This window comes from Cupressus sempervirens, chromosome 3, assembly GCF_028749045.1.
Source record: "Cupressus sempervirens isolate cs-2001-9-10 chromosome 3, ASM2874904v1, whole genome shotgun sequence".
Lineage (NCBI taxonomy): Eukaryota > Viridiplantae > Streptophyta > Pinopsida > Cupressales > Cupressaceae > Cupressus > Cupressus sempervirens.
The window spans coordinates 553804468-553876556 of NC_143120.1; positions in this window are offsets into that span (position 1 = coordinate 553804468).

Sequence of the window (72089 nt, forward strand, 5' to 3'; positions counted from 1 at the left end):
CGGTTATTAACCCATGTAAGGAGATGTGCAAAGAAGGTATCTCGACTTCTAATGGGAGAACAACCTCAGAGCCATAGACTAGAGAAAAGGGCGTAGCCCCTGTAGGAGTATGAATAGAGGTTCTATAGGCCCAAAGTGCCGGATTTATTTGCAAGTGCCAATCTTTCCCAGACTTGTGAACTGTGCGGTGTAGGATTTTCAGCAGTGTTTTATTAGAGGCCTCAACTTGGCCATTCCCTTGGGGATAGTAAATGGAGGACCAGTGTTGTTTAATTCAAAATTTTTTGCACAACTATTTTAAGTCCTTATTATTGAACTACCCTCCATTATCCGTAACAATAGAGGATGGGATACCATATTGGCAAATGATGTGATTCAGTATAAATAGGGCAACATGTTTGCCTGTAGCAGCAGATAATGGTACAACTTCAACCCATTTAGTGAAATACTCCATTGCTACGATGATGAATTTATGACTGTTGGATGAACTTGGATGAATCTTTCCTACCAAGTCAAAGGCCCATTGCTGAAATGGCCAATATGTCACAGAAGGGATTAACTCTCACCCGAGAGCATGTATCAAGTTGCCATGGAGTTGACATTTCTGACAGGACTTTGCATAGTGCACAGCGTCAGCTTGCATGGTGGGCCAGTAATAACCTGTCCTAAGCAATTTTTGGGCAAGTGCAAGGCCATTAGAATGTGCCCCACAAATGCCATCGTGGACTTTGGCAAGTGCCTTCTCGGACTCTTCTAGCTCTAAACACCTAAACAACGTTTCATCTAGACCCTTCCTATACAAGTCACCAGAGACCAAAGTGTAGTGTGAAGCATTACAAAGGAGTTGGCATTTTTGGTTGCTCGTGAGGGTTTCAGGGATAACCTGATCATGTAGGTAGGAGAAAATAGCTGCATAGCGGGAGGAATCGTGACCCACAACACTGTAGATCACCTAGTTATCTAAGGAATCATAGGCTGGATGGCGCAATTCTTCCACCAGGAACTCAAATCGTGATTCATGTTCTTGTAATTGGAGGATAGATGCTAAGGTGGCCATAGCATCAATAGCCTTGTTTTTTTCTCTAGGAATCTGTTGGAATGTTACAAAGGTAAAATAATTCCTTAGAGCATCTATCAAATTTTTATAAGGGATCAACTTGTCATCCTTTGTTTGATATTCATTATTCACTTGGTTCACAACCAGTTGAGAATCCCCATAGATGTGTAGCTCAGTTATTCGCCATTCAAGGGCCATTTTGATCCCATTTTTTAATGCTTCATACTCTGTAATATTGTTTGTACATGGGAACAATAATTTGTAGGACTTTGGGATCGTATAACCATGAGGGGAAACAAACAACACCCCTGCTCCTGCTCCATTTTGTGTATAGGATCCATCAAAAAACATCTTCCATGTTCTGTCAGTAATGTTCATGATCGAGGCATCTGGAAACTCAATTTGCATAGGTGCTACATCTTCAAGTGGGAAGTCAGCCAATTGGTCAGCTATGGCATGTCCTTTGATTGCCTTACGTTCAACATACTGAATGTCAAATTCAAAAAGAATCATCATCCATTTAGCAAGGCGACCGGTAAGTGCAACTTTACTTAATAAATATTTCAAAGGGTCTATCTTGGCAATCAAGTGAACTGTATGGGCCAACATATAATGCCGAAGTTTTTGGGAGGCAAAAACTACAACAAGGCATGCCTTCTCTATACTTGTATAATTTAATTCATAAGCCACCAAAGTTCGACTGATATAGTATATGGCTCTTTCTTTACCCGTCTCATCACTTTGGGCTAAGAGTGCTCCTAGAGAAGAATCCATAGCTGAAATGTATAGAATCAAAGGTTTTCCCAGAATGGGTGGCATCAAAAATGGTAGTTTTGCCAAGTAGCCTTTGATTTGGTCTAAGCTTTGTTGACAGTCATTGTTCCAAATATGGGTAGATCCTTTATGTAGATTTTTATTGAAAGGTTGAGCCTTATCAACTAATTGAGAGATAATTCTTCTTATGGATTGTAGCCATCCTTGCAGACCTCTAAGCTGATTGATAGTCTTTGGTGGAGGCATATCCATGATAGCTTGGACCTTTTCAAGGTCAACCTCAATGCATTTTGCTGAAATGATATAACCTAGAAATTTTCCAGAATTGACACCAAAGGCACATTTTTTTGGATTCAACCTAAGTTGGAATTGTTTTATATGGTCCAATATCAAACTAAGGTCTTTGAGATGTGTGTCTCGTTTCTTTGATTTTGCCAATGCGTCATCAACATAGTCTTCCATGTTTTTATGCATCATATCATGAAAGATGGTTGTCATTGCTCTTTGATATGTAGTGCCAACATTTTTGAGCCCAAAAGGCATGACATTCCAGCAAAAGGTACCCCATGCACATGTAAAGGTTGTTTTTTCTTGGTTTGCTAGAGCTATCTTTATTTGGTTGTACCCAGAAAATCCATCCATGAGTGAGTACATCTCATAACCCATAGTCATGTCCGCTATCATATCAATGTTTGGTAGTGGAAAGTCATCCTTGGGGCACACTTTATTGAGATCTCTAAAATTAGTACAAAATCGTATGGATTTGTCATGCTTGGAGACATGTACAATGTTGGAAATCCACTCGGCATAATCAATGGCCCTAATGAAGTTTGCATTCAATAGTTTTTCTAACTCTGTCTTGACCAGTAGGGCCACATGTGGATGCATTTTTCTCAACTTCTATTTGACAGGCTTGACATCTGGTGAGATTGATAAGTGATGCATGATGAGATCTATATCAAGCCCTAGCATGTTAGAGTATGTCCATGCGAAGTTGACCTTCTTGTCTTGAAAGAATTGAGCAAACTGTGTCTTTTCTTCGTCTGACAAAGATTGAGCTGTATGGATAATCTGAGGATATTCTTCTGTTCCCAAGTTGATAGGCTATGTAGGTTTGACTAGAACTGAAGATATATCCTGGAAATAGCTTGGCAGACTACCAAGTACCTCATCCGCAGGTGCCTCAGAGAGGTTTTCACCATTAGATATGCCTTTATTTTTACTTTTTTGAGGGTCAGACACTGCCACAATGTGGTTTTTACCATCTAATCACTTATTTTTCCTTTTAATTTTTTGACTAAGGTACTTGATATCTGATTTAATCATGTTAACCGCAGGTTCACTGGTGGAAGAAATGACAGGTTCAATTGTGTTTAGATAACAAGCGATCTCATAGTCATTTTGGAAAGACCGTATTTTAGGTCTTTGATTTTGGATAGACCAATCTATGAGATCTGGGTAAATTAGCGAGAGCAAGGGAGAAGTTTCAATGTGATTGATATGGAAGGAGTCATCTCTGGTGACCTGTGAAGTTGAGCCTATAGAAAATGTCACAAAAGAGTCCAGCTCAGGAATAGTCCTGGAGGAACTAGCATGATCCATTGAGACATGTTGTGAGTCAAACTCATCCGACCCCATACTAGACCATTCGACTAAATCAGGTTGGGTTACATAGGCATGAATGACATCCACCCCTAGCTCGCAAGATGCATCAAAGAGGCTTTCCCACTCATACTCATGAGAATCTATACTTTGACCCCTATCTATGAGATGAGCAATATTCTACCTCATTCGTCCTATATTTATATCCTCAGAAGTAGACCCTTCTTGTTCCTATTGTTGGGAGGTAGAAGCATCTTCATTATTAGCAGTCACTATTTCTTCTCCCCAAAGGAGGGAAGTGAGAGGAACAAAGCCTTCATCTTGTGCAGTAGTAGTAATTATGGGAGAGTCATCATCCTCCGATTCACTAGACATGAGCAATCTTCGATCACAGTTTGGTATATTATTGTCTAGCCCAAAGCCTAGACCAGCGGTGTCTCAAGTATCATGACCTTGAGTGTGACTTAAAGGTTCAACTAGAGCGTTCTTACAACCAGTTAAGGACCCGTGGCCCTGGTAGCCCATTTTTGTCAAAAATTTATAGCCTTTTCCATATTTTTTGGGAGAAATAGGGGTACTCATTGTAACCTCCTCGTCTTCCTCTTCTCTGTAGATCCAGTCCCTAATGGCTTGTTCTTCCTTCTTTGCTTCCAGTGGTATGGAAGATTGTACAAAAGTGGCAAAAAGTGTCATAGCAGAAGCAGAAGACTTTTTTGGAATAGTTGGTTTCCCATAAGACCGAGGGGAAATTGGTAAGGTAGCAATAGAGTCCAAAGTGTACTCGCCCATACCAAGGCTCATCATTTTCAATTTTTGTTCACATTCTGTGAAAGATGGTGCTAGCTCATGAGAAGAGCGATTGTGAGGGACTAGCGTTTCAGCAATAGATAATGTGTTGATAGACATGGAGTTATCGCCGAGGACAACCACTTCAGTACCATTAAAAGGGAACTTAATGCACTGATGGTATGTAGAGGGTACTGCTTGCATATCGTGAATCCATGGTTGTCCCAACAACAAGTTGTATGCAAGTGGTATGTCTAAGACTTGGAAAATGACATTCTTCTCAACTGGACCAACTCTGATTGGAAGTACAATTAGACCTTTAGAAGGCCTTTCAACCTCATCATAGGCCTTTATAGTGATCTTGCGCTTAGGATTGATGGCAAATTCAGACATGCCCAATTGTTGGATTACATTGAACGAAATGATATTTAACCCTGCACCATTATCTATTAGGACTCGACGGACGCGGGTACGAAAGATTTGAACTTTGATATGAAGAGCAAGGTTATGGGGATGACTGAGAGCTCGGTCATCTTCTTCAAAAAAGGTGAGATAGTGAGGCAAGGAGATGTGGTTCACCATAGCTTCGAATTGTTCTGCATCAATATCTATGGGAACATTGGCAGAACGTAAAGATTTCTCAAGGATATCCCTGTGCAAAGGAGATAACTCTAGCAATTCAAAAATGGAGATTTGTGCTTGTGTGCATTGCAGTTGGCTAACAAGATTGTAGTTGGAGATCTTCGAAGTAATTGGTTGCTTAGACGATGAAGCATTTTTAGGATCATTAGTAACTTTTAGGACAACCTTAGATTGCCCCCTAGTGATAGCGTTGAGTGGTTCACCTTGAGAAGATGAAGACTCAGCCACTCGGAGTACCACCTTGGGTCTAGTATCATTATGATCTTGAGGAGTGGATCGTGTCCTTAAGACCACTCTTGGTCGTTCATATTTAGCATCATAATTTGGCTAGTTGTCATTGTTGGAGCTTGCCATACATATGTATTCAATGGGCTCAATCATGCTTATAACATTATCAGTGTTAGCGTAAGCATAACTGATTTTGGCATCATGATTCCTTTTGGCAGCTACCCTTGAGGTCTCACCCTTTTCATATTCAGGTAATGGTTTTTGGAAAGCCTTATGATTAGTATTCTTAACAAGGCCATCTGTAACAACTTTGCCAGCTTCGATGAGGTCTTGAATTACATCTTTGAGTTTGAAGCAATTCTCTATGTTATGTCCTTTACTTCGGTGATAGCTGCAAGTATGATCTTCTCTCCACCATGGAGGTCTAACGGGTGGATCATAAGGACATGAGTTGTCTGGCAAGGTAACCAATTTTTTTGCAATTAAGGTTTTTAAAACCACTTCATAAGGTTCGACCATAGGTGTGTAAACACGTCGCTTCTTTGCAAATTTAGAGCCTTTGTCAAAGGTTTGTGGTTTTGAACCTTCTTGTTTCTTTGCTACATAGATGACATTGGAAAGGTTAAATGTAGGTTCCTTAGTCTTAGGAGTGTCCACTACTCCATCATTGACAACATACTTGTTTTTGTTCCAAGGTTTGCCTTTGTCTTTACCGTTTCCATTGTTAACTCTATCCATGTTTATGGCAATATCACCTCTTTTGATAGCAACATCCTCAATGCGATATGCACTTTCTACCATGGCATTGAAGGATGTGAATAACTATTTTCTTAGATCAGAGTATAATTCAGGTACAAGCGTATTGACAAAAATGTCAATTTTTTCAGCACAGGCACTTGCTGAGGATACCGAGAGTATAAATATCTCCATCGTTGGAGGTATATTGTAAAAGATTCTCCTGGTTTTTGTTTGATGTTGCATAAGTCTAGCATAGTCACAGGATGTTGAATGTTGTATGAATATTGCTGGATGAAGCATTGCGCAAGTTTTTCAAATGTTTTAAGAGGACTCAATTTTGTGAACCATTCCATAGCTTGTCCTCTTAGACTTCTAGGAAACAAACGCATAAGAAAGGTGACTTCATGCATAAAGTCCATGCTAATAGCATAGAAATGTCTCACATGGTTATGAGGGTCACCATTTCCATCGTATTTGTCATACTTAGGAACCTCTATATCCTTAGGAAATGGCAGCATGTATAGACTCCTATCAAATGGAAGAGCGCAAATTGATTTAACAAATGATGTCTTAGGTGGCTCTTTTGAAGTTTGCAGTTGTGCAAATTGTTTCCTTAGTTCATGTATTTCTTCCCTTAAGATTTTAGCCTCAGTGGGCTCTCATTTGGAATAATATGTTCAGCATTAAAAACTTGAGGGAGTTTTCATCCCCTAGCTATCATGTATTGGAAGTATTGGTCTCCATTTTCCTCTAAAGCTCTGAGCATTAGTTTTTGGGCGAAGCCATCTTGTTGAAATTTGATCACGTCTTTGCTAGTTACTTCTTCATCACTATCATGATGAGATGGTTTAGGTGAAGGACATGCGCCAGCGGTAGCTCTAGGAGTCCTTAGAGGCATGTGATTACCATCATTGTTCTCAAAAGGATTTCGAGGACAATTTCCTTTATATCCTATATAGCATGCCTGATTGTCAGTTTCAGCTTGTTGATTTTCTCTCTCCATAGCATATATAGCCTCTAAAGTCTTTTGGGTTTCACGTGCTTGTTCTTCTAAGTGACATTTAATTTCATCAGGGTGCACCATAGTGACTATACCACTCGTATCCTCGGGTGTCTCAAAGGGTGTACCAAATGGATTTTCAAAACTATAAAGTGGGTTGTGCCGAACGTTAGCTGTTTGTGTTTGAGAAAATTTGAGATTCTTATCACAAGGTTGTTTGCAAGGACGTTTGGGTGGTGTTTCCAATTGCTTGAAAATGAAAGGCGTGTGGCTACCGTTACCAACTTGATATCTAGTTGTGATCAGCATGTAAAGAGTTGTCTTTGTTTAGTAGGACAAGAAAAGCTAGCCGAATTTGAAGCTTTTACGATCAAGACTAGTCACTTATCAAAATGTGATAGATGGCTTGTCAAACAGTGCTCAAGATCTTACAGCACAGGTGACTCGAGCCGAGCGGACGAGTGAGAAGCTCAATAGAGGATAACTAGAATAAAATAATAGCTGAATTTTGACAAGTGATTCATCAAGACGTTTCATGACTTACATTCGATGGACTAAACCCATCTTTTCAACCTAGGACAAATTCTTCACACACTGATACATAGCCAGGATCAAGGGTGACCAACATGATGCTCCTTAGACGAAAAAATCCAACGGCAAACTCTATTTTTGACCCAAAATGACTCTAGGCAATACTTTCTCAAAAGGAGGGCGACATAAGTTTAGCAAATAGTGTCGCGCTACAAAATTTCAGGAACGGTGCAACACATTTTTCTTAGGTGACAAATATTTGACCCAAGTGCGATAGAATCTCAGACACAGTGCGATAGAATTTACCAAGACATGCGACATAATTTTTTAAAAAAATGTCACGTGATATTTATCCTAAAAGTGTGCGACAGAGTGTTAGTTTTGTGCAAAAAAAGTCAATTTTTTGGTTTGAAGTTCATTTCAATTTGTCAATCAAACAGTCGTTTTAATCATACAACATTTTATTTTAGTTTGTATCAGTAAATAGCAAGGTTTGCAAATAGTAAGTGTTGTAATATGTCTCAAAACAATTGATCAAGGGTAAAAACAACCTTGTCAATACGCATTTGGGATATCAGAATGGACTTCCTAACAACTTTTTATCGAAATGTTTATGTTGCAAGAATGTTAACACTAGTCAAAACATCGAAAACAATAGCCAAGCAATCTACCTTAGAGTCATGGTTCATTACTCAACAACTTGGCCCACGCTTGATGCTCATTCACCTTACACCAAGTGGTTTCCCACAAGAGATATTCGCTTTGTCATGGAAGTGCCATAAGCACAACCAAGGGAACACATATGGTGAGTGTAAATATTGGGGTGATCCGGGTAGTCCACTAGGATCGATCCTTGCACCAAGAAGTTGAGCGGCTAAAAAGGGTAGTTACTAACTTAGGGTTTTTAGATCAGGCTTCCGTTCATAGTGTTCCTCTTGCTCCCAATTACGGGACACCTCACCTTGCGATGAGTAACTGATGTCACGACCACAAGAGTACCTTAAGCATTCTTGCCTAGTGATCTCCCTATGGTTGAAATCCCATAAGTGATCACACTAGGCGAAGACAAACACTACGTCTACCAAAGTTTTATGTCCTTGGTAGCCTTGAGTTTATAGTGGGTTGGAAGAGCCAGGTAACCGGCTTGTCCCCACTGGGGTCGTTCCTCTCAGGTTGTCCGAGAGTAGGCCCTCTAAAGGATTCTAACTACACAAAGTGGATCAACTTTCGAAAGTCAAGATTTTTGGTTCACTACAAGGGTGAAGAGCATACTCTCCTATTCCAATCATTTTCTCCCAATCACACTAGGAAGATTCAGTTACTCCTTGCTTTTGAAACCAAATGGCAAGTCAAGATTTCTGATTCACCACAAGGGTGAAGAGCATACTCTCCTATTACCAAAAGAATTCAATCACAAGTTTTATGTGCCTATAAAAAATGAACAATTATTCAATGTCACACATGGAAACAAAAATCAAGCAAGTTTGAGTTTTTATGTTTTGGGCAGCCTTGCAAACAATGTTAGTAGCCCTTGCGCATTTGAAGCTTTGACATGCGTTCTTTTTATGCAATATTTCAAATGTCTTTCATAAGGATGGCAACCTATAATCACAACTTGTTAGCACCAAAAGTTAGTGTGAAATAACATAAAAATCTGCAATAAAAAGTGGTGAGTTGTCTCAAAATCCAATTTATCTTCCAACCAAGTACATGCAAAGAAAGTGCAAGTTAATCACAAATGCTCTCATTTTTACTCTTTGGTTTTGACCTAGTCAACAAGATTGGACTTGTTTGCTATGATTTTATATTCAAAAATAAAAATGAAAAGAAGAGACCCCTGTTAAAAATTAGAGAGTTTTTTTCAAAAATGCAAGAAATTTAAAAAAATCTCTTCATTTGCGCTCTAGAGATTGATTTTGTCAAAACAAGACAAATTTCTCAAATCAAGTTTTTGATCCTTAATACAACCTAAAAATTCAAAACACAAAGAAAGAACCCCCATTAGAATTGAAAACTCTTTCTAGAAATGTAAGTTGTTCTGAAAAATATGCTGATGTACGACTAGAAATGACTTTTTATGAAAATAAAAGAAAATATCATAACTTTCGCAAATCACATCAAAATGCTCTGAAAATCAGACTAGGACATTTTGAACACCTAAGAAACTTGAAAAAAGAATTTTAGAACCAAAATCCAAGCGGTTTAAAATATATGATCAAATATTTAAACCAACTAGATTTTTGGCCTTCAAACCAATCTACTTATGAGTTGGCCTTAAAATCCAAGTGATAATTCTACAAAAGCACTTGATTAGATCCAATATGCTGCTGTAAAAAAAAAATAGAGATGAGAAATGAAAGCAAATGGAGCTAGAAACTTGATTCATGCCCCACGGTGGGCGCCAAAAATGTACACTTGAATTGTGTCACACTCTAAACCCTTCTATCCAAACGATTCCATGAGTTGGAATGCTTGGATGCTAGCTTAGAGCTCCCTATCCACGGAGTGCAAGAAGCTAGTTTTCAAGCATGAAGGCTCTCAGCCAAGCTTTAGAAATGTGCTTCTTACTAGTAAACCATGCAACGTGAGGTTCTTTGAGACAAGAGCAAGAGTGCAAATATCTTCAAGGAATCCCTCAAGAATGCAATGCAAGTATGGAAACTAAGCTAAGATGATAATGCAAAATGCAGCTATGCTAAGCATGTATGAGAGTATTACAAAACCAAATATTAAGCTATGTGAGATTATTTGCAAGAATGAAAGCTAAACTAACATGCAACTATGCTAAGAATGCCATATGATCTTATGCTAATATGATGGAATGAGAGAATGAGACAAGAAATGAGAATTTCTCCACAAAGCTCCCAAGAAACTTGTTAGAAAACTTGCAGCATGACAATATTCAAATGAGGATGGATCGAGGGGGAAAGCTCTCTCCCTTTTAAAGATGTATGGATGGTAGAGATTAAGATGAAGATGGTGGATGATCAATGGTGAAATTCAAAAAGAGGAGTGATCCATGTGCACACACAAGTCAACCAATAGAATATAAGTTGACTTGTCATATAAGACAAAAGTCACAAAGCCTTTTCTTTTAATTGCAAAATAGAAAAATGACTTTATGTGTGCACTTTAAGTGGGTTAGAAGAATGGGGTCTTTTATTTAATTAAAAGGGGGCATGTTCTTTTAATCAAATAATGAACTTAGGATAGCATAGTCAAACTATAGGTTATAATCAAATAAATTGATTATTAGCAATTTGGCTTAGGTAAGTGATTAAATTAATTTAGCCAAAATGTTGAAAAGGGGGGTAATAGTCTAGATGACCATTTTTAGGTGATTACACCTCCATGCACTACCATTTTTTATTTTTAGATTTTTCTAACTTGTGGTGGCAAGATTAAGACCACTACTAGTAAATCAATGAGGCCAATAAGGTGGCCTTGATGCCACTCTTATGCTCTAAATAGGAGCTTCTTTGTGAATATGGAAAAAAAAGCTAGATTGAATATTTCAAACTTGCATCTCTGATATCCCCCACTGTGCTCCAGATCTAGAATTAATAAAACCAAAGTAAAAAAATAGCTATTGCAAAATGATAGAACTTTTTGGAAGGGAAATATGATTTTTTAAAACATTAGATATAAAAACTCTAGAAAAAACATGAAACTAAATGAAAGAATAATATATTTTATCCTCTAAAAATATTTTTCATTTTTCAAAAATAAAAAAAGGTAAAAAAAACTTTCCTGAGAAAGAATGGGTACCAACTCTACTACACATCGAAAGAAGTACGGTGTAGCAATTTTTGACAATCGGTCCTATAAGATCCTACTGAATAGTTATTTAGCCCACACTCTTAAGGTCAAAGGACCTATCATAAGTCAAAGGTTAGAAATTTTGTTGTAACCAATCTATGACTCCTTTTTCTATCTAATAGATCAATTTTTTGTACTGAAAAACCGTGGCACACCTTTATCAAGAGTAGTGGATAAAATTTAACCTCGACAAGTTATATAATTGGTGATGGCTATAATTTTGGTTGTGATAAATCTAAGAATATCTTGCACCACTCCAAATTTATCATTGATATCTCATGTTCAATGGGTTGTTCACACATTATGTTTACTATGGAAGAGTTCAATAATCATAGTTGTAGGCTTGGATGCATCTATGAGGTAGTTCTAAGGTTTATAAAGGCCTTCTTTAGAACATTTTTTGGTGATATCATATCAGTGGTTCTATTTTGACACAAGTACATATTTCACATTAAAAATGTAAAATTTGGAAAAGGGTGTTGTCAATCGTCTTCTTTCATATTACCCAGGTGACCTATGTATTCATCAAGTTTTAATGTAGAAAAGAAATATTGATGAAATGATTCCAAAACTACGTTGCCAACATTAAAAAACTAGTAGTTATCTTCCCAAATGATGGATAAAATAATGGCGGAGGGGATCCCCTATATTTCATGGACAAGATGAAAAGAGTAGATATATAATGATACTTCATACAATTATGTTTGGAAGGGATCCCAAAGTGAGCATCTTGATTGAAATGGAAAAGGAGGCAAAAATTTGAGAAAATGTTGGATGAGATTTAGTTGGCCCATAGCTTTGAGCATCTGGCATAAAGTTTCTAAGCCCAAGTTGTAGCATTGATGTCAGATTTCATAGTAGAAACAATGACTATAGACATGTAGGTGAAATGTGGAAAAAGAGATAGGGCACGTGAACTGTTTGATGAAATTCTTAAAAGAAAAAAAGATTTAGAAATTTACAGTTAAGTGGAATTATTAGGTGTAAAGCTAGACTCCATAACCTTTTCCATCATCCTAAATTCTTGTGCCAAAATGGGAGCTTTGAAATATAGAACAAACATTCATCAAAGCATAAAAGATAGATGGATTTGGTCAAATATTGTACTTGTTAACTACACTTGTATGCAAAATATTGATTCATGGACACACTACTTAAACTAATCAACAAAATGTGGTATCATGGATTGCATTTATTGCATGATATACTTTGTTCATAAGGCTTTAAGAAATTCCAAGAAAATACAATTTGTAGGTAGAAAGCTAGACTCCACAACCATTTTTAGCTTTCTATCTTTCTATTCCAAATTAGAATATCTTGAGAAAGGTATGGATATCCATCAAAATAGAATAAAAATTTGTCTTTTATTATAGTTTTAAATACTCTGGTACACATGTACCCAAACTATGCAAGCATATACAAGGCACACAAAATGTTTGATAGATTGCCTAAAAAATATATCATCTCTTATACTGCAATTATTGATGGATATGCACCAAAATGGTGTTGTTGAAAAGGCTTTCAAAACTTTCATACAAATGTAACTAACAGTTGTAAAGGTAAATTCCACAACCCTTACCATCATCTTTCTTTCTTTTCCTAAAATAGGGGATTTGGAATATGATATGGACATATTTTAAAGTATAAATAATACAAACATTTTTGTCAGATGTAGTCACAATTGTTCTAGTAGACATGTATGAAAATTGTGGAAGTATAGACAAGGAATATGAAATGTTGATAGAATATGTGAAATATATGTCATCTCATGGAATTCAATCATTTCTAGATATAAAGAAAATGAATTTGTTAAAGTTGTGTTATAATCTTCCAAGAAAATGTAATTAGAAAGTATGAAGCCAAATTTATCATCTCATGGAATGTACTCATTGCTAGGCATACATAAAAAAAATTTGTTGAAAAGGATTTAGAAACTTCCAAGAAAATGTAATTAGAAGGTGTGGAGCCAAATTCAACAAATTTTATAGCAATCTCCAAACATGTGCCAAATCATGAGATTTGAAGCTAGATATAGATTATTGCTATAACATTTTACTATAGAGATTATTGAAAAAAGAGTCAAAATTCTTGCTCTTATTTGAAGTGTCCATTCACTATATCCTTGAAATTCCAACTTTCTTGTACCCTTAGATTCCATTCTTAAGACACCCATATGTCAATATATTCAAGACAAAGTTTCAATCTATACAATATGTTCAAGAGAACCCTTGAACTATACAATTTATTTACATGACATCTAAAACCAAATTAACACATGAAAATGTAAAATTGTCTCATAAATTTTGACATGTACATGGGTATAATTTGTATGGTTAAAGACCATGCAAATATGTTTCTTAAATTAAAACTTTGATAAACAAGATTATGAACTCTAGCCTCTTAAAACTGTCAACAAAAAGCACCAATGCTTACCCAACTATGATGAAAGTCACAATGTTGATGAATCACAAGAAAATAAATCTTTGCAATATGTTTTGATAATGAAAAGAATATTCATATTTATAATGGTAATCCCTTGGAAAGAAGTCAACTCTAACTCCCAAAGGAGCTTCCAAAGAGTCCTTGATTTGATGTGGGTTATGTTCCTTCCCATCAAGATTTAACGGATAATCTGACTTTAATACTGAGTTAGGAGAAATAGGGGAAAAAAATCTTCATAGCATCCATGGGAAGAAGTGTATTCATTATGCTTCACCACTTCTTTTTCCCTCTTTAAAAAAGACTGTTTTAAATAAAATGAATTCATAAAACTATCAAACCCATCATGCCCACCATTATTGTTATGTTTAATATGCCTTGGAAAGCTTTCCCTATGTAAGACTATACCAAAGATATGTCTTGATAAGTTTTTAAATATTTAAAACCTTAATTATATATGGTGATAGGCCTTTCTAATCTAGAGAGTCATATGGTCATGCTGGTCTTACAAACTTGTGCTGAAATAATCACACAACAAGAGCATATCTAGCCACTATGAATCTTATGATTCATCTCTCAAGAATGGAAATAACATGAAAATTCCACATAAAAAAGTATGACATAATCTATTCCCTGGAGAGTCACTCCAACCAACATCCCTTCTCCACCACCACATGTTGCATGTTGCACTCTCATTTGTATTTTGTTACAACTTCCCACTCAGTTGGATTGAACTATATTTTGAGATTCACTAGTAGGGCATCCCCTGGTATTCATTACCATAATATTTATTAGTACAAAAAGGGGGGATAGAATGGATCCCTTTTAACCATCTTCACTTTCCATTTCCTCCTTTCTTGGCCTCACATTCCTTGTTGCATCATTTGTCATAGCCATTAGTAGTCTTTATTATGCACTCTTCAAATTTCTTAAGGTAAACATATTTGGGCTAATCAACCGCATATGGTTTGGATTTATGTTAAATGTGACATGAAATTTGGCATGTGGGAAGGCAAAAACTACTACAAAAAAAAGAATTTATGTCTTATGGTTTTTGTGTGGCTAGACAACTTTTGATAAATAGAAACTAGCCCTTTTTAAGGCGTTAATTGGCCTAGTCATCTTTACTTTTTAGGAAGGGACTTATGATGTGTGGATAGAGGGATCTAATGAGAAAAATTCAAGGATGGTGAAGAGATATAGAAAAGGTGATGACAATTTTGGAGAGCTTGCTTTGCTCTACAATGCTCCAAGAGTAGCAACCATAAGGTAAATTTGGAAAAAGATGAAGAATGCTCATGTTTGTTCTTATTCCTAGCTTTCTCATCAACCTTTTTTTCTTGAGTAGGCATTCTCAAACTGCATGCTTTGGGTAGTTGATAGGAACACATTCCAAACAATAGTAATGAGTACTACAATGGTCAAAAGAGATCTCTATGAGCAATTTTTGCAAGATGTGCCACTTTTGGAGGTGAAAATTGATGTCTTTTTGTTTTTTTTGTAATTTCTTTACCTTTAGAATCCTTATTTTAAACTTAGAAAATCAAATTTTACTAATTTTTTTTTCTCCATAAACACAAGGTAAAGTAAATCAAAAGAGAAACTGAAAATAGTTACTTCTATGTTTAACTTTATATTAATGTTTTTGAGATTTATTGTGTCCAATGCTCAAAAGTGTTGCTATTTTTACTTCATTTAAACCACCTACAATCAAAATAAAAAACATATAATCAAGATCACATACTTTTGAACACCCTAAGGGTTATAATTTTTAGTGCAACAAAATGTAATATTTCCAACTAATCTTATTAAATGTTTTTTGCAAATGTTAGTATGAAATCCAAACCTTGGCACATTTTAATTACCAAGATCTTGAGGTGAGAAAGATGAGGAAATATGGTAACTAAGATACTAACTTACTAGTGAAAAGCTATATAATTCTATAATGTATGCAATATAAAATATGTAAATGGTTAACCAACTATTATTGGCATTGCCATCCAAAATTACATTCCAAAGGTAATTTGACAATGAACTGCAAAATTGTTTAATAAGCAATGGAATACTCTTCTATTTTCATTCTTCGATTTACACCAAGCAATTTTATACTTCTACTTTCCATCCAGGAATTATTATACCAAACAATTTTCCAACAATCTAGGAAAAATATTTGAAAAATATTAGGGACAATCTTTGTAGAGATTGAAAATGTTTTTTTTTGTAGTAATATGAATGAAGTGATTTTTCATAGGAATGAGAGATGACGATTATCATTACTATATTTTGGTGTAAAGATTGCCTCCATTTCTGGTTGTAAATGTCCTTGATAGGTTCACCATTTATAGCATCATAAGGAAGTATGCTATTCACTCTAATCACTGTCTAGAGTGATAAAAAAAGAGGTCAAGGCCACTAATATTAGTAATTAAACTATGCGAACCATGGGATTTTTGAAGGAATCTTATGAGGCCCTAAGGGTGGGTTGTAGGGATAGGTGTTGGCTACACATTGCAAATAGAAGTAGGTAACTCTAGTCTTTAAGGACTATGTTGAAGGGGTGATTTCTAGAGACAATAGGCACACTTTTCCTTTGGTGGAGGAAGAAGAGGACCTACAAGAAGACAAAGCATAAGGTGATGAGGCTTACTAAATTTTTAGGTTCACTATTGGTTTTGATATATATGTTTCAATAGGTGAATACTTAGTATAATAAATAGTTATGTAGCTAAGTTTAGTTACATTGCAATGATACTTGTTCCTAAGCCATTTTTTAATATGGTCTAAATAAGAAATAGATTTTGTCAATATGAGCCCATGTATCTTTTCTATGCTTCAACATATAAGTGCAACCTTTAATATTTGGCCTTATTCTTTTTGTAATTGACCCTCTATGTATCCAATTGAGAGAAATACAAAGAAACCATGTGTTTAACTTGTGCTACAAGGATTGCAATTCAAAATCAAACTACAATGAGAAGACATTATAGTCACATTATAAACATGCCCATATAAAAATCTTGTTAAGAATTTGCTAATGTAGGAATAATATTTGTTCTATTTTCTTACTTTAATTAGCTATAAAGAGGGAGGATATTCTAAAATATCCAACATATTTTAGAGTACTTTTTTAATAGTCCCTAATATTCTTATTAAGCTAATAATGATTTAACCAAGGTTCTAAATCTTGTCTTGGCAAAGCTTACATTTCCTGAACCTTTTTTTTTTCTTTTTTTTTTTAATGAACCCTATTTACACCTTCTAACTCTATTGTACATAATTCAATATTTTGTCCATACTTAGTGTAAATATGATGTTAATATTTTCTTTACTTCATGATCACATTTCTATATATATCCCTCAGAAGCATCGTGATTAAGTACATGTAGCTCTATCATATTTGATGTTTGTTATTATTTTATTTATATTGATATGTTATATTTTTTATATTAATATATTTTTAATATTACAATATTGACTTGGGATAAGATTATAATCATAATTTAGTATTTTATTTTAATTCTATTCATCATCTTAAAATAGATGATTCATAATATTATGTTATATGTTACTTCTTAATCATATTTGTAATAATAAATTATATTATATAATATTATTAAAAATATTTTCTTTCTTTATTATAATAATTTGAATAATAATATTTCATAGTGTATTATTATTTATTTGATTAACATGATTATTATTATTATGATTATATTTAATTTTTTTTTTTAATTTAACTTTGTATTTAGGCTCTATTTTGGGACATTACATTATGGTCAAGGATATGCAGTTTATGGTTATGATCAACAATCTTAGGATCCATCAATGTATGGTTATGAGGCTTATCCTATAATTGGACTTATCTGTTGGAAATAATCAAGACTAGCTAGGTTACTAAGAGGGGAGGGGTGAATCAATAACCTCAAAAAATTTAAATCAATTCAATACTTGATCCATTCACCATTCATTCATCTAATCTACTATATGCATGAGAAGGATAAACATTTATAACACATGGAAATAGAATTTTGGTGACCCATAAACCTTCCAAATAGAAAGTAAAATTGGGGTGGGGATGTGTAGGACCAGAAAATGGGTTAAATGCATAACATACTATGAGAAAATCACAAAACTCAATCAACATACATTAGCACCCACTAGTCTACCATGAAAGCCAAACTAATAAAGAAAGCAATAGAAACCCCCTCTTTCATTTGTAGCTCCCATGTCCTTCTTTCTTCCCCAAATGATTGTAGCTCCAAAGTTTCCTATAGTGCACACAAAATTGAGGCAAAAGTCTATGATGTGGATAATGCCATGAGAATACTTGAAGTTGTGATTTGAATGCAAGAGATGGAATGAGAAATCTAAAAGAAATTAGGACCTAAAGGCTTCCAAGACTTCAAGAAGACCTTAAATGAGAGAAAGAGTGTCCATTTTATAATCAACACTCAAAGTGAGGGCATTGGATTTGTCACCCATAGATATGCGATGTGGCAAGAGATTCCTTTGAGAATCCATGACGCATATGACAAAATATGCCAATTGTGAGGTTCTATGACACATGAAAGTCAAACTTGGCTAAATGTGGAAGAGAATCTATGACGCATCATAAGACACCTCAACCCACTTAAAGCCAAGAATCTATGATGAATAAGCCAAATAGGGATGTGCGTAAGAGATAAGAATATTTGATTATGACAAGTCTTAGCCAAGTGTCAAAAGAGAATCCACGAGGTGTCATATCCAAGTGTCATGATGATGCAATATTTTATGGAATATTTGAATTAAAAATCCTCTTATTCCACAAAATACGAATTAGTAGAAAATGGAATTAATGATGGAAAATGGAACTTAGGAAATTAAGAATTTCCATGGTTTGTATATGATGAACCAATTAATTAATAAAATTAATTAATTGAGGATGATAATTAGGAAGAATAATTAGAAATAATAGGATTAAATTATGGGTTATTTAATCCTATAGAAAAAATTAGCAGATGATTGGCCAAATTGACTAAATGAATGCGACTGTACCCTTTGATAAAAAAGTAACGATGATGGATATGGAATAAGATGATGAAAAGGTAGAACAAATCCATGGTCAAATTTATTGATAGATCAAAATTGATAACATGCCAAGGACACATGACATGAATTGGTTGATATGTAACATTTAACCGACATCGTAAATGCTATAGAATTGAAATCGATTGATAAGGTTTGATCATAATAACATCGACGAACATTGTCAATGTTATTAAAATGGTTGATGATGCCATGATTTGACATTGAAAGCCTCAAAAATTTCAAATATTGAATGACATGAATGATAGTTTGACCTAGCACTGAGAGCCACGACAGTACTAAGGTTAGATTGATAAGATTGATAGGTTGATAGGTTTCCAAGGCACTGAGAGCCACAACAATACCTAGGATAAGATAAATGATGATTGATTTGGGATGTTTGATATGTTTTGGGTTGATTAGGACTTATTTCAAATGATTTTGAGTTGATTTGGGGTGATTCCGAGTTGATTTGATATGATTCCAAGTTGATATGAAATTGATGTGAAAGGTGATACAAATGATGAAATATGGTCAATATGGCCAAAAGATCGAAGTTTGTAGAATGAGAAAATGGGAAAAATTAGTATGAAGAAGTGATGAAGTCATAGATGCAAACCATTTTTTAGTGTCTACATTTTGCCCCTCTTTGATACAATGTGATTTAGGGCATTGTATCAAAGAATAACTAATGAGAAAGCCACAACATGCCCCAGTAGGGATGATATATAAGGGTGCCACCTCAAGAAATTGAATAAGATAAGAATATGATAAGTCAATTTATTGAAAAAAAGAAGACAAAATCATAGCAATTGACGGATCACAACTCAGAGCTAAGATGTGAAAGTTATGAGGTCTAGAGTGCAAAATAGGGTCAATCAGGAGCCTGAGAGTGATTGCATGGGTTACCACTCAAGAAAAACACAAAATAATGAAAATGATATTTCATGTTTTCCACAACAAAGATATGAATCCAACACAACTGACGGATTGGAAATCTAAGTTAAAATGCAAAAGTTATCGGCTCCGGAGTGCAACATAGGGGCTCCGAGAGTAGTTCTGGGTATCCTAGGTCCCCAACTATGCCCAAAACTCAACCATGCCCAAGTGCACCATGACAGTACCAAGTGTGTCAATGATGCACTTGGGAAGTCCAAGTGGTCTCAGAAAGTGCAAAATGTGCCTGAGAAGGTTTTGGGGGCCAAAATCAACATGACGGGGGGCAACTAGGAGCCCAAGAGTAATGGCAAGGATTAATACTCCATACAGTGACCAAATAATGAAAATTATAGGTGTTAAGAAGAAAGAGATGAGTCCAATGCAACTAACATTTTGTAAATCAGAGTTGAAACGCAGAAGTTATGGCCTCTAGAGTGCAACCTAGGGGTTTTGGGAGCAATTCTGGATAACCTAAGTTCCCAAGTGTGCCCAAACTCTACCAAGTGCATCAATGACATAGTTGACATGACCAAGTGCATCAATGATGTAGTTGGGAACCCCAACTATTCCTTGAAAGTGCAGATTATGCCCTAAAAGGCTCTGGGGCCCAAAATCAGCCCGATTGGACTCAAAATGACCCAAAATTGTGCATGCATGGCAAAAATGATGGAAAGATGTCATAACATGAGGGGAATCATCAAAAATGGTCATATTTGGTCAAATATAATGAGAAAAATTTCAGATTGAGTTTGAACAAGGTGGAAAGCCATAGAAAGGTGATTGACAGTGCAGGATGATGCCGGAATGCATGAATGCAAGATGAAGATGATTTGGTGAATCGAAAGACATGATCATGGTGATGGAGAATGAGATGAAGAAGAAAGATGAGATGAGGAGATGTTAGTATTATGGAAAGACTTTTGCTTCTAGAAAGTGCACTATATGTCAAATGGAGCTTTATTTTGATATGGCAAATGGAATGCAATGCATCATGGCATAAAGGGCCAGAGTGCAAATGCAAGCCTTTTGCGTAAACAAGCATGATGTAGACAGAGAATGACCTTATCCTTCCTAAGGAATATATACATGCCCCAAAATCTCAAAGGTATATTTTAATAGAGAGAAATAGAATAAGATGACCATGAACCATCCCAACCACTCTCATAGATCGATTTATATCATCGAGTAGCATAGGGACATGATCAAAGAAAAAGCAAAGCAAAAATAAATCACTCACTAAACAGCGTGAGCCAACAGCTATTCTTGTCCATTATTACATTCTTCTTAATGTTTTAGGTGTGTAGATAGTGTTTGACATGTTGATAATGTGATAGTTCTGATTGTGGATTTAGTTGATAAGTTCATAGTGACTGGTTGGACTGATTGTTGGTTCATGTTGCTCAAATATTGTGATTGTTATTGAAGTGTAGTGCTTTGATTTTTAGTCTGCAAAGTGCAAGTGTTTACTCAAAAGGGGTGGTTATCCATAGTGAGTATGTACAAGGTTTATTGCAAATTTTTGATGGGTTTTGTGATTTTTAGAGTTTTTGAGGATATTTGATGTTTTTGCATGACTAGTTTCTTTAGGATATTTTATGATTTTTAGGGTTTTTTTAAGGATTGTATAAGCGTATACAAGTATTAGCTCCAATCTGTTATGTGATAGGTCCAATGGATAAAAAGAACTTAGGGATATGCCCCTAGTTCAAATTCAAACTCATGCACCATGTAGGTAATATGCCCCCAGACAAGACACAAACTATGTACAAAGGCCAATGACAGAGTGTGTGTAGACTGGTGATGCTTAGGCAAGGTAACAAAGGAGATTAACTAGTTCATGAGCCATGATAAGGTACCAAGGATGTCTTGCAATATGAATGATATGATCGAGGACTAATGGAGGGGGAAAAGACCAGATGGAATCCTGATAGATGGAGGAGCAACATTGATTACACATGGCGCATGTTTGCCAAGTTTTCACTTTTGGACGAAATTTTTCTCTTGACTCAAATTTTCATGCCAAGATGCCTGTTTGCCAAGTTTTCATCAAGGAATCCATTTTTTCATGACTTTTTTCACTTTTTTCTTTGCTTTTTTTTTCATGACTTTTTACTATTTTTTTGATATTTTTTCAGGACTTTTAGATGAAATCAAGAATGTTATTGACAAATGCTGAGCATATATCTGTTGTTGATGCTACTAGCTAATGAGCTCTAGATCCATGACTGACCATAATTATGGAGGATTTGTTTCAAGTTTGTAGCTAAAATCAAACCACTAGAAAGGCCTCGAGAGATACCATCGTGTATCGTATGTAAGACAATGTCTATCTCTTGTGAATCAAGGCATCTAAGGATAATTGGGTCAATAGAAATGTCATGTGGGATGTCACTAATGATGACATATGCAAAGGCTTGTTGGATAAAGGACTGATTTTGGTTATAGGAAAAATTAGGTAGCTAGATTGGGGGATAAACAAAGGGATATAAGGGAGGGTTGGGAGGTTTGGGACCAATGACCTTCTGCATGAATGCTGATTGAGAGAGCTCCAAAAGACTTTGTGGCATGTTGAACACTGGAACACTAATATTCATGGCATCATATTTTTCATTTTGTATCAGTGGGAGCTGCTTAGCTTTTTATTTTTTATAGTCTAGTGACACCTTTTGATTTTCACCAAGAGACCTATGCTTGCTATCTTTTTCTCTTTTTGCTTTGTAACTAGAAAGTGGAGTTGGATCCCCAAAATATGCCAATGTGTTCTCTTTAGGAGAAATTGCTTCTTTATGATCTTCAGTCATAATGCCTTCAAATTCTATTATAAGAGTGCCATCATTGTTGAATTGATAAAAAATTGGTGGTCCACATTGGTCCCAATCCAAAGGTTCAGGATAAATTGAGGAGATGTCATCATCAGTGTTGAATGGGCTTTCATTGAAGGTAGATATATGGGTAACTGATTCAACTGGGTCATTGGGGTTATGCTCAGAGGCTAGGGGATTGTTGGTTTCAAGTGGGATATCCTCAGATGCCTTTTCATTATTCAAAACATCCATAGTCTTACATGTAGGTACCGCGGTACTAGGAGGACCTATTCGTAATGGTTTAAATCCAAGCCCCAAACTAGGAGGTTGTCCTTCTATAGTGATAGGTTCAATGATTCCTTATTTCTGAGATCCAAGACCACTATAGCCATCATAGCCTTGTTTTTGCATGATGGTAAACCCAAGTCCATACTTGCTAGGAGATATCAAAGTGGGTTCTCCTTCTACTTTTGTTTTCTCAATACATACAGATGTATTCTCATTGGTAGAAGTATAATTCTTTGTATTGATGGGAGAAAGTGGTGAGTCCCTAATGTGAGAGACTTGAGACATAAAGTACTCTCCACACCCATTGTCTTCAATCTTCATCTTTTCCTTGGCTTTACTGAGCATTATATCAGCATCCACATACTTAGAGGAATTTGTGGGTTGTGCTTCATTATTTGTTGGGATTTGGTATGCAGTAACATCTCTTAGATTAGCACAAAACTGGAAAGGATTTGGATCACCAGGGATGGTAACCTCCATGTTATTATAAGAAAACTTCAAACACTGATGATATGTAGAAGGGACTACTTTCATAGCATGAAGCCAAGGGCGTCCTAGTATCATGTTGCAATTCATTTTGATGTCTAGGACATGGAAAAATGTGTCTTCAGTAGCTAGACCAACTCTGACAGGTAATGTGATGATGCCCCTAGAGAAGCATTCACCATCATCATAAGCTTTTATTGTGATTCTTTGAGATGGATCCACATCATCTTCAGAATAACCCAAATTGTTGACAACCTTAAGAGTGCAGATGTTTAGTCCTGCTCCTCCATCTATTAAGACACGTCTGAATTTGGCATTATGGATGAAGACTTTGAGATAAAGGGGATCATTATGGTTAGGTTTGTCCTTAGGAATATCTCGAGGGGAAAAGGTGATATGCGGTGACGTGGATAGGTTCCCAACCATGGCTTGGAACTGGGCAACATCAATGTTATCTGGGACTACTGACTCTTTAAGGGATTGCTCCAAGATCTTTTGGTGTTGGGGGAATGTTCGCAGTAGGTCCAAAATGGATACTTATGTAGGGGTTTTTTTGAGTTGTTCAACAAGGCTATAATCAGATGAAGTAGGAGCAGTAGGTCTACTTGGGGGTGCAAGTCTAGTAGAAGCAGTAGGTCTAGATGGGGCTCCAGGTAGGGTGATCTTGCTATGGTGTGTAGTGACAACACAACAAGGGTCTTCAGCCTTCAATGTGAATGTGGATATGTGGAATTCAGACTCATTAAAGTAATTGATGGTGTAGTCATAGCTGGTGCGTGTGTAATTCACATTACTTTGTGAGTTTGAGTTTGAAGTTGATTGTTTCTCTTTGTCATGATTACTCAAAGGATCTTTGAAAATAGTATGATCAAAGTTGGATACTAACAGTGATAGATCAATTGTGATCACACCATCATCAATAAGGTCTTGTATTGCATGTTTCAATTAGGAGCATGATGAAGTCTTGTGTCCTTTAGTGCGATGGTAATCACAATACTTTTTGTCATCCCACCAATTTGCTTTATTTAATGGTTCCTCTTTTATTGGGGGTATCTGTAGGAAGTTATTACTCAGTAACTATTGTAATGCAATCTCAAGAGGTATCCCCAATGGTGTGAATTTTCTATCCTTGGTTCAGGATGTCTTTTGTCTTGTGTGGAAGTCTCATTTTTTTGTTGTTGAGGTGTTGTTTGATTAGGAGTTTGTGAATTTGTGGGGTTTGCACCTTTTAGAGTCAATTGAGGTTGTGTTGTGCTAATCGTGCGGGCATCCACGATACCATCATTAGTCACATTCTTGTTTTTGGAGAAAATTTTTGGCTTGTCATTAGATGAGTTGGTATTGGTGTTATCCTTGTTTGTCTTGAGGATTCCCTTACAGATAAGAGCATCTTCAATACTAGTCCCTTTTTTTATCAGTTTAGCAATGGTGCTTGGACTCTTGATTTTGAGTTCATACATTAAGTTTGGGACTAAGTTTTCAATGCACAAGTCTACTTGTTGTTCTTCAAGAATGTCTAGTGAGCATTGACTAACTAAGCTTCTCCAACACAGTAAGAATGTGATGAATGACTCTCTCATCTTCTGTTTAGTTGAGCACAAATTAGAAAGTGTCACCTCATTTGTAATGTTAAAGGAAAAGTGGGAGATAAACTTGTCTGCTAGCTCTGACCAAGATTTGATATTACCAGGAAGTTTGGAGTGCCATTCAAGTGTAGGCCCATCTAGAGAATGAGGGAAAAATCCCATAAGGTAAGTGGGCTCATCACTAAGTTTAGTACATGAAGCAAAAAATTCTCAGATGTGATCAATAGGGTTTCCTTTTCCTTAGTATTTTTCAAACCTTGGAGCCTCAAAGTGTCTTGGGAATGGAGGCATATACAGACTTTTATCGAATGGGTTAGGACATAGGTCCCTTTCTGTATATAGAGCTTGTTTCTTTTGGACTCCCAATGCCTCGACTTGTTTGGAAAGTTGTTTGAATTGTTGTAATAGTTCTTCATTGAGGTTTTGCATGATGGTCTTTCCTTCAAGTCTTTTGTGTTTGTGAGTAGATCATTTGATGTGGCAAGAACTATGTCTACTTGGTTCTGACATTTTTGTGTTTGATGAGTCTGATGAAGTGTCACTAGGTGGTGGAGGTATGTTGGCACCTCGAAGACAAAAAGGTCCTTGTTGTTGGGGTACTTGATGTCGAATTTTTTGTGGGATTGATTGTTGTACCATGTATTGTTGTTGTGCCATGTGTTGTGGTTGTTGTTGGGATACCTCTGTTGGTTGTATGTGAGACCATGTACATGCTTGTTGTTGTAACAAATATTTCTAGTATGCAATTTTTTGCTCAAGGCATCTTTGGTATTCCAACTATTGCTTGAGTTGCTCTTGTTGTTTAGAAAACATTGCTTGTTGTTGTTGGAATTGCTGCTGAATTTGTAATTGATAAATTGTGTGTAAGTCAAGTGGGTTCACATGGGACTGTGTATTAGGAATGTTGAATGTTTACCCCACTTGAGGTTGTTGTCATTGCGGTTGATGTTGTTGTTGATATGTGGGATGTGTGTTAAGTGGATGTATACTTGGTTGTGCCTTGGAAGTGTTGAGTCCTTGTACCACTAGAGGTTGTTGTTATTGTGGGGGTTGACTAAGTCCTTGAGAATTGAATGTCATGTTTTTATTGTGGTTTTGGTACCTTTGTGTGTTAGATGTTCCTGTTTGTGACATCATATTGACTTGACTATGAGATGTGTCCCTGTTGGGAATGGGCGTAATGTCAATAAGACTTTTCCTTTATGTTTCTATAGGGATGGTTGCACTTGATGTTTCACATGTTGTACTTATGAGAGGCTCTATAGTGTTTGATGTCATAGCACTTGGTAAAGTTAGGAGCAAAGGTGTACTTTGCTGATTTGCCTCCAAAGAAGGTATGTTTGGCATTCCTAGAGCACAAGTCCCTTTAGGTGCATCTTGTTGTTACATAATGTGACTAAAATCAAGTCTTAATGTCCTTTTGGGGTGTTTAGGGATTGGTGGTATTTCATCAAACAAGGGATTAACATTGATGTGTTCAAATATACTTTGGAGGATTTCAATAGTTGACTCTTGATGGGACCTTATAGGTGCCATTATTGTGTTTGAAAACTCCAAAGGTTTTTTTCCCTTGTCCAAGTCCAAATTTATCATGGGTTGTACATTTTCAATAGTTGTGTTGGTTTGATGTTTGGACTTAGGACCTTCCAAGTTTGGGTTAAATTTGACAATTTCTTGGGCTGCCAAACGTTTGAAGTTCTTACGAAAACTTGTCTTGACATGCCCTAGCCATTTCTTCATTAGTGATGCCATAATCAATGTCAGAGTCATCACTTAGGTGTACAATACCTTGTTGTATGTTGGATGTGTTATAGTTGAAGGTACTTGTGTTAGGTTGGCTGAATTTGAAGGAATGTGATTGTTCATCTCCGGGTGTGGTTGGTACACTTCCACCTCCAAGTGGTATTAGCACGAATATAGGTTCAAAGTCAGGACTCCATTGAACCATCCCATGTGTGGGGGAAGTTTTTGGAGGAAATCTCATGCTAGGTGCATTGTTCAAGGTTCATTGTGCCATAGCTTGATTATGAGGATCTTGCGGAAACATGTTCAAGGGGTCTGCTAGTAATGGTTGTGATGCCTCGATTTGGTCTTCGTCAAAGGTTTGTTGGTTTTTCTTGCTCTTTTTCTATCTTGGACAAGGTTTTGGTTGTGCTTGTACCTCAAAAAACAAAGGTTGATAGAGTTCCTCGGGTCTTTGAGCTGATTGTGTCCTAGTAAGTGGTGGCATGATACCTAAGAGTGCAAATGCAATGGAATTTTTTAGTGTTTTGGGTGATTTAGAGTGGTGGGTATGCAAGATATGAGTGTTTTTTGGATTTTTAAGTTTTTAGGGATGTTATACAATTGAGGAAATGCTAAATGAATTATGGTTTTGATGTGCAAAGTGCAAATGTCCTAGGGATGTTATGCAAATGCAAAATGCAAGTTGATGTTTTGAAGTTTCACTAAAGGGGATGAAAATGACTCTAAGGTATGCAAAATGATAATTAGGTTTATGTTTTGGACTTCCTAAGGATGATAAAGGTTGGTGTGTTCAAGGTGGACTATGAAAAGGATGGTTTCCAAGGGTTGATAATGACGTTTAGGATATGCAAATTGAGGGTAAATGATCAAGAAGGCAATTTGGTTGATGGATAATCTAATATGGTTTGGTAGTGAGAATGATGCTAAGGTTTGGACCATACAAGATGAAGGGGATATACCACTACGATAAGTCAAAATGATGTTTGGGGATGCTAGGGATATGATTATGCTATGACAAGGGTAAAGGGAAAGTTTTGAATTTAGGTAAAACCTTTGGAAAGTGTTTTTCCTAGGAGTTTAACCTTGTGATAAAGGACTTTGGATCTTGACCAAAAAATGATAAAAGATGAAAAGATCAAATTGATAAAAGATGACAAGGTCAAACCTATCAAGACATAGATAGAGTTTGACCAAAGAAAATGATAAGAAAAGATAAAAAAGACTAGTCAAGATCCATTATATATCAAAATGAGGAGATACTCTAAGACTCATACTTTGTCTAGATTTTTGACTAAATTCAAAGGTTTTGGGGGTTCAAAATGATATTTTGGGGGCTCAAAATGGTGGTGATACTGATCGGATGTGTAATATGGAAAATTTCTAAAATGAAAAAGGGGATTTTGGGTGCAAGATGCAATTTTGGGTCAAGTGCAAACAAGGAGGTGTGGAGGATCCTAGATGCAGTTTTGGGGTCCTAAAGTGTAGTTTGGAGGCCCAAAATGGTCATGCAAGTACCCAAGTGCACCCTAATAGTACCAACTATGTCATTGATGCACTTGGAGCTAGTTTGGGTGCAATTGGTAAGTCAGAATTAAGGTTTGTTGATTTTGAGAGGTATGGTTGCCAAACTGATATGCCACGAATTTAAGATGATGGGGTTGATGTTAGGATGGGTTGGGAGATGAAAAATAGAAGTTATGACCTAAAAAATGATGTCTTAAGTGAAAGGTGGCAAAGACTAGGTGATGTAGAATGCATATCTGGGCAAGCTAGTGCAAGGGGAGCTAACCAGGTACCTGAGGACACTGTTGAAGCCCCAAAACATTATCCAGAACCCAAAACTAGATCTCAAGACCACCAAGTGCACCTAGATAGTGTAGACTATGTATATGATGCAGTTGGGGCCTAGTTGGGTGCAGTTGGTAGTTTCTAGGCACAGTTGGTAAATTGGGCTAAAATTGAGGCAATTTTGGAAGCTATGATTTCAGGATTGATGTTACAGAGAGGCCAATAGTAGGGGACAATGTTAAGACCAGTATGAATGCTCAAAATGATGGTTAGGACACCCAAAATGATGCTTAAAGTAGTCAAGATGATGAATAGGTAGGCAAAGATGCAAGGTGGTGAATGCAAAGTGCTGATTGTGAGATGGGAATGCAAAAACTAAGGGAAGTAAACTAAACCTAAAAGGATGCAATATGAAAGGTAATAGATACTAAATGAGGACTAAAAGGTACAATATGAATTCTATATCATGTATGAATGAGGCCTATACTAGGGTGAATGCAAGTGAAATCTATGCAAGTGTGAGATCTACATTTTGCCAAGCACGTTGAAGAGCACAAGCCACCATATTTTTCAAGGTTTGAGTGTGTTGAACCAAACTTTGCAAAGTTTGATAAAGGTTGAAATGTTTTGGCCATGTGTGATGTTTTGAAAAGTTCAAATGATATCCAAGGTATACATTTAAAAGTTTGGCTTTTATCTTGATTATGTCTTACACACACACAAGACACATTAAGACAAGAATAGTTGTTGTTAAAAGTTAACAAACACACCACAACCTAGGCTTTTAGGACTCTATCCACTAAATTCCTACTTGAATCAAAGTTTAGCCTTGCTTATCTAGAGTGGAAAACCTAGGATCTTGGCACCACAGGCTTCCCCTTATAGCGCACTCACTTCTTGGGGCTACCAAGATCCGCTTCCCAAGGGTCATGACTTCTCGAGGGACTGTTGCCTCTACTAAGGAACATGAGAATGTAGGATGTCTTCACGGGCATGGTTGACCCCTTGAGCTAGTGGATATAAAGGATTTTGGCCACTAAAACATGGTTTTTAGTAAGGGCATTCCGTTTGGCAAGTGAATGATAAAATTTTGCAGAAGGTCTCCGAGCCCCGAGAATCAGGGTTTGACGCACCACAAGGGTACTAGAGGAGAGCTATCACGCAACAATACTACCGACACGGCTTTCACCGTAATCAAATTTTATATAATGATTGGAACGTTGACCTAGATTTTGGCCCATTACCGCTCCAAGGTTGTCCTATGGCATACCCAATATCGAGTATCTTGATCCAAGGCAGGCCTCCTATAGAAGTTACATGGATTTCTCTTACACCCAAGATCCACAAATGGCGAGGGGAGAGGATATGTCCAATGAAACTCCTAGGGATTTAACACTGTAGACACGCCAAGAAAAAAAGAAAAAGGTTCATTTTAAGCACCAAATGAAATGTTATATAATCTAGGAAATCCACACACATAGTTTGGAAAGACACAGAAAATCTTTGACAAAGTCCTGCAAAGCACATATTAGTAGTTTCTTATGATCAAGTCTTCATCCAAGGATTGCCACATACTGAAAATAGACCATCAATAACAAAAAATCACTTAATCTATGTTCTAGAGAGTGATAGGAACCTTAGATGTAGATTCTGATTGATGCATATGCTTATTGTGAACCCGGGTGTGCTCTGACAGAGCAGATTGCTCCCTAGAAGGCAAAAATGGCTCAAAACACTCCTAAGTGTGCCCAAATAGTGTAGACTATGTCAAGGACATAGTTGGGGCCCAGTTGGGTGTAGTTGGTAGTTTCTGGGCACAATTGGGAGGTCAGGTGCAAAGTGTGGGGAAATGGTGCCTAGACAAGACCTAGAAACTAAAATTTTCAAAGCTACACTCCCAAGTGCACCCAAATAGTGCAGACTGCATCAATGATGTAGTTGGGGCCCATTTGGGCATAGTTAGTAAGTCATAAACAATAGAAGGAGGTTTTGGTGGCTTTTGGACTCCTAAAACTACTCCTAGGGGTCCCAAGTGTGCCCTAATAGAGCAGAGTGCACCCTAGGACAACAGGTTAACAGAATGCATGAAATAAGAGCATACAAGCATTTTAATAAACCCCCTAATTAGTCTAGGTGTTAAAAGGAATAGTAAATAGTCATTATACCCTTCCAAGTGAGCTCCTTCCTTGCACCTGCAAGCACAAAACAAGAAAATGCAAGTTAGATATGCATGTTCACGTAGGGTTCACCAAATGTAGGACCAAAAAATGGGTTAAATGCATAACATACTATGAGAAAATCACAAAAATTAATCAACATAAAATAGCACCCACTAGTCTACCATGAAATCCAAACTAATAAAGAAAGCAATAGAAACCCCCTCTTTCATTTGTAGCTCCCATGTCCTTCTTTCTTCTCCAAATGATTGTAGCTCCAAAGTTGCCTATAGTGCACACAAAATTGAGGCAAAAGTCTATGATGTGGATAATGCCATGAGAATACTTGAAGTTGTGATTTGAATGTAAGAGATGGAATGAGAAATCTAAAAGAAATTAGGACCTAAAGGCTTCAAAGACTTCAAGAAGACCCGAAATGAGAGAAAGAGTGTCCATTTTATAATCAACACTCAAAGTGAGGGCATTGGATTTGTCACCCATAGATATGTGATGTGGCAAGAGATTCCTTTGAGAATCCATGATGCATATGATAAAATATGCCAATTGTGAGGTTCTATGACACATGAAAGTCAAACTTGGCTAAATGTGGAAGAGAATCTATGACGCGTCATAAGACACCTCAACCCATTTAAAGCCAAGAATCTATGACGAATAAGCCAAATAGGGATGTGCATAAGAGATAAGAATATTTGATTATGAAAAGTCTTAGCCAAGTGTCAAAGGAGAATCCATGAGGTGTCATATCCAAGTGTCATGATGATGCAATATTTTATGGAATATTCGAATTAAAAATCTTCTTATTCCACAAAATATGAATTAGTAGAAAATGGAATTAATGATGGAAAATGAAACTTAGGAAATTAAGAATTTCCATGGTTTGCAGATGATGAACCAATTAATTAATAAAATTAATTAATCGAGGATGATAATTAGGAAGAATAATTAGAAATAATAGGATTAAATTATGGGTTATTTAATCCTATAGAGGAAATTAGCAGATGATTGGCAAAATTGATTAAACAAATGCGACTGCACCCTTTGATAAAAAAGTAACGATGATAGATATGGAATAAGATGATGAAAAGGTAGACCAAAGCCATGGTCAAATTGATTGATAGATCAAAATTGATAACATGCCAAGGACACATGACATGAATTGGTTGATATGTAACATTTAACTGACATCGTAAATGCTATAGAATTGAAATCGATTGATAAGGTTTGATCATAATAACATCGACGAACATTGTAAATGTTATTAAAATGGTTGATGATGCCATGATTTGACATTGAAAGCCTCAAAAATGTCAAAGATTGAATGACATGAATGATAGTTTGACCTAGCACTGAGAGCCACAATAGTACTAAGGTCAGATTGATAAGATTGATAGGTTGATAGGTTTCCAAGGCACTGAAAGCCACAAAAATACCTAGGATAAGATAAATGATGATTGATTTGGGATGTTTGATATGTTTTGGGTTGATTAGGATTGATTTTGAATGATTCTGAGTTGATTTGGGGTGATTCCAAGTTGATTTGATATGATTCCAAGTTGATATGAAATTGATGTGAAAGGGGATACAAATGATGAAATATGGTCAATCTAGCCAAAAGATCGAAGTTAGTAGAATGAGAAAATGGGACAAATTAGTATGAAGAAGTGATGAAGTCATAGATGCAAACCATTTTTTAGCATCTACATGATGATACCCACAAAACTTCACTACTACAGTATGAAGTTAGCCTATTAGGGCTTACATTGATCACTTCTAATGATCTGCCCTATTAATAGCAATTTGGATTGCTAGATCCCCCTTGCTAGAGGATTTACAAATATACAATGAAGTATGCACTCTGTTAGGAGATTTATATAGAGATTGTTAAGTCTACCTTGTTAAAGGATTTAAAAAACTAATTCACCTATTAGGATGAAATAGTGGATCTACTTGCTAATTAGATCCTTGAAGTACAGATCACCTCTTGTGATTGATGAATCTTTACTACTCCTTGTAGACCTTGCTGAATACTCTACTCTACTACTAATTCACTTTTTATTCTTCTCAAAGAATTACATGTCCATTCCTTAAAAACATATTCATATATTGCAAATGATATAATACATTACATATATACCATTCCAATAACTACAATTGCAAGGTCGGCCAAAACACAAGTGAACAAAATATTACTGAGTCGACCAATCAGTAGAAAACTTAGATTCTTCAAGCTAACTTTGGTAACCTTTTGATACTTTGCATCCACTACATTAATCGGCATCATCATGCACTTAGTAGAAGTAGAAGCTCGGTCCATACTAATCACACAACGTAGCTTGGAACTTGATAACCATTGGAGACTCGGTAGATATAGTGTCACTCGGTAAAAATTGAATCCTTTGTTTACCTTGCCTTCACTTAGTAAACACTACACTTCCATCACTGGATAAACACTAGCTTCCATCACACAAACTAATGACTCGATAGACATTGTGAATCTTAGTGAACACTGTAGGCTCGGTAGATACTACTAGACTGCACACTTACTCGATAGCTTCATGAATGCTTGGTATGAACTCCTTAAATGATGAACCTACAAGATAACCACTAAATGCTCGATATACATTGTAGACTAAGTGATGAGCTTGGTAATCATTTAGAGTCGAATAAGTGTTGTCACTAATGAAAAATACAATATAATGCCAACAATCTCCCCTTTTGGCATTAGTGACAAAAAAAGACTTATGAGCCAAATATTGTGTACACTGACATACTAGATTTAATTTTTCAAAATTGATCTTTGTAAACCTATTGTATATACATTTATTACATGTCTTTACAAATCTCCCCCATACATATGACATGGTATATATATAGCTTATCATTGTACATATATCAATATATTCTCTCTTATTTTCTCCATTGTCTCTTACTCCCTCTTTGACTTTTACTATCTCTTACTCACAATAATCTCCCCCTTTTTTGAAAATAATGCCAAAGGTAATCATACTTATACAGAGACACAAAAATGTGAGAAAAACTCAGAATGTACCTTAAGGATAAGAGCTAATGTCTTATCCCAATTCTCTTGCAAAATTTTGTAGGTGGAGAGAGCCACTTGAACTTCTGCAAAAATTTCAATCATATGATCTGCTATAGAAACATTGTTGTCATGGATCAATGTTTTTGAATAAGCAATGTGCTTCTGCATTGTGTCCATGATAGAAATGATCATGTTCTAGATATCTATTAGTGTAGATCAGATCCTTGCTTCCTCTCTTAATAGTTCTGCATGCATGTCTAATAGGAATCTAATCTTTATGTGATGTGCAAAGCTTGAACTTTGGTCAAGCTGTGACTTTTGAGCAATGACCTTTAGATCTTTATCACTTTTATTCAATTGTACCTTTATTTCTTTTGTTTACTCAGTAACATCACATAGCTTGGCAAAAAGGGATGTTACATTTTTAAAAGAATTTTCAAGAATTCTCAAAATTGAAGATAGTTCAACCTGCTTTATTGCAATGTGCTCAAGCACTTTATTATCAAATTTCTTCTTTGCTTTTTCTATAAGCTTCTCTAGGTCAGAAGTATCCTTATTGAACTTTTTTATGGCCTCTTCTAATTGTAAAAAAATGTGTTGAGATGAATCCACATCAACACCTATTGCCTCAATAATTATATTTTTAGCACTTTCAGTTATAGTGAATTCTTTATCTCTCTCATCTCTAAGTTGTTTCTGCCTTGTTCTTTACTCTAAACACTGACTGACCAGTCTCATTTCATCAACTATGGTAGTGTCCAAATCTATCTTAGGTATAATAATTTCCTTGTCTAAGTCTATATCCTCATCAATTTCCTTGCCAGTAAGCAAAAGTTTTAGTGGGGTCTTTAGTTTTACTTCAGTGCTTACAATAGTTGATGAAGTTGGACTAGCAGAAAAAACTTGAATTGATCTAACTGGAGGAAAACTGAGAGAGGTGATAACTGTATCCAAAATTGATGTGCTTCTCAAAAATGAAGTATCAATAGGTAATGTACTAACTAGAATATTTACAACTGAAGTACTGGCTAGAACAAAAATTGATGTAGTTGAAGCTATGGATGACAAAACTAGAAACTTGCTGTACAAGCTGCAATAGATGACTCAAGAGCTAATAAAGAGGGTTACAGCTTAGTAGATGAAGTTCTTGATACTTCCATTGAAGATACTTGCAGCTGGGCAGTGACAGGTGATGATTGAGCTATTGATGTGGCAATTGTGCTCACAGTCTCACATGCAGAAGCTATCTCCATAGTAGATGTAATAGTCTTTGGTGGAAAGTGAGGAAGGGATGCAATAACTTATGCTGTAATTTTTACTGGATCTTCTTCATTCTTATCTTCCTCTTCAGCTTCATCATCATCCTTTAGTGCCTAATAGTCCTTAACATCAAAAGTGGCACATGGAGCATTATCTCCTTCATCATTGTCACTGTCATCATTATCATCTTTGATTTCTACAGGATCATTACTGGGCTTTTGCAGATGATAGATGTTCTTCCACATGTTTTTTGCATCTCTTACAACATGCTCAATGTCCTTAATTAAAATCAAACATGTGTGAAATCTAATCATCATTTTACCTTCGTTGTTCTTCATTGCTGCCTTTATTTTAGCTTCAGTAAGACTCGGTAGAAGATTCTTCAAGGATTGCTCATATATGTCCTTGGCTGTTTGGGTAGCTAACTCCCACCTTGGTTGTAATCTTACCAATAGCTCTTTGGAGATTTGAGGGGTAAGCTAGTCTAGGGAGTATTTCCATTTTCCCATCTTGTTAAGTACCAGTTCCTCAATCTGCATTTTCTCTACATCAGTCCTTGTTTCAAATTTCAATGCCTTGAAATTTGTGATGCTAGCTCCCTCTTCCATTTGTTTCAATCTTTCTTGGAAGGTTAGTTGGGGCTTGCTAAATACTACTTCACCTTTGTTCTTACCTTTTTCTCACCTTGTGAAAATAGTTGTGGAGGCTTTAGGTGGTTTGGTGATGATTACCTTGCCCTTCTTTTTGATTGGCTTTGCCTCCTTATCTAATTCTTCCTTTATATCTTCTAGTTCCTGCTCCTCTTCTTCATCCTCACCTTTTCCCTCAGTAATCATTAGGGGCTCAGTAGCAATTTTTATCTTGGCAACCTTTCTCTTGCCTTTATTAATTGCTTGAGGAAGTTTGATTTCAAGCTCAATTCTGGCCTTTACCTCATCATATGTTCCAAAAATTGGTTACTTTGGATCTACTAGCTCATTCACCTCTGATTCAATAATATCCCTAGTTTCATTAATATTCACCTCATAAGGAAGAGGTTTCACCCATGCAACTCGAGGCCTAACTGCCTAAATGTATACTTTATCACAATCAACCATAAAGCATACATCATCTTTGCAGTCTTCAACCAATTTTGGTGGAATTCAAAATTTTTTATTCATCCTTTCCTTGAAATCTTCAAAATAATTATCCATGATGCTATCAAAGTTTACACCCATTTCTGCTATAAACTCATTTATCTGATATAGAATAGGAATATCTTTTCTCCACACAATAGTTCCTTTGGATGGAAAAAATTTGTGTACATAGAAGAAAAGACATGTCAAAAAAGAACCAAATTTGTAAGGGTTGTTCTTTGAAGTCCTAATGTTTTCCATATTCTTGTTCAGTTGTATTAACAATAATTCTAACAGATCAAATTCCAGATTTTTTTTCACAACCTTGAATGCCAAATCCACAGCCTCATAGGGAACATTGTTCAAATGACTAGAGCTATAAATCTTGTAAGCAATGACGTGAATGCCAACCTTAATTCAACATTAGAAATAGTGCTAACCTTCAAACCTCTACCAAACCATTCAGCTAGGGTTTTCTTCTGAAGTTCATCCTGACCTAGAATTTTGGTAGGTTTTTCTTTACTTAGCATGGGGAGACTAGTAATCCTATGAATCATCTTCTTGGTGATTAATACTGGCTGCTATAACCATAGTTGACCAGTGTGCACATGACTAAGGATGTACCTAATCCACTTAATTTGGAAACTTCTTGGCATATGTGAGATATGGGTTAATCCTTTGGTCTCTAGATGCTTATGCTTGGGTTTCAAAGAGGCATCAACACTCATTTCTTCTAGGGCATTGTCCATTTCTAGATTTCCAATCTCTTGAACATAACATCTAAAATGAGTATGAAAGTTGTTGATAAGAGTACCTTTGGTGGAATTTGAAATTGAGCTCCATTGGGGTTGAGTGACTCTACGATTGCTGGAACTAGCTTGATATTTGGCTCCTTCCACTCCACACCCTTAACTAGCATTTCTAAACCTCTTTTTGCCTTGGTGTTGCTGCTACTCCCAGATGCCATTGATGCTAGGTAAAAGATAGAATTTTTTTGAATAAATCCTTCATTCTAAAATTGCTTGAAATAGCCTAGATGCACCTGAAATCGCTTAGCTTTGATAATTTTGAAGATGCGGTGAGAAATGAAATCAAATTCTGCCTTTTTGATGAAAATCTACCATTAATGCTCGGTATGAAAGTTGTTGTGATGACATAGTGCTTGACAGGCTATCATCCACTCACTTGCTTAGTAGAAACTTGAGACTCGATGATCAAACAAAACTTTTGTTACTCCCAATCTAGCTCGGTTGAGTCTATGACTGAACTTGCTCGATTTGACCTGATTTCTTGTGACCCTTTATATTTGAAATACTGATTGGATCTTTTGCTTTCTTTCATTTGGAACTGCTCTAGATATAGCTGGATGATACAGTTCCAAATTCTCCTTTATGAATCTAATTGGAAATGGTGGAGTCACCCTCTTCTTGAGTGACATGGCCATCATTTGAACTATTTTGCTTGATAGATTTAAGAATCCACTGTTGTCTCATCTATTTCTGAATTTTATTAGCTTTAGCTTTCTTTTCATCTTCAATTCTTCCTATATTCATGCAATTCTTGGCTATATGACTGAGTTTAGTGCATGTATAACATCTTACTATTGTATCTCTTTTTCTCAAGTAATGCCTTGAGTAGTCTTTGCCAATGTGTCCATATTCTCCACAATAATGACATTTGCATCAGGTATTGTAATCCCATCCAAAGATTGCCTTAATAAGTTTTTCAGCTAGATTGAATGATTTTGATCTGGATTGGAATGCCTTGTGACCATGCTTCTTGCATTTGTGACATTTGCCTTCAAATTTTTGTTTTTCCTTGCATTCATTAGCATTGTGACCATGTTGATTGCAGTTGTAGGATTTTCCATTGAATTTTTCTTTTCCATTACTCCAATATTTATTTGATGTATGACCTAACTTACCATAGTTACTGCAAGTAGGTTTTTGATTCCTTTGAGCACATTGTTTGGAAGATTCACCTTCTTCATTATATCCAAGTCTTGCTTTACCCATTTGTCTATGAAGATTCTACTTATTTTGTTTATTTAATTGATTAATATATTCTCAAGAATTCATCATTCTCTCAATGATTTTCTTTTCAGCATTTAGGTCATTTTCCAATCTTTTAGTGATTAAATCAATCCTTAGGCTTTCATTTTTAGATCTTAGATTCGTGATTTCTTCATTTTCATTGGATAGTTGATTGATAAGACTTTGATTTGCATTGATCCTTTCATTTGTCTCATTTTCAGATTTGTTTCTTTGTTCCAAGATTTCACATAGCTTGATTGATTGGATTTCTTGTTCTCTTTTAATTTTTCTTACTTCTTCCTGTAGAAAGCCATTCTTTGCTAGGAGTTCCTTGATTGCCTCATTAGCTTCATTTGAGATGCTTGATGGTAAAAGGTCTTCAATCTTTCTTCAACATATTGATGGTCATTCATTTGTCTTGCAAGTTCCTTCCTTCTCTTTAGGGATTGAGAAAGATGCTCCTTTACTTCTTTGAGTTGAACCATGGCCATTTCTAGATCTAGCTTTTCATTTTCAATTGCTTTGTCAAGTCTGAATATCTCCATTTGTCCTTTAGATCTTTTCTCAAGCTATCAAACTTTTTCCTGAGAACCACAATGCTTTGATAGCAATTGTTAGAAATAATCAAGATTAGCTAGGTTACTGAGAGGGGAGGGGTGAATTAGTAACATCAAAAACTTTAAATCAATTCAATACTTGATCCATTCATCATTTATTCATCTAATCTACTATATGCATGAGAAGGATAAACATTTATAACACATGAACATAGAACTTTGGTGACCCAGAAGCCTTCCAAAAAGAAAGTAAAACTGGGGTGGGGATGATACCCACAAAAATTTGCTACTATAGTATGAAGTTAGCCTGCTAGGGCTTACATTGATCACTTTTGATGATCTGCCCTGTTAAGAGCAATTTGGACTACTAGATCCACCTTTTTAGAGGATTTACAAACATACAATGAAGTATGCACTTTGTTAGGAGATTTATACAGAGACTATTAAGTCTACCTTGTTAAAGGATTTACAAAACTAATTCACCTATTAGGATGAAATAGTGGATCTACTTACAAATTGATTGCTAATTAGATCCTTGAAGTATAGATCACCTCTTCCGACTGATGAATCTTTACTGCTCCTTGTAGACCTTGCTGAATACTCTACTTTGCTACTAATTTGCTTTTTATTCTTCTCAAAGCATTACATGTCCATTCCTTAAAAACATGTTCATATATTTCAAATGATATAATACATTACATATATACCATTCCAATAACTATAATTACAAGGTTGGCCAAAACACAAGTGAACAAAATATTACTGAGTCAACCAATCAGTAGAAAACTTGGGTTGTTCAAGTTAACTTTGGTTACCTTCTAATACTCGACATCCACTGCATTACTTAGCATCATCATGCACTCGGTAGAAGTAGAAGCTTGGTCCATACTAATCACACAACGTAGCTTGGAACTCAGTAACCATTGGAGACTCGGTAGATATAGTATCACTCGATAAAAATTGAATCCTTTGTTTACCTTGCCTTCACTCGGTAAACACTACACTTCCATCACTCAATAAACACTGGCTTCCATCACACAAACTGATGACTCGATAGAGACTGTGAAGCTCAGTGAACACTGTAGGCTTGGTAGATACTACTAGACTACACAGTTACTCGGTATCTTCATGAATGCTCAGTATGAACTGCTTAAGTGATGAACCTACAAGATAACCACTGAATGCTCGATATACATTGTAGACTGAGTGATGAGCTTGGTAATCATTCAAAGTTGAATAAGTGTTGTCACTAATGAAAAATACAATATAATGCCGACATTATCAACAGGTGAAGCATAGCCATTGCCTACCAGACTTTACTAGTCCACTATTTCCTTTTGTTATGGGATTTTCAAGCAATTTATCATAAACATATTATTTAGTCCTTTGTTACATTTATGAATTGGTACAACTTTCCCTATTACTTTGAATAACTTAATAAGAGATCATTGATAAAAACTTTCTTTTCATGTGCTTTATTTTTATTATATTCTTATTTTTGTGTTGCTTGTAGACTTAGATTCAATAAATGCCAACGTCAGGTGTAATGAACACTTTTAGCACCCATCTGAGCATAAGGAAGAGGGAATATTTGATCCTTTGGAACCTCCATATGTTAAAACGTGAGTACTTTAGTTGATTGTGTTTCATAGTTTTTAATAGATGTGATTTTTTAATGGGGTTTGATATTTTTAATCTTATGCAAAGGTCTATTTTCTTGACATAAATTGCATAATCATTTGTATCTTTTTATGAGAAGTTAGCACAAGAAATAATACTTGTGTGTGGCCAAAGTGCTATAAATTATATTTTACAAGAATCTATCACTACAATAATTTAGATAAGTATAATTGACATGAAATATAATTTTAAAATGCTTGAACATGAGAATTTAAAATTGTTGAATTGTTATTGATAAAGACTTAGATGATTGTTTTTCATAATAACTAAAATTTGTGTTCTTTGAGAAGAGTATATCATTTTATAGTGACTATGATCATGGTAGATCTAATTTTGGGAAGATAAATTTGTCAATTTTTTGCATTATTCTTTAAAAGGTACTAGCTCAATGGAAGAGCACCTGCTTTATAAGTAGGAGGATGGTGGTGCAATTTGATCATGCCTTAATATCACTAAATTAATGATTAAATAAGCTACCAAATATTACCAAATATACTACCAAATATAATACCAAATAAACTACCAAATACTACCATATATACTACCAAATCAGCTAACATATATACTACCTGAAAAACTACCAAATAAACTACCAAAATTATCAATAGACTACCATATAAAATACTTAGTAACAACAATAAATGACTAAATCAATGACCTAATCAATGATTGAAATAGTTCAATCATAAAATTGGTTTGGAGATAAATGTCTAGCAATAAACTACCATTGGTCATGTGATCAAAATTAGTCACATATCTACAATTTTTAGTATTTTATTTAGTAATATATTGTTATTTTTGTACTAGTGTCCTAAGGTTGTTATGAGTGATCTTGCTAACAACCTTTTGATACACATGTCACTTAATTAACTGGATTCTAAAATGCAAGAAATTAAATGAGCTCATGGAAGTGTTGTAGTAGAAACACTCCTAGAAACACACCAAAAAGTTCGTTCTTTCCAAATTGAAGATTTGTAAGTTGGCTATCTATGAAAAAAAGACACATGTGATTAAGATGCAATATTGATTTTTCCAACTTGAAAATGCATGTGGTCAACTTAATAAATTGTTCAAAGGGGTCAACTTAATAAATCGAGTTGTGAAAGCTAGAAAGAGAAGGGAATACAAGCATATTAACCTTAGTCATTCAAGAATTGTGCATTCATTTTAAAATCCAGATTGAAGTGTGCAATTTGCAATGTTCATTGAAACTTTATGCATTCAAGATTGTGTCACTTCATTTAAAACCCAAATCAAAAAATTCATTATTTGGTTCAGTCTCTTTTAATCATTCAAGATTGCATGTATATGAGAGCATGCATTGTTCTTTTTAGTACCCAAAATGAAATGTGAGCTATATTATAAGATTAAAAATTTTAACTCACAAAGTTTTGTTTAGATCTAAATTTTTTATTGCAACATCATAACAACATCTCCAACCTGCAAAAAAAATTCATCAGACAATGCATTTATTTGCTCCAGAAAGATTTTTTTAATGAAAATCATGAAAAAAATATTAATTGACAGCAATTGATCTTAAAACTCTTGAATTTTTTTTTACCGTAGGTTGCTTGCATTGATGAAAACCTCCAATTTTTTAAAGCTTTTGATTTTTTTATTTGCTCCCAAAATATTTATTTAATGAAAAATCATGCAAAAAACATAAAAAATAAAAAATTGCTCTAAAATTTTTGAATTTTTGTTGTAGCATGGCTATATTAACAACAACCTCTAAAACAAATTTTAGCTCTTAGTTCTTTTATTTTCACCCAAAATATTTTTTTATGAAAAAATATGCAAAAAAAATTTAAAAATTATAAATTTCTCAAATTTTTTTTTTTCTTTTTTACTATAGCATGGTGACCTGAAAAATAACCTCCAAAATGTTTTTAAGCTCTTAATTCTTTTATTTTCTCTTGAAATAAATTTTTAATGAAAAAAGTACACAAAAAATATAGAAAATCATAAATTGCTCAAAAAAATCTAATTTTTTTACTGTAGGTTGTTGACATTAAAAGAAACCATCCAAAAAAAACTTGAGCTTCTCATTCTTTCATTTTCTCTAAATATATATATTTTTAATGAAAAATTATTATTATTATTATTTTATAAATTTCAAAATTGATCCCAAAAATTTGTTTTTTTTGTAGGCTCCTAATATCGAACTTGATCTACAAAACTCAAGAAACTATGCAAATGAATCATAAAAATACAAAAGTGTTAGATAATCCTTTAGTGTTGTAATAAAGAAAAAATGAATTTTGGATAGAAAAATGACCCATTTGCGGGGGTCCCCCACCGAGTGTGCCAAAATGAATGTGTTAGAATTATGATACAAAAGATATAAAGCCAAAGCCAAACATATAACAAACTAAATCAATTAAAAAACATATATGATAAACCAATAGGGAAACTAAATAACAAAACATGCAAACCCGTGTCTCCATGTAGGCTATTTGATGTGTTGACATGGTCATGATTGTGGATGTATGTTCAAATATGGTACTCAAACTTTAATGATAGATGAATTTGATAAATGCATAGAAATCTGAGTATCACCAAATAGCGCTTTGAAAGAAATTGGCTCTAAAAATGGTATAATAATTCTACTTAGAAGGTGGATGATTTGTGAGGAGCAAATGTTCAATTTACAGGCAATTGGGTGAGGAGGAGATGAGAATTTCTGATGGATAGTTAATTGAGTGAGATGTGAGATAGGTTTCAGTTGACTAAAATAAGTGGAGGAGATGGACATATGTGTTTAGAGATGAATGAGGGAGATGTGCCATGAGAGTGGGCTAGAGTCAGAGGGAATAAATCATGCCTTAATTCGTGCAAGTGATTTGGAGAGAGATTTTAGACATGGAAGAGGAGGCGATGTGTTTGAGTTAAGGTGGGTGAGGTGGATCAGTTAACTAAAGGATGATGGAGGTGGATGGATTTATTAGAGAAAAGGTTGGTGGGTGAGCTTAAGTAAATAAATGAATTATATAATTAAAAGAAGAATTATTGGTGCATGGCATTTAATTAAATAAATGAATTATTTAATTAAAAGAGGAATTATTAATGCATGACATTTAATTAAATAAATGAATTATTTCATTTAAAGAGGAATATTTGGTACATGAGTTCATTTTGGGTAACTGGTAGGTTGAAGGGTTAGTTTGTGGGTGGAGGGGTTTTGGAGATTAAATTAAATGGGTTTTACATTTATTTAATATAATAGAGGAAGGAGGGTTTAATTAATAATTAGAGGTTGTCTATTAATTTATTAATTGGGCTATAATTAGTTAATTAATTAAAGGATAGGGCTAAATAATTAAATACTAAACATCTAATTAAAATATGCTTTAGAAGACAACTAAATTTGATTATGAATTTATGTGATCAGATTTAGGTGATCTGTAGAGTTTTGTTGTTGATTTCAATTATAGAATGTTTTGGTATGATAATTATCAACAAAATAGTGTAATTTTTTTAATGTCTAAATACAAAGGGAGCTAGTCTTTTTAGATATTAATTAGATGGGGTTATCTATGTATTCTATTAGGATAGTATCTTAGTAGTTTGATTTTTTTTCACAATATGGTGTAGCTAAGTAGTTTCTTTCTAAAAAAAAAGCCATTTGTAAAAATCAGAAAAAATCATGGAAGAATTTGCCTTTGATTTTCACTACTTTTAATTTTCATATTTATTTCATTAAGCTACATGCAAATTTTACATGGAGTATGGTATCCACAAGGTTAGAATGATACACATATTTGATCATCTACTAACTAGCACGAGATTGAAAAATAGGGAGGACACTAAATGGGTGGTGGTCAAATACAAATGACGTAATAAAATTCTACTCCATAATCACAAACAATAATCTAATTCATGTTCAAAGATCAATAGAAAACTAGCATAGATAACGATGTAGAATAAAAAATGCAAAGGAAAGTATTACAAAACAAGATATTTTGCCTACCTTTAAACTCAAAGGTTCTTCAACAATGGTGCTGATCACTCTATCAAATTTTGTATTAAAAGCCAATCTCACACAAGTTAAATTTGTAACATTAAATAAACATACAACACCCAACTTGATAAAGAAACCTGTAAAAAAAATGCCAAAAATGTAAGAAATACCTCTAGTAAGGGAATACTTGTGCAGGTCAATCTGTGAAAAAGAGAGGAAGAGATAAATACATTATTTTATTTATGTCATTCCATCAAAAATTAAAGTCAAATTGGCATGTTTCCAATAGATCTAATTTTAACGCATTAAATATTCATTGGCTAGGAGATTGTAACAACCATTTCCTACTCAAAAATTGCCACATCATACAATTGCTAGAAATGTGAAAATTGTAATCATCTAAAAATGGTCATCTAGACTATTAGCCCCCTTCTCAGCATTTTGGCTAAATTAATTTAATCATTTACCTAGACCAAATTGCTAATAATCAATTTATTTGATTATAACCTATAGTTTGACAATGCTATCCTAAGTTCATTATTTGATTAAAAGAACATGTCCCCTTTTAATTAAATAAAAGACCCCATTCTTATAACCCACTTAAAGTGCACACATAAAGTCCTTTTTCTATTTTGCAATTAAAAGAAAAGGCTTTGTGACTTTTGTCTTATATGACAAGTCAACTTATATTCTATTGGTTGATTTGTGTGTGCACATGGATCACTCCTATTTTCGAATTCCACCGTTGATCATCCACCATCTTCATCTTGATCTCCACCGTCCATACATCTTTAAAAGGGAGAGAGCTTTCCCCCTCAATCCATCCATATTTTGAATATTGTTATGCTGCAAGTTTTCTAACAGGTTTCTTTGGAGCTTTGTGGAGAACTTCTATTCCTTGTCTACATTCTCTCATCCATGGCATTTTAGCTTAGATTCATGTTGCATGTTAGTTTAGCTTCTATTTTACAATAATCTCTCACATAGCTTAATATTTGGATTGTAACACTCTCATTCATATTCTAGCATAGCTGCATTTGACATTCTCATTCTAGCTTAATCTTCTTTTGCATTGCATCCTTGAGGAACTCCTTGGGACATTTGCATTCTTGCATCTTGTCTTTGGAACCTCCCATTGCATGGTTTACTAGCAAGAAGAGTATCTCTAAGGCTCATCTGAGAGCCTTTTTATTCTTGAAATATACTCTCTTGCACTCCATGGATAGGGAGCTCTAAGCCGGCATCCAAGCATTCCAACTCATGGAATCGTTTGGATAGAAGGGTTTAGAGTGGGACACTTTCGAGTGTACATTTTTGGCGCCCACCGTGGGGCTTGAATCAAATTTTCAGCTCCATTTGCTTTCATTTCTTATCTCTGGTTTTTTACAGTAGCATATTGGGTCTAATCAAATGCTTTTGTAGAATTTTCACTTTGGTTTTAAGGCCAAGCCATAAGTAAATTGGTTTGAAGGCCAAAAACTTAGTTGGTTTAAAGATTTGATCATATCTTTTAAACCGCTTAGAATTTGGTTCTGAAATTTTGTTTGCAGGTTGGGTATATGCTCAAAATGTCTTAGTCCAATTTTCAGAGCATTTTGACATGATTTTTGGAAGTTATGATAATTTCTTTATTTTTCATAAAAAGCCGTTTTTGATCGCAAATCAGCGTATTTTTTGAAAAAACTTACATTTTCAGAAATATTTTTGAATTCTAATGGGGGTTCTTTCTTTGTGTTTTGAATTTTGAGATCGTATTAAGGATAAAAAATTCGATTTGATAAATTTGGCCTGTTTTGACAAAATCAATCTCTAGGGAGAAAATGAAGAGATTTTTTAAAATTTCTTGCATTTTTGGAAAGCTCTCTGATTTTTAACAGTGGTCTCTTTTTTTTATTTTCATTTTTGGATACGAAATCATAGCAAAAAAGTCCAATCTTGTTGACTAGGTCAAAACCAAAGAGTAAAAATGAAAGCATTTGTGATTAACTTGCACTTTCTTTGCATGTACTTGGTTGGAGGATAAATTAGATTTTTGAAGCAACTCACCACTTTTTATTGTAGATTTTTATGTTATTTCACACTAACTTTTGTTGCTAACAAGTTGTGATTACAGGTTGCCATCCTTATGAAAAAAAAAAAAATTGAAACATTGCATAAAAAGAACGCATGTCAAAGCTTCAAATGCACAAGGGCTACTAACGATTGTTTGCAGGGCTGCCCAAAGCATAAAAACCCAAATTTATTGCTTTTTTGTTTTCATGTGTGGCATTGAATAATTTTTCATTTTTCATAGGCACATAAAACTTGTGATTGGAGTCTTTTGGTAATAGGAGAGTATGCTCTTCACCCTTGTGGTGAATCAGAAATCTTGACTTGCCATTTGGTTTCAAAAGCAAGGGGTAACTGAATCTTCTTGGCGTGTTTGGGAGAAAATGATTGGAATAGGAGAGTATGCTCTTCACCCTTATGGTGAATCAGAAATCTTGACTTTCAAAAGTTGATCCACTCTTTGTGTAGTTTAGAATCCTTTAGAGGGCCTGCTCTCGGACAACCTGAGAGGAACGACCCAAGTGGGGACAAGCCGATTACCTGGCTCTTCCAACCCACTATAAAATCAAGGCTACCAAAGACACAAAACTTTGGTAGACATAGTGTTTGTCTTCGCCTAGTGTGATCACTTATGGGATTTCGACCATAAGGAGATCACTAGGCAAGAATGCTTAAGGTACTCTTGTGATCGCGAGATCGGTTACTCATCGCAAGGTGAGGTGTCCTGTAATTGGGAGCAAGAGGAACACTATGAACGGAAGCCCTATCTAAACACCCTAAGTTAGTAACTACCTTTTTTAGCCGCTCAACTTCTTGGTGCAAGGATTGATCCTAGTGGACTACCCGGATCACCCCAAGATTTACACTCACCATATGTGTTCCCTTGGTTGTGCTTATGGCACTTCCATGACAAAGCCAATATCTCTTGTGGGAAACCACTTGGTGTGAGGCAAAGGAGCATCAAGCGTGGGCCAAGTTGTTGAGTAATGAACCATGACTTCTAGGTAGATATTGCTTGATGTGTTCTCGAATGTGCTAGACCTATGAAATTTTTTTGAACATACACATGACAATAATTCTAGAAAATTCTTTTGAGACGTCACATATGCTTGTATCATGCAAGGTTGCTTTGTCCCTTGCTTGATTGTTCGAAGAATACTCCATGTGTCACTATCTTGCTTGGAAAGAAATTGCTTTAGAACATCAAACTTGCTATGCTATCAACTATTGTCAAACTCTGTCAACTAAGTCAAAACATCAAATGCAAACATTTTCTTGTGTTGCTTGCTAAGGGGAGTCTCATCATTTGATTTTTATTTTCTATGTCTCTAGTTCTTGAACACGCTTAAAGTGACTCTTTGGTCTTGGTGCTCTTTGTCTTTCTATCTTCATGGTCTATGCATGCTTGCTAGTTATCCTTTTGCTAAAATGGTTACCTTGATTTCTTGACTACACTCTTGGGTTGGAGAGTTGTTCACTTGTCACCTTGCTCGCTCTATCTATTTGGCTATTTGGGCATCTTGCCTAGCTATTGACTTGAGTCATTCATGTCGTAAATTTCTTGGACATATTGTTTGACAAGTCGCTTTAATCTCTCTCTACTATCTTGGCAAGTGAACACTCTACCTCCTATAGTTTCAACATCAAGTTATCTTCTAGGCTCTTTTATGCTTGGCTTTGCATCTACCACTATGGAATTCAAATCTTGTGCTACCAAACTTCAACTGAATCTAGATGATCATGATATCCTCCATGTTACTAAAGAGTTTCAAGATCTATATGCGCAATACAAAGAACTAGAAGAGACAAATGATCTTTCTTACCTTCATCTCTCTAAGCGCATGACAGAAATGAAGTCTAAACTTGAGAAAAGGTTAGAGGAGAAGATTGCATCATTACATGAATCTTCCTTAAGGTCTTTACATGCATGTGAGTCACCTTCTTTGAGGTCATCCTCTTCTTCTAGGTCTACATGCTCTACTTCAAGACATCAAATGTCTTCATCTTCTAGATCTAAAGACCTTTGTAGAGAACAAGCACTTGAGCCTATGCCAAAATTTCATGATGGACCTATCTTTGACCAAGATAATTATGAAGACATGGATGCATACCATTCACTTGAGAAACAACAAGAAGATCCTAAACATACTTCTAATAGAACTTTTGCTCCCTTGGAAGATTCTTATGATGACACTTTGCAAAAACTTCTTGGTAATAAGATCATCATGTTACCGAAGTCTAGCTCATATGGAAACCCATTCTTGGATATCTATTGTGCTTATCATCAACATAATGAGCATAGTACTTCAGATTGCATTGAGCTAAAACATAAAATCCAAGATCTTATGGATAATGGAATTATTGGAACTTCTAGTGACTCATGTGCTGAGGATACTTTTCTTGAGCAAGATTACATTAATGAACCTATGTCTAGTAGCGGCTCCATTACATCTTCCACTTCTTCCAACACTCATGCATCTCCCAACACTTCAAATCTTTCCAACATGCCTCCATCAAATAAAGAATCTAATGCTTTCCACATTGAATATGTGTATCCTAAAGGGCTACCTCTAAAAGAAACTCAAGCTAACCTTCACTTGGCTGCAAACCTTTTCCATGCTACTAATCCTAAACATCCTCAACCTTCATGCACTACTATGCCTAATCCATCCACTACTCCATTCACTCTTCATTCTCCCTTGTCCTTAGAAGTGGCTCCATGTCAAGAGGACCCTCAAAAAGAAAAAGCTATAAATGTCAAGAAAGATCAAGATCAAGCACCCTTTCATCTCTTTCAAGTTTTTTCCCCTCCATATCCTATATCTTGTCCACCTCCTAAGTATTATGAAGATACTGTACACTCGAAAGTGTCCCACTCTAAACCCTTCTATCCAAACGATTCCATGAGTTGGAATGCTTGGATGCCGGCTTAGAGCTCCCTATCCATGGAGTGCAAGAGAGTATATTTCAAGAATAAAAAGGCTCTCAGATGAGCCTTAGAGATACTCTTCTTGCTAGTAAACCATGCAATGGGAGGTTCCAAAGACAAGATGCAAGAATGCAAATGTCCCAAGGAGTTCCTCAAGGATGCAATGCAAAAGAAGATTAAGCTAGAATGAGAATGTCAAATGCAGCTATGCTAGAATATGAATGAGAGTGTTACAATCCAAATATTAAGCTATGTGAGAGATTATTGTAAAATAGAAGCTAAACTAACATGCAACATGAATCTAAGCTAAAATGCCATGGATGAGAGAATGTAGACAAGGAATAGAAGTTCTCCACAAAGCTCCAAAGAAACCTGTTAGAAAACTTGCAGCATAACAATATTCAAAATATGGATGGATTGAGGGGGAAAGCTCTCTCCCTTTTAAAGATGTATGGACGGTGGAGATCAAGATGAAGATGGTGGATGATCAACGGTGGAATTCGAAAATAGGAGTGATCCATGTGCACACACAAATCAACCAATAGAATATAAGTTGACTTGTCATATAAGACAAAAGTCACAAAGCCTTTTCTTTTAATTGCAAAATAGAAAAAGGACTTTATGTGTGCACTTTAAGTGGGTTATAAGAATGGGGTCTTTTATTTAATTAAAAGGGGACATGTTCTTTTAATCAAATAATGAACTTAGGATAGCATTGTCAAACTATAGGTTATAATCAAATAAATTGATTATTAGCAATTTGGTCTAGGTAAATGATTAAATTAATTTAGCCAAAATGCTGAGAAGGGGGCTAATAGTCTAGATGACCATTTTTAGATGATTACAGATACCACTTCCATTATCTCCCTTGAGCTTACTGAAAATTATGAGAAAAGTTCTCTTCATATGCTATCCAAAGCTACTTGTCAAGATCAAAGCATCCCCTCATGTTCTACTTCTCGATATCCACTTCAAAATTGTGCTCAAGCTTCAAGTGCTTCTATTAAAAATGTTGTTCCTATAAAAGGTACTTATGAGTCTATTGATGGCTTTGACCATGTTGCTCATTTTAAAGATGTTGATATCCCTTCCCACTATCCCTTTGCATCTTCTAAATCTATCCTTGGTCCTTATCCATCTAAGCTACAACATTCAAACCTTCCATCCATTTTGGGGCCTTATGTTCCTCCATCTCCTACATTCACTCATAGCTCATTCCCTAGCTCTCCTATAATAACTCAAGATCAACAAAGACACTCATCCTTGATGACTTTTCACCCATCTATACATCTAAACCAGTCATATCATCCTTATTCATCCACAAATCCCAAGTCCTTTGGAAGTGAGAATAAACATAATAATCCATTGAAAAAGAAAGATCACTATGTCCCATCTAATCGACATGTGAATGCTAAGAAGGAGAATTCACAAAAGAGACTGCAAAGGTCAACTATTAAGAGAGCTAAATCAAAGCAAATGTGGGTTCCTAAATCCATCATTGAAGAAATGCACTCTCAAGCACCCAAAGAACAAGGAAAATCTAAAGCTATGTGGATTCCCAAGTCTCTTTTAAAAGACTTGAATATTGAAAATACTTCAAAGTTGACATTCAAGCTTCCAAAGGCTTCCATTCCATCTTCTAAAAATATTTCTATAAATATTTCTATAAATATTCCAAATCCTTCCACTCCACTTTTTTCCAAATCTCTTCTACCTTCTCATACATCTAAATCTCAAGCTATTTCATCCATGATTCCTCCATTGTTCCAATACCCTTCAAGGTGTGTGTCAATGTTGATCTTGTCCAATATTTCAAATACCCTCATGAAATCCTCTAAAGCTTACACTAACTTTCTATACATGAACTCTTATCCTCCATATATTCTTCCTACTACCATTTCTCTTTCATCACCCTATCAACATCTTTGAGCATACCTCTCTATGGTCTTGGCTTATCATGGCTTATCTTTCCTATAGGAGCACTATCTAAATTCAAAAAGCTTGAGCTCTTTCTAAAAATTCAAAAAAAAAAAAAAAAAAAATGAAAAATGAAAAAAAATCAAAATGTGCCTTGGTGAAAACCACTTCTTGTGGCACCTTGGTAGAAAAAGTAAAGAGAAATAAATGCATCCTATGGTGAAAACTACTTCTTGTGGCACCTTGGATAAGTACCATGATGAAAACCTGGCAAACAGGCATCGTGCGTAATTCTTCCATCATCCATCTATCCCTTCTTCTCTCTTTGATCTTGACAATGTTGAGCTATCTTTGCATATTGGCTATCTTATCCATCAGATTTTCTATTGTGCTCTCTCATTCACTCATAGCCTCTATCTTGAGCTTTATTCTTATTGCTCTATCCCATTGCTATACTATCTAGTTGACCCCTTGGTCTTGATCATAATAAATGAAACATGGTTCTCATAGGTCTCTTGACATGACTACTCTTTTGGACTATACACTTCATGCTATCTCACTTGTTGGCTTCATTGCTTATCCTACATGCTGTCTTTCTCATTACTTCCATTGCTTATCCAAAATATGCTGCATATGACTATTTCACCTCTTTCCTTAGCTTGGGTACTCTTGAGGAGTTAGTCCTTGAGGATCACTTTCACTTGCTTCATACTCCTTTTTCATGCATCTTTGCTTATCCATCGGCTTGTTTCTCCATCATGTCCTATACCTTGCTAGACATTGGGAGAAAATGATGTGATCTTGCTTGAGAACTAGTGATCTCTAAACCTTCTAAAAAATCCAAAAAATCCATATATGATCTTGAAAAAATCCTAAAAATCAGAAAATGTCCTGAAAAAATGATCATCTTAGTGAAAACCTCACTTTGATGTATCACCCAAAAAAATCAAAAATACAAAAATACAAAAAATTGAAAAAAGTCCTGAAAAAAATCTGTCAAGTGGTGAAAACCTGGAAAGAGGCACTACTTGAAACCCTTGCACATATGTCTATCAAACTCAATCATCCTCTTCACTACACATTTCCTGGCTTGGAATTATTTCTTGTCCTCATCTTGGGGGCATAGCTACTTAGCCTATTGAGGTATTCTTGTGCATTAGGGTTTCTTTGACAACTCACAAAATAGTGTTTCTCAACACTTCCCCCACCTTGACATCAAGTGTTTTTCAACACTTTTTAGATAGTTTACCTACAGTCTCTGATGTCGCAATATTTCTCACTATCAGAATCAAGTCTTGAAGAAATGGCCAAGTGACTTACACACATGCACTTTAACACTTAAACGACTGAGCTATGTTGACATTGATTTATTTGCCATGTACTCCCTCCCTAATAGTCTTTCAAGGATGTCATTGACTAGAAGACTGGGGGCATGGGACATATTTTCTTGATTTTTGCTTGTGGGTATACTTTTGTTTGTCTATAGTGTTGTAAGCATTCATGCTTGTCCTATTCAACACTTTGACTTATAAATGTATCATCCTTGATTGTTTTGCAAGACCGCACTTAGGGTTTATCCCGGCGCTTATGCCTTGATACAGGTGTAATCTTGCTAAATTAAACTTAGGGAATCTAATCGTGTAGTTATCTTGACTTACATGTCTCTGATGCTTAGATTGGATTTCCACATACCTATCTCATATTGATCATATTCATATCCTCATAGTTATACTAGTGATGGTTGTATGATCTCATGATGTCCCTAATAAATGCTCAATGATGAAATTAAGAGTCTAAATGTTATGCACTTCTTGCTGGTAAACCACTTTACATATTAGCTTGCATTTTAGGTTCATTTTATAGCTTAGTCTTGCATTCTTGCATATGGGGAGAGCTCTCTCTTCATCTTTTTGTGGACATATCAGCTAACTCCTTTCATATATTTCTTTACTTTCTTCTTGTTCATGTCTTTTCACCTTCTTAATCTTTCGCTTCATCTCTTTTCTATCTTATCATCACATTATATAAAATTTTTGACCTCTTAAATAATTTCAACGTCCTAGATTCATTTTCGGGATCAAAATCCAAATTCGAGTTCACCTTGATGGTCAAAATTGTCTTTTGAAATTCTACTTTCTTCTGAGCAGTTAGCTGACCTTTTGAGGTCTAATCTCTGAATCATCACTGGGGCATCTTCATTTCTTCATGTCTTCATCATTTCCATACTTCATATCTACTTAAATTCACTATTTCATGTCTAAAATCACCTTTCTACTCGTTTTGACCTAATTTTTATGCTATGTCCTTCAAGGTCAACTCTAGTCAAACTGGGGCATTTTATCAATTTTTTAATATAGTCATTCTTGGGTTCTAATCATCTATCTGTCATCTTGGACATTGCTATATTCTAATTTTCTCATTTCTAGCCAATTTTTTGCATCCCCTTACCTCATTTCAATTTCGATCCCGAGGGGGCAAAAATACTCTATTGCTGATTGTTACAGCTATCTATTTCTTAGGAGCATTTGTTTGATCTTATCACTTGCTCTCAATATATTCGCTTTGCTAGGTGTTAGAATTCTTTTAAGATCCTAACATCATCTTCCTAGTGTTCAGTACTACTGCTATCAGGCTGTGCATTTAGGACTTGCTATCTATTTCTGCATTTCACTCTTCGAAATCAGACATCTATATCTACCACTACCTACTTGGCTTTCTATTTTCTTTGACATAATGTGTTCCCAGATCGATCACACATTAGTCAAAGAGGGGCAAATGTAATCATCTAAAAATGGTCATCTAGACTATTAGCCCCCTTCTCAGCATTTTGGCTAAATTAATTTAATCATTTACCTAGACCAAATTGCTAATAATCAATTTATTTGATTATAACCTATAGTTTGACAATGCTATCCTAAGTTCATTATTTGATTAAAAGAACATGTCCCCTTTTAATTAAATAAAAGACCCCATTCTTATAACCCACTTAAAGTGCACACATAAAGTCCTTTTTCTATTTTGCAATTAAAAGAAAAGGCTTTGTGACTTTTGTCTTATATGACAAGTCAACTTATATTCTATTGGTTGATTTGTGTGTGCACATGGATCACTCCTATTTTCGAATTCCACCGTTGATCATCCACCATCTTCATCTTGATCTCCACCGTCCATACATCTTTAAAAGGGAGAGAGCTTTCCCCCTCAATCCATCCATATTTTGAATATTGTTATGCTGCAAGTTTTCTAACAGGTTTCTTTGGAGCTTTGTGGAGAACTTCTATTCCTTGTCTACATTCTCTCATCCATGGCATTTTAGCTTAGATTCATGTTGCATGTTAGTTTAGCTTCTATTTTACAATAATCTCTCACATAGCTTAATATTTGGATTGTAACACTCTCATTCATATTCTAGCATAGCTGCATTTGACATTCTCATTCTAGCTTAATCTTCTTTTGCATTGCATCCTTGAGGAACTCCTTGGGACATTTGCATTCTTGCATCTTGTCTTTGGAACCTCCCATTGCATGGTTTACTAGCAAGAAGAGTATCTCTAAGGCTCATCTGAGAGCCTTTTTATTCTTGAAATATACTCTCTTGCACTCCATGGATAGGGAGCTCTAAGCCGGCATCCAAGCATTCCAACTCATGGAATCGTTTGGATAGAAGGGTTTAGAGTGGGACACTTTCGAGTGTACAAAAATAAACAAGAAAAACTCTAGTTTTAAAAAGTCAATAACCATTCCATTAACCATAATTAGGGATCAACAATTTGTTTATTATAATATGTAGTTACTTTACATTCTCTAAGATGATAATGTACATGTCATCTATTCATCAAATGCCTGATTAAATAAATACATCAAGACCTTTATAGATACATTAGCCATTGTACATAATTACATCATAATGATCATTATAAGAAGATTATTTACATTACATCAACAATAGAGTTAAACACAATGCCTTAAACATGTGTCCATCTATGAGTCTTAGTCTCCAAAGCCATCAGACATTGTCCATCAACTATTTGAGATGAGAGTGTGGCCCAAACACTTTTACCAACTATCCTTTCTGACACAAAGAATGCCCCAACTTTGGGACGAGAATCCTAGCAACTCAAAACAAGAAGATTAGATGGATCTGGTGCAGCCATGAAACATACTACTTTCCACATACATCTAAGTAGCCTAATCACAGTATGTGAAAATGAAATAACATAATAACATATCTACATATATGTTGTAAATGAAATAAAAACATATCTACTGATATGCAAAAAATGAAATCATAACATATCTACTCATATGAAGAAAATGAAATCATAACATATCTACTCATATGCAGAAAAGAAAATCACAACATATCTACTCATATGAAAAAAATGAAATCATAGCACATCTACTCATATGCATGAAATACAACACATCTACACATTGTTATAAAATAAAATGGCTTGGCCAAGCACTTTAAGAGCTAGAATTATCTGATAGAAGAAATGAAACATACCCGATCCATTCTAATACTACTGACAAGTAAAGAGAAACAAGCATACTGCATCCATCTCTATCCCTCCCATTAGCCACATTACACCCAACCATAAGGAATTTTAAATACACTTGTACAAAAAGTAAAATTTGAATTACCATGTGCACTATCTCATATAGGCATGTATCTAGATAGGCATAAAAGGACAATTATGATTTCTTGATGATTCCAACAAGGTAATAGTTTATTAATCTCAAATGCCACATAATAAACCAATTAAGAAATGCATGCACACTTATTTCTTAGGATTTCAACATAATTCTAGTTGCGTTTAAGGATAGTCTGAATCATGTGCAAATTTTTATATCATTTTGTGCATAAGGAAATGTATGAGATATTTAAGCTATGGTCATAGATATATATCATTTGGGCAACAAAAAGAAAAGACATTTAAGTTGTGGTGATACATATGTCATTTGGGCAACAACAAGTGTAAAATACATTTAAACTGTGGTCATTCATTCTTATGGGAAAAACAATACAAGAACTGGTATTTCTTGTGCCTACTCCAAGGATGCAATCGATTTGTATTTCTATTTTGTAAACTACATTTAATAAACACCTAAATGTATTCCTTCATCACATAAATAGGTTTAATGTGCACACCATTTCAGAATAGATGATTTATAAACAATAAAATAATCTAAGGTGTATATACAAAATCATTACATTAAGAGCTTTTCATCAATGATCAAGATGTATTAAACAATCAACCCTTTCTAGATTTCATCAAGCAACTACTTCAAAACATATTCCTAGTTCATATGGTTTTCTATAACATCATATTTATGCATATAGTTAGTTGTTTCTTGGGTTGTGAAATGATCCAATTGCCTAGTGAAATTCATGTTGAGATTCGGTCACAACATTAGATATGCAACTCCAACATAGAAGTATGACATATAGATGTTTGAAGGTTCTTATTTTTTACACAAGGACTATTAATCATGTGTTTTACAAGATATCTTCTTTTAACAAAGTGGTTTCTCTTTACAACTAATTGGCTTAACCTAGTTACTTGTGCATCAAAAAAAGGTAATCAATATAGGTGCAAGACATTCAAAGAGTCACCAAGATAATTTTTCTCATCATAATTGAAATATGAGTGACTAAACATAAGGACCAGTCTTGAGGAAGTTGATGCTCACATTTGGGTAAATCCTCACTAAAGTTTATTTGCATATGACAAATTCTAGTCAAGAGACATTTTTAGTATACACATAACTGCTTTCCAAGAAAATTTAAGATAGACTAAATGTTTACAATTAGATGTTTCAATTGGAAATCCTCCATCAATATTGCACACATTCATGGGTGGTTAATAATATTTTCCTTTTGTCTAAACTCCTCCTCTACATTCTAACAACTAATAATCAAGTCGAATCAAATGCCTAGTTTGGGATGCATAAAAAGAAAAATTAAAGTAAAAGAAGAATTTGATTCCTTAGCTCTACATTTTGGCATACTATAAGGTAACATAGTTTCCCAAATTATTCAGATTTAAAACTTGAGGTAAGAGTGAGGTTGTGGATTTGGTTAAAAAACATATCTGATTTGCATTTCTCTGTAACATCAACTTCATTCTCCCATTTCTTATCAAGGATTAGATATTTAAAATAATTTAAAATTTCTATGTGATTTTACCTTGTAATGGCGACTATAAGAAATGCCTATAGTGGTTCAAAGTTGGTGACAGATACACCTTCTCTTACATAATGACTAGGGTTATTCTATTCCTTATACCACTGTTTAATAGCATCTTGATTGATTCAAATAGAAGTCTATCACTTGTTCACTTCAAGATAATTTAACTCTCACACAGATCTCACATAGATCAAGATTATGACATTGTATAACTACAAGGAAATCTTTCATTGTTTTGAATGTTATTCAGAAAAATAAACTAAACTTGCACAATCAAATTTAGAAAGGAACCTGAAATTGGTTGCTAAATAAATCTCTTCCCGACAGCCTATTTCTTTCCAGCTTCCCTCCAATTCCTCATGCATTCTCCTTCCCCCTTCCTTCTCCATCTTTTCCCAAGTCGTTGCCTCTAGTCTCCCTTCTAATAACTAAATTTTTTTAAATTAATTTTTTTATAAAATGTAACTAACACAATTTAATACTTCTCATTCTTATCCAATTCAAGAAACTAATTACATTAATAATTAAAGAAATAAGGCTATTAAATTAATCAATTTTCTCACTAAAATCTAGGTGGTGATAAAGTTTCCATTTATTTCATGTCATGGGGAGATGATTTGTGACATATTCCTCTCCTTAAAAATGCATCGTCACGATGCATTGATCTATAAGAATGACAGTCATATCCAAAGGCACTTGAAAACATCACATTCATTACTCATAATAAGACATATTCTATATTCATTCTTTAAAAGAATTGATTTATCATTGAATGCATTCTATTACAATATACATCAATTGTACCTACTCTACTAAGTTATGGAAATGTAATGTATTATTCATCCTCCTATATCATAAGGCATGTAATAAAATGATTTAATATCTATTGGTATTTCCATCACAAGAGATTTAGGTAGAAACAAAACTCAAAGTTGACTCGAGATAAGGGAGAAACAAGGGTTAGTAAGCCAACAACAATAATAACTATGTGGTGTGTGCATGCTACTAGATGACCTAGCCTTCACCTTTCGAGGAGCTAGTCTTCTCTACCTCAACCACACTCTCACCTTTACCCTGGAATCACTCAGACACACTTGAAACCACATCGATAGGTCATTGCTCAAAGAAATATGATCAGATATATCAGTCTAGTGTATAGTATAAATAAAATAGAATATATAAAGAATTATCAAATCAACACTTCCTTATCTCAAGGATTCTAAAAATTAAGTAAAATGTTACCTTAAAATCACATGATATCACACACATACCTGTGTTTTCTTGTCATATCTTGGCATCACATGGATTTGACCATATTGATAGATGCTTCATATCCACTTCCTTCCATACTCATACACACACTAATAATACCTTGAGTTCATTCACAATGTCAATAGCTTAAAAAAAGAGTACTTGGCTATAAATATCAAGAGTCAATGTTTCCTTTTAACTCATCGTTAATCACACCTTGATCATGAGTAAAAAAAATAATCAACCATACATACCATCTAGCAGGTGGTGCTCCCAATGTAAGTAAGCATCCACAATATTAGGTCACTATCCACAAACATAATTAACTAATGCAATCACATCACTTATAATTCATTATCATTTAAATCATCATGGAATATAATGACATCCACATATAAAATTATCAATGTACTCATTAACATTTATTCATCATTATGCATCTAAATATTTGCAAAAGTTGACCTTTTACATCAAAATGTGCCATTTAGCACAAAATTAGTAGCATATATTTACCAATTTGATTAAAAAATGAATGATAGAAAGCCACATAGTCAAATTTATCAAGCCACATTGACCTAAATTTCTATATCCAATTACAAAGAGTAATTCCACCACATATAGTGACCAAAGGTCTAATTCAAATACATAATGACCAAGTCTATGTCAAACAACATATCAACTAGGAGTCCAAAGCAAACAACTCAAGATGCCCAAATCATCGATCAAGTTGACTAAGTCAAATGTGTTGATGACTATCTATATAATAGGAGTCACAATATAAACTTCTCTTTAGATTATAACTCTAGTAAAAACCATATTTTGATACGCATGCCACCTAGGCCAAAGTCAAGTTAAGTCAAAAGTTGACTACATATAGTCAAATCAACAAGTAGTTAAATATCTTCCATTTAATTATGCATCTTTATAATAGTCTTCGACCTACATCTTGAAAGGATGGATACCACAATGCTTACATTTCATATGCTGATTATTGACCACATTGTCGTCTACTCATGAAATTGACCTAAGTTTCAAACTTCATTTCATCATAGGATTACATCAAATACAAGTTCAAATATCCTACCTTAATGAACGTTAGAGAAAATGTCAACCTACATATCAAACATGGAGCAAATACATCATATAAGTACAATACCATATGTCATGTGATTCCCACAAATTTAGTAATTCATCTAGGTATGCCTCACCAATCATGTGTAAATATTAGTAGACCCACTTTTCTCATTTCTTGTGACATAGGCCATTAAGCCCATCTCATCACCACAATATTTCAAGGTACATATTATTATTATTATTCATAGTTTCATTTATGTAAGTGTGGTAACCAACATATAAGTGCAAGTAGTGATGTAATGCCTTCTCACCATTCAATCATCATGTAAAATATGGTTGAGATACTGTCCTACCCAACCATGAAGCCTTACACTTCTTTGGGATCCTACCTAACACATAGAATTTCCTAACATGCAATGCCCATACAATACCAAAGATAGGACATATCTGGTGCTCTAACACGAGTATGATTGCACCCACACTAGAATGTAATCTTTCCAAATCAAGGACATAAAATGATAAAAAATTAATGCAAGAGGAAGAATGGTATGTTCTTTACAATCTACTCCCTTATACATCCTATCAGTGTTCCACACTAAACATGATAGATGACATTACTTCAAACACAAGAGTAGCATCACAAAACATACACCCTAGCCACCACAAGATCAAAGGAATCTTGAAATCAAGAATCACAATTTCCAATTCAAAGTCCAAAAAGGAGGAACAAAACCAAATAAAATAAGAGTGACAAAATATGGACCACCAAAAAATAGGTGGCTAAGTGGTCACAAGAAAGATATAAAAATTTCAAGCTAGCCTTTTATCACTTTAAAGTTCATAAAAACTGAAATATCATATAATCAAATAAAATCAATTCTCATGAAATAAAATCACACTAATCACCAAGAGAGAGTAGATTTTTCATGAAAACTTACATCCAAGGAGTGATAAGAACATAACCAAACTTCAACATGCATCCCATGCCATACATCTTAATAATCACATCATTAATTTCTATAATCTCACACATTTCTAAATGTAAAATGCATCATGCATTACCTTCACAAACAAATCCATGTTCTTCCTACCTATCATGCTAGATTATTTCAAGAATCTCATGAATCTAATATTAAATTTCTTGCATCAACTATGCAACATGTGCCACTTACACAATGTAAGACATATTTCCATGCCATACATCTTAATAATCACATCATTTATTTCTATAATCTCACACATTTCTAAATGTAAAATGCATCATGCATTACCTTCACAAAAAAATCCATGTTCTTCCTACCTATCATGTTGGATTATTTCAAGAATCTCATGAATCTAATATTATATTTATTGCACCAACTATGCAACATGTGCCACTTACACAATGTAAGACATATTTCCTTGTTATCACAAGCCAAGTTTAGAATCTTATAGACATTCATAATCATCAATTATCTACCTTAAAGGATATTAGTAATTTACATCCTTCTTGATTCACACATGCGAGAAACAAGTATTTCATGTTTTTAACTCTAACATAAATAATATGCATATTGTGCAGACATAAAATTCATAGAATCGTATCCATAGGGGGTACTCAACTTACCAATCATTTCAGGAAAGTTCTATTTTGACTATCTTTAAAAGAATGCAAGGACAACCCATGATCATGACATACTTTAGGAGCATATATCCTTTCTTGTCTAAAGTAATCATCATATCTTAGAGAGACAATGAGAAACCCAGGAGTCTATACCTATACCCATAGACTAAGCTTCATTAATTTACATTTGTGTAACCTAGGGTCACATCTAAGCATAATGAACTCAAGGAACTAGTGTAAAATATTCATGGCAACAGATGAAACACTTGCACCCATACACATTTGTGCACATTAGCATAGTAGCCCAAGGTCCTAGGGTTTAAACACTACTCTGATACCATATGTAAGAACCATGTCCTACTCAACAATTTCCACATCATACAATTGCTAGAAATGTGGAAATAAATAGGAAAAAACCCTAGTTTTGAAAAGTCAATAACCATTCCATTCCATAATCAGGGATCAATAATTTGTTTATCATAATGAAATGTAATTACATTGCATTATCTATAATGTTGATGTACATGTCATCTATCCATCAAAATTCTTGATTAAAATAAATACATCAAGACCACTATAGATACATTATCCATTGTACATAATTACATCACAATATGATCATCATAAGAATAGTGTTTACATTACATTACCAATAGAGTTAAACACGATGCCTTGAACATGTGTCCATCTGTGAGTCTTGGTCTCTAGAGCCATTAGATGTCATCCATCCACTATCTAAGATGAGTGTGGCCCAAATTCTTTTACCACGCCATCCATAGAGTGCTTAGCTCCCCTAGGGTCCTTGACATGAAGAATGCCTTGACCCTAGCACAAGAAGCCTAGCAACTTAGAATAAGAGGATCAGATGGAACCAATGTAGTCATGAAACATACTACTTTTCACATATTTAGATGTAGCCTAATCATAGAATGTGTTAGGAAAATGACATAACAACATATCTACATACATGCAATAAATGAAATAACACTATATCTACTCATGTGCTTAAAATGAAATTACAACAAAATGAAATCATATCACATCTACTCACATGCATAAAATGAAATAATATCATATCTACTCATATGAAGAAAGTGAAATCATTGCACATCTACTCATATGCCTGAAATACAACACATATACACATATGTTGTAGAATAAAATAGCTTGGCCAAGCACTTTAAGAGCCAAAATTATCTTATACAAGAAGCAAAACATACTAGATCCATTCTAATACTACTGGCAGGTAGAGAGAAACAAACATATTGTATCCATCTCTAACCCTTCCATTAGCCACATTACACTCAACCATAAGGAAGTTTAAACACACTTGTAGAAAAAGTAAAATTTGGATTACCATGTGCACTATCTCATATAGGCATGTATCTAGATAGTCATGAAAGAACAATTATGATTTCTTGATGATTCCAATAGGGTAGTAATTTATTAATCTCAAACCACACATAACACATCAATTAAGAAATGCATATACACTTATTTCTTTGGATTTCAATATAATTGTTACTAAAATTCTACACATGCTGAATTTTACTTCAAGTAACATTGTAGAAAGAAATATTCATTTTTTTTATTCATTTACATTTCATCATTTTACAATCATATTAAAAAATCATGAGCAAAAGGAGATACAATGTTCATTGTATAAATCATCAACTAATATGTACAATTTTCAGTTTTACAAAGTATAGAATCAATAGAAAATGTTGGAAATGAAAAATCTCACACAAGTCGTGAGTCTAATTACTACGTTTTATACATATTGAGAATAAGAAAAACATAGCAGAGGAAGGTAGAGTTTGAGGTAACCAGTCATTGCCTTTCCAGCATTTGATTGGTTATGTGATCTTCAATGTTGATCTTGGTCCAACTCTCGATCTAACAAGCTCTGGGTCTTCGTTCTCCTACATGGGAAAAAGTGGGGTTAGATCTTAAAAGATCTAAGAAATGACTGATTACCTACAACTATGTACCCACACATGCAATATCTTGCCTATTCCAAATACATATAACAAAAAGTAAAGTGTATTCTAAGTGCTCAAATGGAAAAAGTAGAAAAATATAATGTTAAAGGGACATATTAATTTTGATATGAAACCTTTCATTATAATTAAAAAATAATCATGTTGATCTCATAAGGAATAGGTGCAATTCACAGAAGGGTAGTTTTTAAGTGTCCCAAGCTTGTGCTCAAACCTCATGGTATCAAGAAAATGAAGAGAGTGAATTGCTGAAAAAAAATAGAGCACTAAGGGAAAAAATAACATATAAAATTTGAAGCAAAAAGCCCGTCTATGGATACTGTAAAGTCTAAAAAGAAGAATGATTCATAGGATTTCCAATGCACTGCCTTTGGACTTAGGACTTGTGAAACCATCACTTGTTAAAATCACATTTATGGATATTGTATATCAGATCTGCTGAGGAAGCTGTCTAAATTAGAAAGTTTTTCCAAATCTGAAGTTGAATAAAACTTCAATAGAAAGTTTTTGCTACCTTCTTCAAACATCATCTAGTATTGCTTCATTGGTAATATAAGGCACAAACATTGAAAAGGATGGAGCTTTGAAATTAAGTGAAACCTTGGCACAGTGAGTTATTACAGTTATAGGTTTTGATATGCCCTTTTGTGGAATTGAAATGCCTGATGGTAGACAAATGCAACCTTGATCAAATTGGCATTCTCAAAATTATCAAGGCATTGTCAGAGAACTAGACACTATAAGAACTTAGCATTGCTGAAAATACAATAGCTGGGGACAATATAAGTTCTAGCATTATCTATAGAGTTGGAGGACTAATATAGCATGATGTGGGGAAGTACAAGTATTCCAAACTTATTTATGGCCGGTGATTGAATGATTCCTTGATATGGTTCCTGGTCTCAAGAAAAAGTATGCATAACTAGCCTAGAAGCTACCAATAGAGAAGGTGGATGTTCTTGGACTCAAAATTTTGGGCCTTCTATTTCAAGTGATAGAGAAGAGAAATTGCAAGATAAGCAATGAAGATGGAAATAGAGGCAATAGTGTTGTTGGTGACTAGTTCAATGAGTCTATCAAGTAAGGTGGTCACATGGGCTATGTAGACATTCCAAGATAAGGTTGATGAGGGCAACAAATTGTGTGTACTAACATAGGTCAATTTGTTTGAGGAAAGGTTATAGTTCAAATTTGTGTCCTTGGATATTGTGGTATATATCTCAGAGAGGAATAAATTTGATAATATGAATTGGTTAGTGGAATTAGAAAAATTTTCAAAACAAGGAGGTCTTGTGTTCATAAAGACTCCTATTACTGAGGAGAATCAATCAACACAAATGCATGCTAGCTTGGAACGAGACATGCTTCTAGCATGTTTTATAGCATAAGAGATTGTCAGTTCTGTGGAATGACTATATTCATCTAATGGGCTTCAACCCTTAATGTCTAAATAGAAAGAGCCATGAGTAAACTTTTGAGCTAAATAAGCTTTGAAAAAGAAAAAAACATTTGGGTTTTTATTAAAATGGAAATTTTAGAATTTAGTTTTAATTAAAAACCCTTATGTAAAAATACTCAAACTGGAACAAATGAACACATATGTGATGAGGGTACAGGAGTGGTATGTATGGCATTTTCCAGAACTAGCAAAAAGTTGTGCAAAAATAATATACATTATGAAAAAGTAGTAAAGCTTATGGGTAGTCGCACAAATGCCATTGATCTTAGCCTTTTTGAAATACTCAAGGAAGTCAAATCAAGGTTTAAAGAGGTATCATTAATATCCATAAGAGAGATGAGGGTAACTAGCCAGGTGTTTCTAAGCTAAAATTTTGGGGTAATTCAAATAACAAAAGTCATTCCCTCTCAAAGGGCCAATATGGGTGGTGTTGATGCAAAGGAGAAGATCTTGACAGTAGTCAAGAGTCACCTAAAGAAATTTTACAAAAGAAAACAATTAGGAAAATGCTAATTTAAGGAGATAGATAGAAGCTAAACACATGCAATCCTAGCAGCTTGTGGACTCCATTATTCAGCATAGAGAGAACACTATTTAAAAAAATCAACAAAACCCTCAATATAACCAGAGTGGTAGAGTGTAAAACAACCAAACCTTACCTTTGGCCACAAAAAACCCCTTGAAGTTTCAACTCTTGGCAAAAAATAGTGGCAGCAAATGATGTGCATAAAAAAAAAAAAAAAACCCTTAAGCTTAACTTCTAGCTCGAGTTGGAGAAGGGTGGTATTATGAGATTCATAGAAAAACTCCATGGTTTCAATAATGAGGTCACCAAGAAAATGGTGAAATCCTAGAGGGACAGACGAGTTAAAATTGATGGGGTTACACATCAAGTTGATGTGGAACTGATTGCCTAGGTCACAGAGATCTCCTTGGAGGGGATAAATTTTTTTAGAGACAAGAAAATGTTGTCTAATGCAATCAAGGACTTTGTGAAGGATGAGGATGAAAGGAAGAAACTCATGAAGACTGAGACATACTATGAAATAGATTCCATTAAAAAGATTTGGAGGTATGTATTAAGGGTTAACTTATTGAATATATATCTCTAGATACTACATTTGATAGGGTCAGAACTCATCACTTTGTTCTATTAAATCACTTTAGGCATGGAATAAAGATTTCTTTTCCTTTTTATCTTTTCACCTCCATGAGCAAGGGCATTAAGGGTTTTAAAAGGAAACCCACTACTAACCCAGCCCTTCATGAGGGTTTACTCCTTTTGGTATATGAGTACTTAAAGACTCAGACTAGAGGTAAATCTCTCAGCAAAGCTGGGAATGTTTCTAAGGAAACTAAGAGCTCAAATTTTGAGGAAGTTTAGAGCATAAATTCAAAAGATGAGGAAACTTCCCCCTCAAAAGGCAAGAAATCAAAGGAAGGGGAGAAAGTCTCTCCCTTTGCCAGCATTGCTCCTAGCAAAAAATGCCTTAGGGGTTTAATCCCTAACCCCCCCAAGATTAATGAACAAGAAGAGGAGGAGCATAGCATTGAAGAAGAGGATACAAAATCAGAGGAAGAGGTGAAAGGGGAGGACAATGAGAAGGTTGAGGAGGACACAAAAGTTACACCGGGGAACCCCAGGAAAAGGAAGGTTGAGGAGGCTTCGCTACTGGAAGAAACAAAAGACCAAACTCCTTTGTTCTTAGGCCCTGTCCCTTCTATTTCACTGCCATAGGGGAAGATAATTTCTCTGGTGGAAGATAGTGGGGAGGTGGTTTTGAAAGACAAGACATGGTTGTGCAGAAATTTTAACTCTAAAATGACGAAGATGGGGATTGTTAGAGAGACGATGAACCCCAAAGTGATGGAGGAAAAAGATGCTAAAGTCCATTTTGATGAACTTCTTGACTCGGCTCTAGTTGCAATCTCTAACAATATGAGAGAATATGGGCTCAATCTACTCAACAATGCTAAAAATAGCATGATAGATAACTTTCACTCTATCAAATGGCTATTTCATGAGATAGTAGAGCTCAAGGAGAAAACAAGCCAGAAGGATGGCCACATGAGAAGCAATGACCAGGGACACCATGCTAACCAAGAGGATTGTATCTCAATGGTTGAAAAAAGAGTTTTAAGGATGGAGACGTCTAATTAGAACTCGGCTAACCAAGTGATTGCAACTTTAAACACCCTGAATGAGAATATCAATAGTTTGGGTGAATCACTGAAGGAAGCTAGCTTTGGTGGGGAAAAAGAAGATAAGGCCAGTATGGACTATGGGAAAATCAAGGGAGAAAAGAAAGAGACCAAGGGATCGGTGGATGATCAGAACCACAACCAAGTGGGAATGAATAACGAGAGGGCCAATGAAGTTGCAGAGACTTTGTAGGTTCTAATAGTTTTAGTTTTCATTTTTTTTTTTTATCCTTATCTAGGGTTATTGGTTTTTATTTCCTAGCCATGAGCTTGTCTTTTGGTTTTGGCTTTTTATAAGTAGATGCATACTAGCTGGACTTTAATTTTTATTTCTATTTTAGATATTACGTAAGACATTTGGGTTTCAGGATCCCTGTAAAACTTGTTTTACTTAATATAAAACTTCTAGCTCCAACAAGTAAACAATGGTGGCTACAAAAACCAACAAACTCTCTTTTTCTCGTCGACCTCTTGAGACTTCTAGGATGCAAATTGAAGAATGAAGAATTTAGGGTATTCGAGCCATATATTTTGCCCTATTCCATCTTTCATAAAATTTTGAAGTCCATAGGGGTTTTTATGGGATTTTAATCCATTTTCAAGTTTTGTATTTGTTTTGTGAGAGAGGGGATGGGTTTTCTTTTTCTAATTGTTTATTTGCACAAAGTCAATATTGTTAAAACAAGAAATATTAAATGATATTCATAAATCATTTAAATTTTTTTGTTATTTTGAATGCAAATAAAGGGTCATTTGTGTCTCATGATTAATAAGTCAAATTTTCAACAATTGATAAATGATAAGTCTTAGGGAGTTTTATCTTGGGATTTATGATTGGTATCATTATTTGACTAAAGTTATGATCAATTGGGAAACATATGGAGGGAATATAGGGCTGTCAGTCAAATTTCATTTTGTTAAGGTAGTTGAGGGTTCTTTATTGACTGTTGGAGACTATTCAGGGTGTTTTTATGTGAGTCATAGGGTTCCTAATGACTTAGTGGAGTTTTTTCAGAGATATGTCATATTTTAGAAGTTTTTAAGTCCTCATTTCGGGGCTATCTTTCTGCATTCGACCCAAGAGTTGGACATTGTATTTAGTGAGTTTTGGAACTCATTTGGAAGGAGTTCTAATTGTGCAGATAGGTTTTTGTGACTATTTGGAGTCCTCAACTTTTATTTGCAGAAGTTTGTAATTCACTTTGGGAAGTTTAATGCAAGTGATAGTAGTTGAATTATGTTATTTGCATCAATTTTTGAACCTTCTTTCTTTTTGCAAGTCTATGTGTAATGTCAGAATGATTTGATAAAACAATTAGTGAACTGATATTGTTCCTCATTATTTTGTCTCATTCTAGCACCTAGTTGTAGAGGAGTAAGTCTATTTGCAGGTTGTAATCTATGTTTTTAAAGGTGAAATTAATAAAAGAGAGGCATCTATATTCCTCCTTTTGCAAAATTCATTCTTCAAACCTTATTACAAATTACTTATGTAAATATTTATAAAAAAGAAGTGTTTTTGTTTGTTCTTCAAGTAGCTAAAAAATTTTTCTCTGTTAGTTGTATCCAAATTTTTCATATCACTTTTGGTGCATCACCCATCTCTTAGTTTAGATTGTAGGTTTTTTAGATTTATTTTCAGTAATTTCTCCCCTTTTCCCACAAGTTTAAATTAGGATCATGAAAATTTCACTGAATACTCAATAGGAGCCGGCCTAGAAACTGAAGGTTTCACTTCATTGCATGTCTCACCAAGAAGTGATTCCCATGTTAGGTCATGATTACTGAACTTTTTTTCAGTTCAATATTGGGTGCAAATTCTGGTACTTAACAATAATTACAGTTGCATTAAGGAAAAATTGAATCATGTGTAAATTTTTATATCATTTTGTGCATAAGGAAATGCATGAGATATTTAAAATTTGGTCATACATATATCATTGGGGTAGTAGAAAGTATAAAAGATATTTAAGCTGTGGTCAATCATTCTCACATGCAAAACAAAACCAGAACTGGTGTATCTTGTGCCTACCCCAAGGATACAATCAATTTGTATTTTTGTTTTGTAAACTACATTTATTGAACAACTAAATGCATTCCTTCATCGCATAATCGTGCTGATTAATGTGCATGCCATTTGAAAATAGATGATTTATAAAAAACAAAACAATATAAGGTAGTATATATGGAACCATTATGTTAAGAGCTTTTCATTACTGAGCAAGATATATTACAAAATCAACCATTTCTAGATTTCATCAAGCTGCTACTTCAAAATGTATTCCTAGTTCATATGGTTTGCTATAACAACATAGTTTTGCATATAATTAGTTGTTTGATGGGTTGTGAAATGATCCATCTACTTCGTGAAATTCTAGTTGAGATTCAGTCACAACATCAGATATGTGACTCCAACACATAAGTACAACATATAGATGTTTAAAGGTTCTTCATTTTTACATAACGATTGTTAATCATGTGTTTTACAAGATAGTTTTTTATTTAACAAAGTGGTTTCTCTTTACAACTAATTGGCTTAACCCAATTACCTATGCTCCAATAAAAGACAATCAATATAGTTGACAATACATTCAAAGAGTTTCCAAGATAATTTTTCTCACAGTAATTGAAATACGAGTGACTGAACATAAGGATTGGTCTTGAGGAAGGTGATGCTCACATTTGGGTAAATCCTCACTAAAGTTCATTGCATATGACAAATTCTAGTCATGAGACAATTTTAGTATACACATAGCCGCTTGCCAAGCAAATTTAAGATACCCTAAATGTTTACAAATAGACGTTTCAATTGGCAATCATCCACCAATATTGCACACATTTTAGAGGTGGTTAATAAGATTTTCCTTTTGTCTAACCTCCTCCTCTACATTTTGACAACTAATAATCAAGTTGAATCAAGTGCCAAGTTTGGGATGCATAAAAAGAAAAAGTAAAGTAAGAGAAGAATCTAATGCCTCAATTCTACATTTCAGCATACTATAAGGTAACATAGTTTCCAAAATTGTTCAAATTTAAAACCAAGGTAATAGTGAGGTTGTGGATTTGGTGGACAAGCACATCTGATTTGCATTTCTCTAGAACATCAACTTCATTCTCCCATCGCTTATCAAGGATGAAAGATTTAAAATAATATAAAATTTCTATGTGATTTTCTTGTGATGATGGCTATAAGAAATGCCTATAGTAGTTCCAAGGTGGTAATAGATATACCTTCTTTTACATAATTACTAGGGATATTTTATTCCTTATACTGCTATGTCTGATAGCATCTTGAGACTAATTCAAATAGAATTCTATCACTTGTTCACTTCAAGATAATTTAACTCTCACATAGGTCTCACACAGATCAAGATTAAGACACTATATAACTACAAGGAAATATTTCATTGTTTTAAATGATGTTTAGAAAAAGAAAATAAACTTGCACAATTAGATTAAAAAAGGAACCTAGAATTGGTCGCTCAATCAATCTCTTCTTGATAGCCTATTTCTTTCTAGCTTCCCTCTAGTACCTCCTACATTCTCCTTGTAAGAGTATATACTCCACTAATATAATGGGTGGGGGGATGGTGAATCAGTTATCCAACTAATATCAATAATAACAACTTTAAACAACCCTAACCATATGAGTAATGTAAATTGAAACCACAACAAGATACTCATATACAATAACACTAGATATGTTAACTAAGGAAACCCTTGATCAAAGCGAAAACCTCGGTGGGGATAGTACCCACAATATGATGTACTAATATAAATATTCCTTGTTAGAGGATAGACTTTGTTAGGAGTCTGTTACAAAATTTAGTACATATGGGTCCCTATTAGGAGACTTTAAATCCCTATTAAGAGTTGTGGAAGACAACTGGACCCATTGGCCAAACGACTTTGAGGGCAAGACCAATGAATCCATTGTCCAAATGATCTCTGTATTATTCCTTGTAGAATAATAGAACTAAATTGTACTTCCTTTCTCTATCTTTGTCCTGTCAACTAGACTTTTGCTCCTTTTGATTTTGTAACTAGATCACAAACTACACATCCAATAATCTCTTAGATTACTTACATGCATTCAATCAACACTTTGCTCCTTTTCGCACTTCACAAGTATAATGCACAATGGATACTTCTTTCTTTTTTGCAATTAAGGAAAGCATCTTTCCTTTATACCATACCTTCATAATAATTCCTTGATTCAGCCTTAAGGCTTTCCCAATTAATTAAAATATGATATATAATTAATTACAATTACAATAGCACTATCGGCTCACAATTTATACAAAACTTTACATGTGCAACTCCAATTCTTATGCACTCACTGATGTCACCACACAAATGTCCTCTGTCACTGTGTGACTGTACATCTCTTCATTATATCTCAGATGAAAGATAGCAATCAATCATTAGAACATTGTTCTTCAATACTTTGTTTCTGCACTGCTCTCAATAAATCAAGTATAACTTTCATGCATATTTGATTCAGACTTCGTCCTCTTAACCGTGTCATCAGGACATATTTAGGAACATGTCAGTAACTACACATTACTTAACCCTTACTTAACTATTGTGCAACATAAGATCTTTGACTACTATTCTTCTAGATAGTAACAAAAACATTGCTATGTTGACATTAATGACAAACACAATCATGAATGCAACATATCAATACTCTCTAATGCTTAAGATACTCCCCCAATATAGTATCATCAACATTCATGCTAACAATCTCCCTCTTTGGCATTGATGGCAACATAGATGAAAAATTATCTAAGTTCCAAGAATACCAAGTAAACCTCTGCTATTGCTTGTTGTACTTCATCTTCTCAAATCCTTTTCATCAATCAGAAATCCTCTAGAACACTGCTTTGTTCATCTTCTTCTTTAGACATTCACATCAAACAATTCACAGTACAACAGGTGCATATTCCTGCATCTTTACATGAATCTTTCTAAATCTCCCTAAAGAGATATTTTTCCCTCATTTCTTAGGAGTACTTCTCATGCACACTCTCCTCAATGCCTTTAGAGATGTTTTTCATGCCTAGTTCTCCCCCGTTGACATCAATGTCAAAGGTGTCAATCACAATACCAATTGTTTAATACCAATTGCTAATCAACCACTCAAATCATAAACTAGTTCGAGTGTCAAAAGACACTGTTTAATACCAAATACCAAGAGTCCTCAATGACTTAGTACATACCAAATACTCCCCCATTCAAGAAGTATCAACACCACTGGATTGATGCACTC